Source organism: Quercus robur, chromosome 4, assembly GCF_932294415.1.
Source record: "Quercus robur chromosome 4, dhQueRobu3.1, whole genome shotgun sequence".
NCBI classification, from domain to species: Eukaryota; Viridiplantae; Streptophyta; class Magnoliopsida; order Fagales; family Fagaceae; genus Quercus; species Quercus robur.
Genome location: NC_065537.1, coordinates 84,301,274 through 84,373,362, shown reverse-complemented (window position 1 = coordinate 84,373,362; position 72,089 = coordinate 84,301,274). Strand labels below are relative to the sequence as shown.

The 72,089-nt window shown below is 32.2% G+C and overlaps 4 protein-coding genes across 18 annotated transcripts in view; 1 reads left to right on the top strand and 3 right to left on the bottom strand.

Annotated features, from left to right (window-relative positions):
- LOC126724091 (beta-glucosidase 17-like) overlaps positions 1-6,060 on the bottom strand; it is a 9,548-nt gene extending 3,488 nt beyond the window's left edge. The window contains exons 1-9 of one of the 4 annotated variants that reach the window (XM_050428298.1): positions 5,056-6,058; positions 4,884-4,953; positions 4,394-4,452; positions 4,139-4,214; positions 3,896-3,973; positions 3,705-3,792; positions 3,363-3,615; positions 2,283-2,398; positions 1-193 (exon numbers count right to left, since the gene is read on the bottom strand). The exon at positions 1-193 is cut by the window's left edge and continues 25 nt beyond it. In XM_050428298.1, the coding sequence (XP_050284255.1) occupies positions 1-193; positions 2,283-2,398; positions 3,363-3,615; positions 3,705-3,792; positions 3,896-3,973; positions 4,139-4,214; positions 4,394-4,452; positions 4,884-4,953; positions 5,056-5,220 (1,098 nt within the window). In that variant the 5' untranslated portion in view covers positions 5,221-6,058. Of the gene's footprint in view, positions 194-2,282; positions 2,399-3,362; positions 3,616-3,704; positions 3,793-3,895; positions 3,974-4,138; positions 4,215-4,393; positions 4,453-4,883; positions 4,954-5,055 lie in introns of all 4 variants that reach the window. The other 3 variants (XM_050428299.1, XM_050428301.1, XM_050428300.1) reach the window with 3 other exon arrangements.
- Positions 6,061-21,149: 15,089 nt separating this feature from the next.
- On the bottom strand, positions 21,150-22,135 carry LOC126722805 (beta-glucosidase 17-like). The gene is made up of 4 exons (XM_050425949.1): positions 22,116-22,135; positions 21,871-21,959; positions 21,680-21,767; positions 21,150-21,590 (listed from the first exon to the last, which is right to left on the bottom strand). The coding sequence occupies exons 1-4, from the start codon at positions 22,133-22,135 to the stop codon at positions 21,338-21,340; spliced, it is 450 nt and encodes a 149-aa protein (XP_050281906.1). The 3' UTR covers positions 21,150-21,337.
- A 2,047-nt stretch (positions 22,136-24,182) lies between these two features.
- LOC126724090 (beta-glucosidase 17-like) lies at positions 24,183-67,674 on the bottom strand. 12 transcript variants are annotated; one of them, XM_050428289.1, is made up of 14 exons: positions 32,529-32,736; positions 31,130-31,304; positions 30,945-31,014; positions 30,066-30,124; positions 29,776-29,851; positions 29,491-29,568; positions 29,302-29,389; positions 28,960-29,212; positions 28,061-28,176; positions 26,029-26,246; positions 25,746-25,798; positions 25,550-25,652; positions 25,350-25,452; positions 24,183-24,427 (listed from the first exon to the last, which is right to left on the bottom strand). In XM_050428289.1, exons 2-14 carry the CDS (start codon positions 31,271-31,273, stop codon positions 24,214-24,216), a joined length of 1,575 nt encoding a protein of 524 aa, XP_050284246.1. In that variant the 5' UTR covers positions 31,274-31,304; positions 32,529-32,736; the 3' UTR covers positions 24,183-24,213. The 12 variants fall into 12 exon arrangements, with proteins under 12 accessions (XP_050284246.1, XP_050284245.1, XP_050284244.1 ...); XM_050428288.1 differs by having other exon boundaries at positions 32,573-32,736; XM_050428287.1 differs by lacking the exons at positions 30,066-30,124; positions 30,945-31,014; positions 31,130-31,304; positions 32,529-32,736 and adding exons at positions 65,745-65,803; positions 67,198-67,267; positions 67,369-67,650 and having other exon boundaries at positions 25,746-25,777.
- A 3,936-nt stretch (positions 67,675-71,610) lies between these two features.
- Positions 71,611-72,089, top strand: part of LOC126724086 (UDP-glycosyltransferase 79B9-like) — a 1,654-nt gene continuing 1,175 nt past the window's right edge. Inside the window, exon 1 of the mRNA XM_050428279.1 lies at positions 71,611-72,089. This exon is cut by the window's right edge and continues 1,175 nt beyond it. Coding sequence (XP_050284236.1) covers positions 71,660-72,089 — 430 coding nt within the window. The 5' untranslated portion in view covers positions 71,611-71,659.

The window sequence follows — 72,089 nt, the reverse complement described above, 5'->3', positions numbered from 1 at the left end:
TGTGTAACTTAGGTTGACGCTACTAGAAGAAGTAGAGTCATCTGCATATCTTGCAGTGTAGTAATTTACTCCAAGAAAATCTAGAGAACCCTTTAGCATCTTGGATTGTGATTCAGTAAATATGGGCAGTCGAGTCCCCACCAAAGCTCGCATAGTCTCAGGATAGTCACCAAATATAACTGGATCAACAAACCTACACAAATAATAATAGAAATAATAACAAGTCTCTATATGAGGGTGTGATACAATACATTGAGACACGACCTTAACTACTTAATCTAAAAGCTTGAGATGGTAAATTGCCAAGAGATTCGCAGTTCAGTTAGCAACTTTTGGTGTTTTCATGGAAAATAATATTAGATTTCAAATTTCACCACCCCTAACTATATCCGCACCACTCATATATAAACAAACGTATTCTAATAAATTTCCCTTATCAAATATAAGTTTCCTAATACTACGTAAAACTACATTTCAATTGGCCATTTTAAGTTTTCAAATATAAGTTTTCTCTTTCTCATTTTGCTGTCCTTTCTTGTGCGAATAAGGGGGATATTTATACCCATTATGGGTTGTCTTCCCCCAAAAAAAAAGAAAAAGAAAAAAAGAGGATGAGGTAGTGGGCATGAGTCCCATCACCTGTTAGTTCTCAAGGTTTTTTTTTTTTTTTTTTTGGAGGGGGGGGGGGGGGGCATAGGTTTGCAATAGGCTCATCCACTATTTATACTAGTCACCCGACATTTAGGGGGTGTTTGGTAGAGGAGTTTGAGTAATGTTGTTTGAGTGTTTTTGATATACGTGTGGGTGAAAAAAAGTATGGAAAAGTGTGTAATGTTGTTTAAATATGTGTTCAAACTAAGCTACCAAACACCCCCTTAATGTTGAGAGATTGTTGGTTGGTGGGAGCAATTAATGCATAGGTGATGGTTGTCCCCTTCGCATGTGTTGCCTTTCCTTGGCGTGACCAAGCTTCCTTGCTTGGGTTGTCCACTTGTCCTTGATTTTTTTTCTTCTATATAAGCTTGGAGAGCGGATTGAGGGATTTTACTCAGTGGAATCTTGTGAGGCATTGTTCTCGAACTGTTGGGGCTCCTCAGCTAGGTTAGGACGATGATCTCATTGGTTGTTTGGAAATATCACCCAATCCTACTCGTTAGTAGGGATGGTGCCAGAACTTTGAGTTAAAAAGCGGCTTTAATGTTGGCTATATGCAGTGATTTCAACCTTTGACTTTGCTATTATTTAGCTGCTGAGATTTTTTATTTTTATTCTTAATTTTTGTGTGTGGATAAGAACAAAATTATTTTTTTTTAGAATTTTTTAAAGGGCATGGTTGTTTATTTTGGATAAAATTGGTTAATTGAGCTTAATTTTTTTAGTTTTACTATTAGTAATTTTTGTTGTTGAGTTATTTTTTTGGGCTTGTATATTTTGTTTTAGATTTTAGATCTATAATTTTTTTATTTTTTTTATGGTCACTAAAATGAGGAAAATGCTAGAGCTACAAGCTTTTTTATAAATTACTGTTATGATAAGTGGTTACTAGTAAGTAAAAAAACAATGTGAATGGTGAACTCATTATGTGAACCAATAAAAATTTGCTACCAAAACAGTTTGTAAAAATGCTGTAAAAAAGTTTGTGGGTAATATTATGCTTAAAAGAATCAAAAATATTATTTAAGGGAAACAAAATGTAATTTTATATAACAAAATTGCTAGAATTAGTACGCATATATATCATCATGATAATTCCGTCCATGCTCGTTAGCAGGCACTTCCTCATCACCCCCCCCCCCCCCCCCCCCCCTCTCCAACACACAAAACACATGATAAAAATAAAAATGTGCACGATTGCAAAGTGATGAACGAAGAATATGAACGAAGACTAACCTTGGCATTCTCACTAGAGTTTAAAAAACGGAGGAAGGCAAATATATAGATTGACCTTTGTTGCTAAGTTTATAGGTTATTTTGTTAATATTAATTAGTAAGATACCATACCATGCATTATTCTCAAACCAAACAATTATGGATGGAGTCGATGGACCATAAGGTCCATAATAGAAGGGATTACAATGTATTCAAAATTCAAATCCAGCCACTTGAATTATAATGGCTATGCTTATTATGCTTTTGTTCTTTTTATGCAATGCTTCTTCTAAGTCTTAACTACCTTTATTTCAAGCAAAAAAATACACGCGTTTTGCAAATATCTATGAAGAAAAATGTGTTTGTTTATAGGAATTAATAAATCTTGTATAAAATTAAGTCATAAAACTTACCATCCAAACAAAAAATCGAGACCTCTAAAGGCAGCCTTGGTGCTAGCAACTGTTTGGTATTTGGGCAGCACCCAACGACTTGATACTGTAATGCCAATTTCTCCCATTTGAGAAGTCTACAAAAATCAAATTCAGATTATCCTTTCCAATAAAATATATGAGAAATGATATGTCTACAACATTTTTACAACAAATCCCAAGTGGCAAGTTGTTACTAGTTGTTATTGTTGGGGTAAAAAAGTAATCTTAGCGTTAGTTTGAAATTTGAACCAATAACAACTAACTACCTGTGATTTGTTGTAAAAATGTTGTAGACGTAGAATCTCTCAAAATATATTATAAGACATTTTTATTTTGAAAGTAACTTTTGCAATATTATGAACCCTCTTTTTTCCATGCTAAGAATAAATATTGAAGTACAATAGATTATCTCTTTTTTCCTTTGGAAGGATTAGGATAGTTTTATAGGCATTAATCAAGGAAATTATTTTCATACAAGAGGCTGTTTCAATTGGGCGAGAAGAATGATACCGGTGTACCGTTTCAGGATTACCACTATTTATATATTTCCATTCATATATATATATATATATGTGTGTGTGTGTGTGTGTATTTATTTAAGTATGAATATATTAACTTTTATTTTTATCAACATAAAATTTAATGTCCACATATTTTATAAGCCTAAATATATTAACCAATATACTTTTTTTTTTTTGAGAATCACTAATATATTAGTGTAAATAACATGTTTTTAATTATTTAATTATTTTTTTGTATTGCCCAAAACGCCAATACTGGCTAAAACACCCGAAATATCCCAATTGTACATTTTGAAGGAGTACCGGTATTAATTTAATGGCCAGTATAGTAAATTTTCCTAGTATGGCTAATACCCATATGATATTGACTTGCTTGGTATTAATAGAACAAATCTACCAAGTTGGTGTTCTTTGTAATTTAAAGCACAACCTTGTATTGCTAAACACAATCTCTCTCACACAAACATGGATTATTAAATATTATTGAGTCATAAGTTGGTATATCATCTTTAAATTGATAATTGTTAAAAGCACAAACCTGATACTTTTCCCTGTACAATTTCACAGCAGCTGCATGAGAAAGAAGAAAATTATGTCCCACTATATAGGGTTCTGTTCTGGAGTTCCCACGCGTGCAATTTCCGATATAGTTTGAACATCGACCAGGTGCCGTGGTGCCGTCTGCGTACCCCCCAATGGTAAATATATTTGGCTCGTTAATTGTGATCCAATACTTCACTCTATCACCAAATTCTTTGAAACAAAAGTCCACATAGTTGCGATAATCATCCCTAATTATAGAAGATTATTAATTGTTAATTAGTCAGATTACGTATATACTAATTGCATAATAGATTTTAATGTGTAATTTGAAACTTACACTATGTTTTGGCTCAAGAATCCACCATACTCATCTTCAAGGGCTTGTGGAACATCCCAATGGAATAGAGTTATAAACGGTTTTAAACCTAATAAATTAACTATAGTCAATATTAAGAAGAGGCATATGTTGATATAGAAAAGAATGATTAGCTTTATGAGTAGCATGTGAAAGGGAGAATGAAATTTCACCTTGAGACAGTAGCTCATTTATGAGGTTATTGTAGAATGTGACCCCTTCTTGGTTCACTCCCCCACTGAGTTTTCCTTCTGAGGACAAACTTAGGTTTTATAAATAAGATTACTTGTTACTTGGAATATATACCATATAAAGAAATTATGCCATGTTTTGTAGGTTCTTAGTAAGGAAAAAAAAAGGTTATGAAATTATGCCTAATTGCACAAAATATAACAAAGGTTGAGCAATGGTCTTACTAGGTAGTATTCTGGGCCATGAGATGGAGAATCTAAAGAAGTCTAAACCAATATCTTTCATCAGAGCTATGTCCTCCTGAAAACATTTTTCCAGTCTTTTTATTAATTTATTGCAAAAAAGAAAAAGAAAAGTAAAAGAAAGAAAACATAAATTCAACTGCAATATATTGGGTGTAGAAGGGTAGCTAGGGATAGAATCAAATTTTTTTTTTTGGTGTGTAAGAAACTAATAGAATACAATCATATGAACCATACCTCAAAGCGATAATAAAAATTTTCAGCTATAACCCCGGTGCTATGGTCCGCAATTTTTTCTGTCATGACACCATAAAATTTCTCAAAAAAAAAAAAAAAAAAAATCCTCACTAATGAGTTAAGTGGTACTATCTTTAGGTGGATTGGTCTGTGGAGCAGATACTCTACTTACCTAAAAGTCAAAATTCTTATCCAAAACAAAGCACTATGCAGGCTTTGGAGGACCCCAATTTCTGTCTTTGACACTAACTAGGGAAAGCTAGTTCTAATTATTTTTTTTAACAAATAACTTTTACTTGTAAGTTGTCATTAACAATATACTCTTAGTGAATCACTAATTGCTGTGAATGGTTTTCTTTCTCTTAGCGAGGCAAGTGTAGTTTAGTTTGGAGAACTAGCAAGTAGCTGCTTGTTTTGCCTTTGTTTGCACATTTGTACATTCATGTTGATTAAAAGTGTCCCATATGCAGAGAGAGAGATAGAGAGAGACCTGGATGTTCCCTAGTGAAAGTGTCCCATATGCTAGGTCCTTTTCCATGTTGATATGCAGCCCCTTCATACTTCCAATAGAAATGAAGAGAACGCATAATATTAGTATAAGAACATAGGGAATTAGTGTAGAAAGTATGTAAATATTAGTGTTATTGCAGTGACATATGTACCTGGTAAGCACTTGAGGCCCCTCCAAATATGAAACCAGCTGGAAAATCTCTCCGACTTATACTTTCAGTGAAAGAGAAAAAATAGACCACAACAAGCAGCACATACCAAAAGAGACGATGATGATGATAATGAATTTCCATGCCTGACTTTCTCCAACTCCCCATGAATGTGTTGGCCAACCAAAGTATAATGAGCACACTTATATAGTTGTTGAATTACATTACTCATTCTCAGTGCACGTAGTTTATTGTTTTTTCACATAAAAATCAACTAAAAGTGTCATTTGGTTAACCAGGCAAGTAATCATCACGCTTAATTATATATGTATTTGGGTCATCTGGATCACGTTGCTCAATGCTCAATAAGTTAATTTCTGCATTTGATTGTGTCCAAAAGTAATTGTACCCTACCAATCTTCCAGCATTCCTAAAGGTCTTGGTGGTTATTATCATGCATTTAATTTGTTGCTATCCCAAACTTGTCCGTGGCTCCAATGATAATGTTAGAAAGAAGCAAGTACACCAATTTTTCTTCCTTCACGTGTCCATAATGTTCTTAAGTGAATTGGTTGTTTCGTACTCATCAGTCACCATTAACCCTAAGGTTTAGAATAAAAGACAAAATGTAAATGTTAAGAGATATGAGCTCAAGAGCCTATTTTGAATGGATAATTTGACTAGTTGTACCTGCACATTGCACAATAAAATAGTATTTACTTGTCTTCATATGTTACATATCACCATTGTTAACTTGCATTGCTCTCTCTCTCTCTCTCTCTCACACAGTAAGAAAAATGAACTGAATTTTAACTTGCCTTCAGTGTTCCAAGTCCTTTAACTTTTGGGCAGACGATCCACCAAAATCATGTGGAAAATAAAACTAGCAAAGAATTATTGTACCAATAAAAATAGGCTAAAGACGTAAGGTAGAAGAACAACTGATGATGATGAATTTCAATGTATGACTTTTGGCTGCACTGCACTCTTTAGCTCCCAACTCCCTGGCTATATACTGTTGGGGAATTATAAAAGTCATTACGTGATGCACCAAATTAATCATATATTGGAATTTTTAAACACTCGCATATGTGCCCGAATTAAAATCTTCACAAAATGTATTTTTAGTGTCTATTTTCTAATCCATATGCAAATTAAAATTTGAAAATATAAATCGTAAACCGATTATTATTTTTTTATTAAATTAAAGCACTTTTTTGGTCATCCGGATCACATGGCTTAATAAATTTAGGCCTAAATTTGCCCCACGATATAGAATTCTTTGCATATAGGGAGGTACCAATTAAATTACAAGACTTTCAGCCATCATATAGAATTCTTATTGATGTACTAACGGAATTTTTACTGGTTGACCTATTGGGAAGTTATTGGATTCACTTTTGAATTTTTTGTTTACTGTTAAATTTAGATCTGGAAACAAACAAAAATTTCACCAACAGCACGTTACTGTTTTTGAGTAGATGAAGTCGTAGCATTTTTGGGATTAAGAATGTTAGGTAACTATACTACCAGACCACATAAAACCAAGGCCAAGTCAAGGCTATCCTCGGAATTGGGATGAGACAAGCAATGGATAATTATAGAATACTCAACGAGTACTATAATTGCACATCTATATTTATATATATCTAAAAGTTAAAGCGTAGCAATTATTGTTACTATACTCGTGTTAAGCCACATTATTGGTCACGTCACTATATATATATATATATTGGTTTACCAATTCTATTAATTTTCTATTGCAAAATTAATGTTTTTGTGGCCAATGCACTACACTCCACCATAAACTTTATTGTTTATATTCAAAGCTCCTTTCAACATTAAATTTTTAGTTTTAATGTGAATAGCATGGGATACCAAGTGGTCTTTCGCACTACCACCCTAAGTTAACTAAAAATTACTTAAAAAAAAAAAAATACTACTATAATCACTTCTACTACAACATATATCATTTCTTTTTAAAGAGAAAATGATTATAATCACTCTTCATCAATCACTATTTTTTCATTTTCAAGGAGCTGGTCAAACTTTATTTTTGGTTTCCCATTTATTTGTAATTTATAATTTTTTAAAATTTTATAAAACATTTATTTGTATGTTGTAATAGTTGATTCCATTGTGTATATGAAAAGACGGTGATCTTTTCATCTTCTCCAATCATTTCTTCTGTTATTATTATTATTTTTGGAGATATTTCCTTTGTTATTTAATATTAGACCAAAATGTATTCTTTGCTATATGGAGTATAAAACAAACAACACGAATTTGGTGTGGTGTCATTACAAATTTATTACAAGTGATGCCTTCAAGTGTGAGATAGCAACAATGTTTGGTGGCTTCAAAGGTGACAATACCAACTTGGAGAAGAATGCCCCAAGTGTTGAAGAGAGCCTTGCAATAGGTAGGATGCCATTGTCAAGGGAGATGAGATTTCTTTTTATGTTAACACATTTGTTCTTAACGTAGATTTCATGCTTGATGAATACACTAAGTAGGATTTCCATTCCCATGGTTTCCACCAAAAGGTAAAATTTCTAATTTGTATAATACCTCTATTATATTTTGTTAGTAGTATTCAAATTGGGACCATGTTTGACATGAGCAGTAATTTGTCTTTTTTTTTTTTCCTCTTTTTTGTATTTTATTTGTTAGTATAAGTTGAATAGTTGTTTTTTGTTTATTTCTTTTTAATTCCGTATTGCAATAAGAAATTAGAAATATAAGATAAACTAAAGAAATTATTTTTCAGCTTCTGTTTTTTCATATTTTATGGCACTTTTTTTTTTCTGTGACGTGTCCAAATAATAAAATAAATTAAAACTCAAATTGTCTTCCTTCTTTCTTGGCCATCAGGCTTTTTATTTTATTTTTTTTCCTATTCCGTATATTGTAACTTTTGTAACGCTTGATGCTTCTAAATTTTTCATGTTGGATTTGATATGCCATATGTGATGTGCACAACATGTTAATTAGCTTGAGATAATCCAAGATATACACTACTTGGCTAAAGCTAATAATCCGCACATTCGATGGTTTGATGTTCAATCAAACTACCCTCAACAAGTATGTCACTCCCACAAGTAGTCTCACTTTTACTTATAAAAGAAAAAACAAAATAGTTTAGTCTTACATTTTTTTTGATAGTATTTTACATGTATCTTTCCAAATGCTAATGTGGACACTTATCTCTAATGACATGGTAGGTAATGAGCTATTATTAACATACGGCCAATAACATGATGGAAATGGGGCTTCAATGTGATGGAAGCTGGGTGTATGTAGGTTCTAAGAATGGTATAGTAAAGATCTGGGATTTGAGGTAAATAGATTTTTCCCCCTAACATATATAAGGTGGATTTGTTATTATTAAATTATTATATTATGCCTCTATTGTTTAATATTATTTAGAGTTACTCTTTTATATATATATATATATATATATATAAAAATGGAAGTGTAAAATTTATTATTGCTACACTCCTATTGAGCCACCTCATCCACCACATCATTATTCTTTTTCTTATTATTTTTTACATTTAATTTTTTTTTGAAAATATTAAATATCTAAATATATTGGTTTTACAAATTCATCTTAAATAATCTTAACTTTACATATTCATGGTCTTCAATTATGATGTTATAACTAAATAATAAATCAATGAAAATTCAAAACAAAATATATTGTCTATACATATTCATCTTCAGCGGTTTTAACTTTACATATAATTTTGCATTTACAAGTTTATTTACTTTAATTTAGATGTTTATAACTAGAAAATAAAATCAATGAAGAATAAAATATTGTCTATACATATTCATCTGATATTACTCCACATCATTTTCTCATTAGTGTATTTTTAAAGATTTTTTTAAGAAAATAAATTCAATTTTGTGTTTAAAATTAATTATTTAACTATTTATTATTCACATATTGGATTAGATTATGGCAATATTTACACAATACATCTTTTTTTATTTTGGTTAAAATTTTCCTCTATTTTTTCCCCTTTAAAATTGTACTCTTGGTTTATTGATTTATTTTTATGTTATTAAGGAAAAAGAGTTAAAATCATCATATATAAAGCTATAGCCAACACTTTTACTTAGAATCGGCCACCTATTTCTATTGAATAACTTCAAAACCTTATTAAAATTTTTGAATTTGATTGTGCATTGGATCTTTGGTTTGATAACATCACATTTGATATGTTTTACGTATCAGAAAGGAGTTTGATTATGATGTGAGTTTTATTTTTACCTTTCTTTATTAAATTAGTTCAAATTGCAAAAAATAAACTTAATGAGGTTACTCTAAAATGATTATCATGTGCAACGTGAGACTACGACTAGTATAGCATTATTGACTAAAAGCATGAAACATTTAGATCCCATATTGACGAAAACGTCATACAGTTGGCTTTGTGAGTTGTAAAAATTTTAGGGAAAAAATACAGTTGGCTTTGTCAGTTAATGTCCTTATTTGTTGAGCATTAAATAAAAGGAACAATGTTAGAACATATATGATTCACTTGTTAGAAACATATGTCACTATTTTATGTAATTGACTAATCCTTTGACAAAACACACTTTACTTGTGTTTGGGTAGATTTAGGATGTGTTTAATACTTCAAGAAATCTTTTTTCAAGATCAAGTGTTAAAGCCATGCAAGTCTGTCCAAGATTCAAGCTGAAAAGCGCAAGTTCATTAAAGCTCGATAGCTAGCTCAGCAGCTAGTATCTATCGAGCTTGAAGAGCTGTTCCAGCCCCGTGGCTTGACAGCTACTCGATAGCTGCTTGACAGATGGCTATCTGTCAAGGTTTATGAAAACATAATTTCAGTTCTATTTTGACTCTAATTTGTGATTATGTGTTTGGGTCTTCTTTTCTCACAACTCTAGACATATAAAAGGACTATTTTAAGGGCCGTCAAAGTGGACACAAGTTGCACAAGTGTTAAGCAAAGCTCGTTCAAGCAAATTGTGATCGGAGACAAAATTTGCCCTAGTTCATCGTTCTTTTGTAGAAGTTGATGTGTTTGTGCACAGTATGGTTTTGTGACCAAGTATCTTCTTGATCTTCATCGTCTGGATAAACTGAAAAACTTTGCAGCCAACAACCTTTTCTAGTTGGTGATTGAAGTCGCGTACTGAGATCCGCATAATTGGTTAGTCACGTACTGGGAGTCATGCATCAAAAGGAGAGATTGTCACAACAGAACAAGTCCAATTGGGTATTGGGATAAGGGTTCAATTGTAGGTTGGTAAAAGGTACTGGAATTCCTTTACTTGTAACTGCTTGTTGTGATAATAGTGAATTCTCAAGAGTGATGACCTTAAACTCATCCGGTGGGGTTTTTGCCGTGTTGGTTTTCCCCATTCGTAAATAAATCATCGTGTCAATTTAATTTCTGCTGTATTTAGTTTAATTGGTGATTTGTTTGTGCTACCACGCGCTTTACATGTTAATTTGGTTAATTAATAAACTTGACTAATTAATCAATTAATTAATCACAATGGGTCAATTTATTTTTGGTCTATTAAGTGGTATCAGAGCAGGCACACTCTGATTAGGGTTAATCTTTGTTGTGTTGATCCATTGACCCCTGTTTGTCATGAATAGAGGACAGTATTTAATTATACCTCCTTTATTTGATGACACTAACTATAAATACTGGAAAGTACACATGAGAGCTTTTTTGCAGTCTTTAGATAAAAAAGTGTGGCAAGTTGTTGAGATAGGCTGGACCAAGCCGAAGGAAGCACCAGTCGATTGGGATGATGCCAAGATCAAGGCGGCAAACTTGAACGGCAGGGCATTGAATGCTTTATTCGGTGCGATCACTAATGAGGAGTTCAAGGAGATATCCTCTACAGAAACTACTAAGGAGGCATGGACCATTCTCCAGACAACCTATGAGGGAACTAAGGCTGTCAAAGATTCAAAACTTTAGAGGCTCACTACAAGCTTTGAAGAAATCAAGATGGAGGAGGATGAGTAATTTGATGAATTCTATGCCAAGCTCAAGGACATAGTGAACTCAGCTTTCAATCTTGGGGAAACCATTCTTGAACCCAAGTTTGTGAGAAAGGTGCTCAGATCTCTACTCGAGAGATTCCATGCGAAGATTACTGCTATTGAAGAATCAAAGGACATCGACAAGATTCCTTTGACAAAGCTGGTTGGTAATCTGCAGACCTTTGAGTTAGGTTTAACAAGAATTGACAAGTCGAGTAAGGGCAAGAGCATGGCATTGAAGGCCAAGAGTAGTGATACTAATGAGTCTTTAGACGATGAGGATTCTAAGATGAAGTCCTACATCACCCGGCAATTCAAGAAGTTTATGAAGAATGCCAATGGGAAGGGCTTCAACAAGGACTGTAGGCAATCTAGCTCTTCACAGTTCAAGAGCCAAGATAAAGGATAGAAGGATGCTAGGGATGGCGGTCAGTATACTATTCCTTCAGGACCAAAGTGCTTTGGGTGTCAAGGCTTCAGTCATATGAAACAAGAGTGCCTTACATATCTTAAGACCATTGGGAAAAGTAAGGCACTTGTTGCTACCTTGAACGACACTGAGCCTAAGGATGATTTCGACAATGAGGATGATGGAATCTTAAATGCCTTCACTGCCACTGTTAATCCTATTGAGGGGATTGTTGAAGATGTGGATGAAGAAGAGGAATTGGTGGAGTCCAAGTTTGAGAAGATGGATGAACAAGATGACATCTACACAGCCTATGCAAAGTTGTACAAGGTCTCAGAAAAGCATGAGAAGTTGTATAGGTTGACCACCAAGAAGCTTAGTGATGTGGAGATTGAGCATGAAGAGCTTTCCACAAAGTTTGATAATTCAAATCAGACTATTGGAGCACTAAGGTTTGAGAATAACTTCTTGGCTGAAAAGATCAAGAAGCTTGAGGCAGAATTGTTCCAAGTCAAAGCTCAGCTGGAAAGGACTTCAAGTGCTAAGCTCGATGAAATGCTCAATCTTTAGAAATCTGCTTCAGATCAAACTGGTTTAGGGTATGATTTCTCTTCTCCTAGTATTGCTTCTACTAGTTCTACTGTTTTTGTTCCTCTTACTAATAATGTTGAAATTAAGAACACTAATGTTAAAATTGATTTAGCTAGTGAGAACATAGATAAGGGCAAATCTATCTTAGGAGCACCCCCTAAGCAAGATAAGAAAGAAGCTAAAAACCCTAGGGATAAGAAGGCTAACTCTTAAAAGCCTAAACAGAAGAAGCAGCATTTCTGTCATCACTGTGGAGCAACCGATCATACTCGACCTAATTGCTATAAGTGGCTAGCCACTCAACATAGCAACGACATGATCACATCGAGAAACCAGAATTAGTTTCCATCCTCTTCTGCTCCCCTTGGAGATCTTCTCAAAACCCTTATGTTCCTTTCGAACTTGAACGGTTTCAATTTTTCTCCCTCATCGCCGGTTCAAGGGTTTATTCAAAGGAAATGTTCTTCTAAGGTATGGAAGGAAAAAATGGCTCCAAGTGATTCTATCACTTTCTTTTCTCTCTTCGTGTTTTTGTTTTTGCATAACTTATGTGTTTTGCTTTTATTTTGAGTTATTCTAGTTTTTAAGTTTTACTTTGTTTAACATGTTTTTGTTTGTTTTCAGCTTTTTTTATTTTGTTTTTGATATAAAAAAAATTGAAAAATCAGAAAAAAAAAAAAAAAAAAAACAATGTGTTTTGTGTACATTGGTACTTGTGTACCTTGAATGGCTATTGAAACAAAGTTTTCTAAATTTTGTATCTTTTGTAGCTTAGATGAGCATCTCTATGCACAACTAAGCAAGTGAGTTTTGTGGCTTGTGTTTGTGATGAGTAAGATTAAGTTATCTCTTGTACTTAACACTTGTATCACTCTTTTTGACGGGAAGGACTAGAAAATCCTAAGAGAAAGGCATAAATAACCATCTTACCACTGTTGCCTGCCAATCATGAATGACATTTGTATGCCTTAGCACAGCAAAATTGAAATGTCAAATGCTTAACATAATTGGATATTTCTTTTCTATCTCTTTATATGCCCATGCATGGTTTGCTTAAAAGAAAAATATACAAAGAAAAATCAAAAGCAAAAAGATCAAAATGCTTTTAAATATGATTGCAAGCGTGTATTCTAGAAGATGTAGGAGTTATAGGATGTACTTCAAAGGTGATAATCCCCATCAAACAATTATGATTGTGTGTGAGTTAAAGTGATTTTCTCATATCTTAAATCGTCATAACATGTAGACACTTATGCAATCTTGCGATGTTTTTCACACATAACACGCAATATTCTTTGCTACTTTTGATACATGTGCAGGTACAATGTGATCTGGTCATCACAAGGTTTACATGTGTTTATGTTTCAATATCATTTTAACTTAAAAAAAAGGGATAATTACAGTAAACCCACCTGAGGTTTGGCCCGTTTACACGTTACCTACCCGTGGTTCAAAACTTATCACTTTGCCCACCTGAACTTCAATTTGTTACCCATCCGTTACCCACATTTGGCTTTTCCGTTAGAAAACAACTTTTACAACCAAAACACAACATAACATGAATCAAAGAGTTAGGGTTTGAATTTTTTCTAAAGAGCTTGGAATATGGGGTTTTGTGTCTCTATGCAACAACAACCGTGTCATCTCTCTCTCTCTCATCTCTCAACCTCCGTGGACCTCCAGCTACTCAAAGTTACATGCCTCGGCTTATGTACCTTGAGTCCCAGCACAGCTCGAGCTAAACCGTTCAACCCAGCGTTCTTCAAATCCCTGTTCCCCAACTAGTCCACAGCGAGTCCACAAAGGTCAACCACATTCCCAACTTTCAAATCATAATCATCCAACAGTTTCTCCACATCACTCTCAACCCCAACTCTAACAAAAGTGAAATCCTCGTCGCTGAGAAACTCGATGAGCAAGTTGGGGAAGTGAGTGGCGTAGATGAGTTGGAAGATGAGGCAGCGTTGACCCACGCAAAGTTGGAGAGTGCCAACTGGGTTTTCGATGTTGTGGTTGAAACTGGGTCGCCACTCGACGTCGAGGCCGACGATGAGGCGGTGGAGACGGCGGCAGTGGATGCGGTAGATGTCGAAGAGCCAGGAGTCGACCATTTGGGGAGTATGGGTGACGAGGGTCTAGATATGGTTGGACTCGAGAGTGACTTCGAAGAGGTCATGGGTGTCTTGGTTCACTTCATCTCCAGCGACTGCATCGGCTTAGACGGTTCCATCTCCAGCGACTGTGACTTCGATCCGCCTCTCTCTCTCTGCTATCTTATTTTCTTTGCTGTGGGTGTAGTGGGTCTGGGTTTTGAAGAGGGGTTTGCTTTGGTTTTGGTTTGAGATTTGAGAGAGAACGAAGTTGTGTATGATTTTTGTGAATGACTGAAAGGATTTTTGTGAAATTAGAGTACAACACTTTCAAGTGTAGGATTTTTGTAAATATTTTTTAAGATTTGTGCGAATATGAAAATTTTATTCAGATTGATTGGCTCAAGATTGTTCATACCAAGAGCAAGTGTGTTCTTGAACCCAAGCTACAAAACCCCCTCTTTGATCTTGTTTGTTTGAGTTTTCTCTGTTATTTTTTGTTTTTAGAGGAGAGATGAACAATGGTGCTGTTTTTCTCTCTTTGGTTTGTTTCTATTTTCTGTTTAATCTATGATTGGGTTCTAAAACTTTTTTTATTACAGTTTGGGTTTGAAAAATGTAAGGGATTTTGGTATGGATTTAGAGGATTTAATTGGTTTTGGATGTGTGTAACTGAAAATTTTGAACTATATTTACAAATGTTGTGTTCTTGTGTTTGTGAGGAAAAGATTTGATGGTTCGTGTTTGATCCGTGTTATGTTCTATTTTTAATAAAATGGTGTTTTTCTAACGGCAAATGGAGAGGTGGGTTACGGAAGGCTAACAGAACTAACTTCAGGTGGGCAAAGTGATAACTTTTGAACCACGGGTAGGTAATGTGTAAACGGGCCAAACCTCAGGTGGGTTTACTGTAATTATCCCAAAAAAAAAAAAAAAAAAAAAAAAGAAGAAAAAGAAAAGGAAAGAAGAAGAAGACAAAACCCTACCTCTCCCTATCACTAAAAAACAAGTGCCCCACCTTTTTATTTTTTCAATCCCACGCCTCCCTTTTTACTCACTAAATACTAACACTCTATTTCACTCACTAAGAAAAGAAAGAAGAAAAATCTCTCACCTCTATAGCCCAGGTTAGTTTTCTTAAATCCTTATATCTTGATTTTTATATTTTGTTAATGTAGTGGATTACTAAATGGATTTGTTGGTTGATTTATTTTATCTAAATTTTGGGTTTGGTTTAGATATATCTCTTTCATAATATACAATCTCGTATTGTAGGTAAAGTTCTTGACAGTTTGGTACTAGACCATAATGTAATGTTTGTGTGTATTGGTGGCCCCAACCAATTTGTTGATTACTTTTAATTATATGCAAGCACCTATTACACATATAATTTTTTCCATTATAACCAACATAAAATTTTTTTTCCCTATTTTATTGAGTTTGTTGAAATCAATGATAAATTTGCTCATTACAGTTTTCAATTAATTGCTATTCTTAGTTCATATATAATTTTATGTGACTTTTTGTGATGATGGATATATTGTTAAGAGTGATGGGGATGTACTATTAATGTGGTTATTGGCGGTGGATGTATTCTTGGAAGTTCTCATTCACAGGAGAACTACATGGAAGTTCTCATTCACAGGAGAACTACAAGGTTCTTGACAGTAGTAAGAATTTATGATAGATGCAATGTTTGTGTCGGTAGTACGGATTTATTTTTGATGCTTTGTCATTTTATTGTGGTGATTGTGTTAATGTTTTTAAATGAATATATTTTAGTTAATTCTTTATTATTTACTGTAAACATAAAAATTTGTGTAGTTATAATTTTTGTATATTTATTCAGTTTAATCTAAAATATTGCAGACCAATGTTAGGGAGAAGATCGTAGTGTGAATAATTACACAAGATGACTTTGAGGAGGAAGGTGACTCTCAGCTAGAGGAAATTAGCTTGGATGATGACTGATCTTCCAATACTTATGCTTTCAAGTTAAGTGAAGGATATAATATAGCTTTCATGTATTATTGAACATCATGCTATTTTGTAGACCTTTTAATATTTTCATTTTTATTGCATTATTCACTTATTAGTTTTGAACAATTATGGATTTGTACTTGTTATTTGAATGGAAAATTTTTTATGAGATGTATGTTTGTAATTTATATATTATTTTATTTACTTTCATATAATTCATGTATTTCTTTTTTGACATAATTGTTTTGTTGCAATTAAACTACTAGAAATGGCCTTTTTTTTTTTTTTTTTCAACGAAGCTATTTTGTTGCAAATAATGTATTAGTGACGTGGTGACTAATTTTTAATAACGGTCAAAGTTCGTTGAAAAGACATAAATGGTCACTAAGATTTTGTATTTTTGACGAAAAGCTAAGTATTTACAATGGCTTTTGGTCATTGAAAAAAATATATTAATGATGGCTATAGTTCGTCGCAAAATGTATTTGGTCGTTTGACTTCATCATTTGAAATTGTATTTTTGACGGCAAATCAAGTATTTATGACGACTTTTTGTCATCGAAAAAATACATTAACGATGGCCTTAGTTCATCGCAAAATATATTTGGTCATCCAACTTCCTTGTACGAAATTGTATTTTCGACGGCAAAACAAGTATTTATGATGACTTTTAGCCGTCGAAAAAATACATTAATGACGGCCTTAGTTTATCACAAAATGTATTTGGTCGTCCAACTTCCTCTTATGAAGAAGTATTTTTGACGGAAAAAATAAATTGCTTACTACGGCTTTTTACTGTCGAAAATGAGTGTTAGCGACGACCTTGTCGGTAATATAGTATTATCGACGAGGCTTTTACCGAAGGACGTCGACGGCCTTTTGCCGTCGACACTACTAATCTGTGACATCTTTTTGTGTTGTTGCAACGAACTTTGGCCATCGCTAATAGCAATCTTTTTTGTAGTATTTGAAATATAAAATTGGTTAGACTTGTTTTGTGTGTGTGTGTGTGTTTTTGGGATCCATGTGCTTAAAATTGTTGTTGAGAGTTGATTTTGAGAGTCTAAAATGTTGATTGGATCATTGGTTGAGTTGCATGCTTGATTGCATTCATATCTGTGTTTTTCTCTTCTTGAAAAACTGTTTTTAAGCAATCTCGACAGCTCTTCGACACCTAGCTTATCTATCAAGCTCTTAAGCTATTTCTTATCACAATCTCGACACCTCTCGATAGCTAGGTGGATCGATCGAGAAAGCTCCTGTCCTCTCGATAGCTTTTCGACAACTGGTGGATCGATCAAACTTTTTTAATCGTGTCTGTTGAATTATTCCTTGACACCTTCTCGACAGCTAAATTTGTCGATGCCTTTTTGCTCGACACCTTGCTGGACACCTATCTCGACACCTTTATCTGTTGAGCTTTACTAACCTTTTATATAAAGGTTCAGCGTGATCCATTTCTCACTTTTCTCGATCTCTCTCTTGACAGACTCGTCTCTTCACCTCCCAAACCTCTCTCACTCACTCCAAACTTCTTCCTCAAGGTTTCTTCAAGGTCTTTCCAAGTTTTTCTTCACTTGGTGAGTTTCTTATCTCTCATTTTCATGCATTTCATGTTTTGAAACCTAAATTTTGGGGTTTTTCAAAATTGATGAGTTTTTGTTGAAATTTTGGGATGGGTTGTTGCTTAAATGAGTTTAAAATCTCATGCATTGCATCACATGTTACATATATTTTGATCGATTTGTATGGCTATATATGTTTCTCGAAGCTTCAATTTTTAGAGAAAGACAGACAGATGGGTTGAAGTGTGACTCTGAAACTTGGGTATGGACTTTCCTTTTAGTAAGTTGTGAATTTATTTTTATTTTTTTCATTCCCCTTAAATTTTCTCAAGAAACAAACAAAGATTATTTATATAATTGGTTTGCAATTTTGTTAATTTAGAAGGGGTAAATTGGGAAATTCATTTGGTCAATAATTTATCTACTCTACTCTCCCTCCAAATCTCTCCAATTTGGGAGAATTAAAAATGAGGGGTTAGAGATAGTTGAAACCCCTCCAAACTCTTCCAAACCCCTCCCCCTCCTTCCTTAAAAAACTTCCAAATAAGGTAATTAAATTACTCTCCCTTCCTTTACTCTACTCCCCCTCCTTTTTTAAACTCCCAAATAGGGCCATAAGCCCACTATCTTAAGGTATCACTTAAGGGGAACAATGACTTATAAACTCTAAAGATAGCTCACTCTTAATCAATATGAGACAAACAACATAGAGCAATAGTGTTTGTAACACTCACCCACGCCAACATTTGGTATTGTAAGGTTGAATTTAATCAACCATGTGTTGGCTTTATTCCATGACAAATTTGCTTGTAATACAGCACTTAGAAACCCTGTATTTAGGTGGGAATCATGTAAGGGTAGTGTGTGAGAGAGTGTGAAGAAATGCTCAAGACAGTGCAGTGAAACAGAGACTCGCGGCTAGGACTCGCGGGAGGCTCGCGGCTTGCAAGCCGCCAAAAGTTGCACACGTGCAGAGCATGCAGGGGAGCTGAACAGTCATGCCACCTGGAGCACTACAGGACAAAAATCCAGATTGGCCATTAAGTTAGCTCGCGGCTTGAACTCGCGACTCAGTCAAGTCGTCAGCCAGCCCTGTTTTGGAAAAACTAACTCTTTGCATTCCATTCTCACACCAGTATAAATACCCCTCATTCCCACAAAATATGTGTGTGGCTATTCAGAAAGAAAAACCCTAAGAGAGGTTTCTTAAAAACACCCACCCAATTAGAGAGAGCTACTCATTCTTAGAGAGAAATCTTTGTAGTCTCTTCTCATTCCCTATCTCATTGTCATACCTATTGAGAGGAGATTTCTATCCAAACACTACCTACACCCATTTAGAGTGTTGAGTGTTTTTGGAGCTTTGGGAAGCATTGGAAGATGCCAAGGATGGCGGATGCTATGGTCAAGTAGCGGAATCCGGGAAGCTAGAAAAGAAAAAGGTTCGACGCAACCTCGTTGGAGCAAGAAACTTGGAGGGCTTAGGTACATCGGGTAGATTAGGCTTGGAGGGTCTATTGCTGTTCATGTATTCCAACTACATTTTCTAGTGGATTATTGACCGCTTGGAGGGCGGCGGAGAGGTTTTACGCCGAGGGCTTCGGTTTCCTCTTCAATAACACATCGTGTGTTGTCCTTATGTTTGCATCTCTCTTCCCTTTATCTTTGCCTTTTATTTTCTGCTGTGGATGTGTTTTTAATTGGTTTAGATTGTTTACTAATTCTGTTTATAACTTTTGTTCATTTTCCGCACTCTAGTTGTTTGACATAAAGCTTGAATTGATTATTTTGTAATTGGGGGTCTAAACGTTCAAGGGTGTTTTATACACATATTTGAACTTTCAGTATATGTAGGAGCTAGCTTTAGGCTAGCCCCATACTAACATGGACATTCAATATATATGTCTCTCTTGGGCTACAACATCTTTAAGCTCACAATATCTTTAAAATGCATAAATCCACAATAATAAACTATGCTCGCAACAAATTGGTATAAAAAATTCCGCTATTTTAACAAATTGTTTTCATATTTCTTTCACTTGAGTGCTTGAAAATTGGCATCAAACGATGAAATTGAGATAATTGAAACATGGGCTAGGCTTGAGGCTATTATATTGGTGCTTCTCTTATAGATTATTGTCCATTTGGACTTTTCTACTATAGATACTTCAGGATTGGTTGGTGAAATGACAGGCTGCATTTCGGCTTCTATTGTAGATACATAAAGCATTTCTTGTTCCATGCAAATCCAGCATGTAACTACAAAACATTTCGTTGACATTGATGTATTATCTAAGTGACAACCCTCACCTTCAAAAGTTAGTATCCTTTGTATTGTATCTGAGAAAGCAAGAGAATCAATGGAGGTTGGGATTGTTGTTTATAAAAAAAAAATTTGGGGCTGTCATAAGAAACTCGTTTGTCCAATGACTCCGATTGATGTTACTAATAATTTTCTAGAAACAACATGCTGTTTTTCCAATTATGCACACATCTCTTAGAACTCTTCAATTGAATGATAAATAAATATTTCATATCCTATTATATCACAAATAAAAAAATAACTTAGTATATATATATATATATATATATTTGAGTTAAAAACAGCAGAAAATATTTTTTTTTTTAAGAAAAAAAAAATGAAGAATATACAACAGGAGCAACAAAATGATACATGGGCCAGGCTTGTAGATTCTTTGTGGATCATGGACTCAAAATTGCTGAGGAAGTTCTTGACCTTCGGCTCAGTTGGTAGAATGGTATTAGTTTGGGCTTTGATTATATATACTTTGACATGTCTTTGTTTAAGAATGTTACTTTGTTGACTGATTTTAGTAGGCCCAGAGTTTGGATTTTGGATCAAGTTAATTCTCTCAGAGGTCCAGAAAAGACAAACCATTTTTTTTAGGGGCTAGTGTTATTGATCATAGGAACACGTACTCTATCTCTATGGCTAGCCTCCAAAAGTTAATAGGTAATCAATCTAAAAAAAATTAATTACATACTACAAATAAAAAAAAACACTGGAATTGCATATGGACATTTACGTGAGTTTGAAAACATTTTATGTCATTTGCCTTGTAATAAAAACTATAAATATTTCATGTAAGTCTGGTAGTGGTGGTGGTGGCGGCAGTGGCAATAATGAAGGTGGTGCATGGTGGTGTTGCAGCGGTGGCAATAAAGACAATAGTGATGACAATGGTGGTGATGATGGTGGAGCAATTGTGATGGTGTTAGTGGTATAAAGGAATGAAGGGAGTGAGAACATAAGGGAATGGTGAAAAACATTTTCTACTTTCGAAAAGTGGAAAACGCTTCTTTTGTTGTTGATTGCAGAAAACATTTTTCATTAACTTTTGTTTTTTGTTGTGTCAAACACAAAAGTAATAGGATTCAAAACTCCACACATTAAAAAATACTAGTAATTCTAAACAAATCCGATCAAACGTTTGGTATTTATCAATGTACCAAATTAAAGCTATTTGATCATCACTTCTACAAGACTGTATTGCTAAACACAATCTCTCCCACACAAACATGGCTTATTAAATATTATTGAGTCATAAGTTGGTATATCATCTTTAAATTGATAATTGTTAAAAGCACAAACCTAGTACTTTTCCCTGTACAATTTCACAGCAGCTACATGAGAAAGAAGAAAATTATGTCCCACTATATAGGGTTCTGTTCCGGAGTTCCCATGCGTGCAATTTCCAATATAGTTTGAACATCGACCAGGTGCCGTGGTGCCATCTGCGTACCCCCCAATGGTAAATATATTTGGCTCGTTAATTGTGATCCAATACTTCACTCTATCACCAAATTCTTTGAAACAAAAGTCCACATAGTTGCGATAATCATCCCTAATTATAGAAGATTATTAATTGTTAATTAGTCAGATTACGTATATACTAATTGCATAATAGATTTTAATGTGTAATTTGAAACTTACACTATGTTTTGGCTCAAGAATCCACCATACTCATCTTCAAGGGCTTGTGGAACATCCCAATGGAATAGAGTTATAAACGGTTTTAAACCTAATAAATTAACTATAGTCAATATTAAGAAGAGGCATATATTGATATAGAAAAGAATGATTAGCTTTATGAGTAGCATGTGAAAGGGAGAATGAAATTTCACCTTGAGACAGTAGCTCATTTATGAGGTTATTGTAGAATGTGACCCCTTCTTGGTTCACTCCCCCACTGAGTTTTCCTTCCGAGGACAAACTTAGGTTTTATAAATAAGATTACTTGTTACTTGGAATATATACCATATAAAGAAATTATGCCATGTTTTGTAGGTTCTTAGTAAGGAAAAAAAAAAAGGTTATGAAATTATGCCTAATTTCACAAAATATAACAAAGGTTGAGCAATGGTCTTACTAGGTAGTATTCTGGGCCATGAGATGGAGAGCCTAAATAAGTCTAAACCAATTTCTTTCATCAGAGCTATGTCCTCCTGAAAACATTTTTCCAGTTTTTTTATTAATTTAATGCAAAAAAGAACAAGAAAAGTAAAAGAAAGAAAACATAAATTCAACTGCAATATAGTGGGTGTAGAAGGGTAGCTAGGGATAGAATCATATATATATATATATATATATATATTTTTTTTTTTGTGTAAGAAACTAATAGAATACAATCATTTGAACCATACCTCAAAGCGATAATAAAAATTTTCAGCTATAACCCCGGTGCTATGGTCCGCAATTTTTTCTGTCATGACACCATAAAATTTCTCCAAAAAAAAAAAAAAAAAAAAAAAAATCCTCACTAATGAGTTAAGTGGTACTATCTTAAGTTGGATTTGGTTGTTTCCTCACTCATTACCCATCAATTTGGAGGATTCCATTTTGGCAAGAAATCCATAGCAGCAAAATGAGATGATGAAGCTGATTTACAGAAGGAAATCTTCTTTGGTCTGTGGAGCAGATACTCTACTTACCTGAAAGTCAAAATTCTTATCCAAAACAAAGCACCATGCAGGCTTTGGAGGACCCCAATTTCTGTCTCTGACACTAACTAGGGAAAGTTAGTTCTAATTATTTTTTTTAACAACTTACTTTTACTTGTAAGTTGTAATTAACAATATACTCTTAGTGAATCACTAATTGCTGTGAATGGTTTTCTTTCTCTTAGTGAGGCAAGTGTAGTTTAGTCTGGACCACTAGCTAGTAGCTGCTTGTTTTGCCTTTGTTTGCACATTTGTACATTCATGTTGATTAAAGTGTCCCATATGCTAGGCCCTTTTGAGTGAGTGTGTGTGTGTGTGTGTGAGAGAGAGAGAGAGAGACCTAGATGTTCCCAAGTGAAAGTATCCCATATGCTAGGCCCTTTTCCATGTCGAAATGCAACCCCTTCATACTTCCAATAGAAATTGACTACTACCAAAATATAGGAACTAAATTAACTGTGACTCCAAAATGTAAGGACTTAAATGGTGTTTTCACCTATATTTTTTTTTTAGATTTTAGAGCTATAGATTTTTTTTTATTTTTTTTTATTTATGGTCTTTAAAAGGAGAAAAATGCTAAAGTTACAAATTTTTTTACAAATTGTTGATGTGGTGATTGGTTATTAGTAAGTAAAAAATTGGTATAAATGATGAGTGCAAATGCAAATCAATAAGAATTTGCTGCATCAACAATTTGTAAAAATGTTGTAAAAAAGTTTGTGGCTATAACATTTAACATTACTCTGAAAAGAATCAATAATATTGTTAAGGGAGTTTAATTTTATAAAATATAATTGTTAAAATTAGTACCTATGTATATACTAATAAAAAAAAAATTTGGGGTGGGTGGGGGGATTGCCCCAAAGTCAGGGGAGTGGCTCTGTCTCTGATTGAGTTCATTATATTGGTGTATTGGGTTTCCAGTTGTAGCAAACAAGTTTATTCATGGAGGGGATTTCATACAAGAATTCCAGAGTCTTGGGGCCACAACAATGGGAGGCAAACGTGTTGATTCTTGAGGTTATGAAATCGATTTTACAAAGGTTTTACAAGTTTAGACTATCATGATTTTCTTATGAGGTAGGTTACCCGAGAGTGGTTTTTATTTTTAAAAGTTTCTTTTTACTTCGTAAATCGTCACCAAATGTGTTTGTGCTTCTAAAGTTTTTTTTGTTGTCATCATTGCCTGTGATACATTAATTATTAACTTCAGGGCTTAAGCAAAAATAATTTTGTTATATATAATATGTTAAATTGTTAATAAATAAATAGGTGACAAGTATAGATTTCCAAATTAAGGTGATATTCTTCTTTAGACCCAAAGAAAACTGGGTCTCATATCATCTTTAGACCCAATTGATTGACAGAGGATTGGTTGTCTCATATCATCTTTAGACCTAAAGAAAACTGGGAAACTCCTATTATAATAGACTTGATAGAAATTTAGAACTAATTTTCAGAATAAGTGCATGTTGGAAGACATAGCGAATAGTTAGTTCAACATAAAACAAATCAGTTGTTATAAATTCAATTACTACTCAGGTACGACAAAGGTTTGCTTCTGATGACATTTTCCTTTTGGAGGAAATTTTTGAACCAAAAAGCAGAGCGTTTCATATATCTTGTCAACTCATTTTTGTAATCTACGTAAATGATGCCAAATCGAATAGTATAACCAGATTCCCATTCAAAGTCGTCAAGAAATGACCACACAAAGTATCCTCTCACGTCAACCCCAGCCCTGTCAAAACAAAATCGTTAATATCTTAGAAATTGAAACTTGAATTTTATATATATATATATAGAGAGAGAGAGAGAGAGAGAGAGAGAGTTTTCCACCATAAATTATTACCCTATTACACTTAATCACACCTCTTGAATTATTGAAACTCACGATTATGATAGTTTAGGGTGAAAAAATGTGTGTGTCTATATATATACATACATATATATATATATATATATATTAATTTTTATATATTCATTAGTCTCCAATATGAGGAAGAAAGAGTTTTAAGTGTTAGCAGGTCTTAATCTTATCTTTACATATTACCGAAATAACTATTAATAAAAAAATTTAGCATATGGATTTGTTCTAATTAAGTTATATATTATTTTTTAAATTTGTTTCTTTTACTTTAATGGGGAACTTTAACTCACATGGGTCCTTAGTACTTCCAATATTTTTAGGGGTATGATACCCATTAAAAGTTACCATTCAATGTGACATATGAATATAAAATTTACCATCATGTGTGACCCTGTTGCTGTATGTCTGGAATTATTATTAAAAAAAAAAAAGATTTTCCATGTGATGTGGCTGAAGCAACCATTAAATTTAAGCTAAACACTACCTGAATTGAATTTACCATAGTTTAAGATAAAAATTAAAATTAAAATATTAAAAAAAATCAGTTAATGCTCAAGGTGATGTGAGTTACTAAGAAAAAATTACTGTGATGTGAGATCATGTTATTAGTAGAGATACCATATCTGAAAAAAAAAATGCGAATGTTATAGAATTTTCTTAATTCACACGTATATAATATATCCAAAATTAGGGTTTAAGTAATAGCTTAATCATCATAATGGCATAATTTACGATATCCCATTCGGTTTGAACTCTACCTTCCTCTACACACACTATATGTATAGTCACTCACCTTATAGCCTCCAAGAGATTTGATAGATGACTATAGTAGTATTTTATCTTCAATCTGTCATTGAGAGCCTCTTGAATCGGGGATGAGCCATTATCAGCAACTCCTGAAATGTACAAATGTAAATGTAAATTTGATTTAATTACAAATAAAAATTTCAATTACACTACTGAAAGCATAGAAGGATGAAGATCGTTTCTTACCATTTTCTGTAATGTAAATAGGTGGATTATTATATTTTTTCTTTATGTATAACATAAGTTCTCGAATTCCTCTTGGATAAATGTAAAGCCAATCAGTAGCGGTCTACAAAACCATTATTTACATACTTTTCTTAGTATATACAAGCAGTATAACGCTCTTTATATTCAAACATAGGGTGAGAGTGAGAGAGATTACTGGTTGACCAATAGGAATGCCATCCTTCTCCGCTATGGCATCAAATAGAGTAACTACATGAGTGTTGGGAAAAAATATAAGGAAAATGCAAATGTAACTACAAATTTTACTACAAAAGAATTACAAATCGAGGGGACAATGAATATGATTTATGTCAACTCTACAAAATAAAAGGTTGAAATACTTTTTGATGACTAATGATAATTCATTTTTATGAAATTTGTAATATGTATTCTTTGCATCAACCAAAATATAAATCAAGGTTGTTGATTTTGAGCTTAACTGGTTAGATTTACATGGCTATCTGTTGTGTAACTTATGTTAATGGTACTAGAAGATGTAGAATCATCTGCATATCTTGCAGTGTAGTAATTTATTCCGAGGAAATCTAGAGAACCCTTTAGCATCTTGGATTGCGATTCAGTAAATACAGGTAGTCGAGTCCCCACCAAAGCTCGCATGGTCTTAGGATAGTCACCAAAAATAATTGGATCAACAAACCTACACAAATGATAACAAAAATAATAACAAGTCTCCTTGTAAGGGTTTGATACAATATGTTGAAACACTACCTTAACTGCTTAATCTAAAAGCTTAATATTGTAACTTATCAAGAAATTTGCAATTCAACTAGTACCTTTTGGTGTTTTCAAGGGAAACAATCAAAGTTCAAAACAAAGTTATATACCCGCCTCTTAAAAAAAAAAAATCACTTTACACCTTTTTTTTTTGCACATACATGCAACAATATTTAAGATTTTGGTGGTAGCAAATAGTAAACTCACTTACATTATGAGAAACTCATAAAGGAATAAATAAATAAATTAAAGAAGAAATTTCTCTCTCTCTCTCTCTCAGGAAAATTACATTTTACCGCCATAAACTATACCACTGATTACACTTTGCACTATAAAATTTTTGAATGAATGTTTTGCATCTTAAACTATGATCCTTATTACACTTTGTACCCCTACATCCAATTTACGGTTAACTTGGATGGAAAAATATGGCACCACATGAAAGGACATAATTGCTAATCTTCTCAATGTTTTAAAAACAGAAGGTAAATTACACTTTACCAACCTAACTTTGAATTTCCATTCAAGTTAATAGCAAACTTAACGTCGGAGTGCAAAATGTAATAAAGTTCATAGTTTATGGTGCAAAACGTGCATTTGAAAAGTTTAGAGTGCAAAATGTAATATAAATGTGTAGTTTATGGTAGTAAAATGTAATTCCCCCCACATCTTTTTAGATTCTAAGTTAGTAAGGGAAATATAAAACCATTATACCTTATATATTAAAAGGAAGATTATTTCACTGTCTGAGAAACGTAAAACATATACGTGTGTGTAGTGAGTTAAAACAAACAAGGGTCATGTTAACAGGTGCTCTCAGGGCAATGGTTAACAATTTATTTTAGAAAAATTTTAACACCACTTTTATGGAAAATTGAAAAAACTATCAAAATATTAATTACTTTTTTTTTTTTTCCCTTTTCTCATAAAAACATTCCTAAAATGGATTGTTAGCTATTGCTATAAGGGATCTATTAACATTTCCCAACAAATATAACTCAAAAAAGAATTTATTTAATTACTTGGGAAACTCCATCTATGAAACCAAAAAAATCAGCCATTGATTGCAACCATAAATCTCTCGTTTATCAGCGTTTCCTCTCTCTGTCTCTCAACAAGGTTCAGGATGATCTCCTCGATTGTTTTGTGTGGACTTCTCGAATTGGCCCTTGGGACAATCCTACTCGAAAGCGCTTTTCCATGTACTCAGATTCTCACTCTAGAATTTAGCTACGATTAAAAACTAAATTGCACATTAAAGAGGAGAAGAGTGATTTGTGAGAGTAACATACCCTGTTAAGTTGTTAGTAAAGAATTTGAACAAAGACTGGCCTTGGCTTTCTCACTAGAGTTTAAAAACTATGGAAGGAAATATATAGTTTTTTTTTCTTGAAAATTTTTGTCAAAAGTTAATAGGTTATTTTGTTAATATTAATTAGAAAGATACCATGCATTGTTTTCAAATAAAACAATTATGGATGGCCCATAAGGTCCATAATAGAAGGGATCGAACCATGTATTCAAAATTCTAGTCCAGCCACATGCATCGTGGTAGCTATACTTGGAATGCTTTTCTTCTTGTTGTTGGTTTTTGCCGAATGGCTTAGCAAGTTAGAATGCTTCTCCTACCTTTACTTCAAGCCAAAAATAATTGCCTTTTGTAAATATCGTTGAAGACAATCGTGTTTATTTATAGGAATAGTTGAGTCTAATATAAAATTAAGTCATAAAACTTACCAACCAAGCATAAAATCAAGAGCTCTCAAGGCAGCCTTGGTGCTAGCAACTGTTTGGTATTTGGGCACATACCAAAGACTTTGTATTGTAATGCCAATTTCTCCCATTTGAGAAGCCTACAAAATCAAATTTAGATTATCTTATCTAATAAACTATACTATAATACATTTTACTTTGAAGGCAAACTTTTGCAATATTATGGACCTTTTTTTTCCTTATTAAGAATATATATTTAAGCACAATAGATTATCCCATTTTTTCTTAAGAAGGATTACGATAGTTTTATAGGTATTAATAACGCAAATTTACCAAGGCTAGTGTTCATTGTAATCTAAAGCACAAGCCAGTATTCCTAAACACAATGTCTCTCTCACACACATGGCTCGTCTATATATATATATATATATATATATATATATATATATATATATATATATATATATTTAAAGCCAGTGTTAAAAGAAAATTCAATTAGATCCCAAATTAGATATCAATTGTGTGCTAATTTTGTGCCATGTGTTCACTAAAGTTTTTTAATCTTTATACTAAGTGAGTTAATGAGTGCAAAATATTAAGAGTCTAATATTAATGAAATATACAAATAAAGAAATAAAAAACCAATCATGTATTTACTTAACAAAAATCACTACACTATCTATCTTATTAAAAATTAAAATAGAAATTATCAGAAGTAGTACTAAATTTAGTTTGGAATTTTAATATGCATCTAATTACGTTTATTTTTTTAATAATTCAATCAATCATGTATATTTTTATGATTAAAAAAATGTATTTATTTATAAATATATCCGTGCATATGCATAGGTTACATGCTACTTAATTAGTGAATCATAAATTGATATATCCTCTTTAAATTGATAATTGTTAAAAGCACAAACCTGATACTTTTCCTTGTATAATTTCACAGCAATTGCATGTGAAAGAAGTAAATTATGCCCCACTATATAAGGTTCTGTCCCAGAGTTCCCATATGTGCAATTTCCGATATAGTTAGAACATCGACCAGGTGCATCAACTCCTGTTACGTAGCCCCCAATGGTAAATATATTTGGCTCATTAATTGTGACCCAATACTTTACTCTATCACCAAATTCTTTGAAACAAACATCCACGTAGTTGTGATAATCATCCCTAATTATAGGACATTTATCAATTGTTGATTAATCAGATTGCATAAATACTAAATTCATAATAGATTTAATGTGTGCTTCGAAACTTACACTATATTTTGGCTCAAGAATCCACCATACTCCTCTTCAAGGGCTTGTGGAACATCCCAATGGAATAGAGTTATAAAAGGTTTTAAACCTGATTAATTAATTATAGTCACTATTAGGAATATGCCTATATTGATAAAACAAATTAGGATTAGCTTTATGAGAATCATATGAGAGGGAGGAAAATTCTACCTTGAGACAATAGCTCATTTATAAGGTTATTGTAGAATGTGATCCCTTTTTGGTTCACTCCCCCGCTGATTTTTCCCTCTGAGGATGAAATTAAGCTTTATAAATAGGATAATATTTTACTTTGAATATAATACCTAATAAATATATTTTTCCCAAAAATGACATGTTTTTGTAGGTTCTCAGTAGGGAAAAAAATGGTTATGAAATTATGCCTAATCCTTTTAAATTGATTTCAAAAAAAATAAATGGCAAAGGTTGAGTTATTGAGTTAAACATTGGTCTTACTAGGTAGTATTCTGGTCCATGAGATGGACAACCGAAAGAAATCTAAACCAATTTCATTCATCAAAGCTATGTCCCCCTGAAACATTTTTCAGACTTTTCATTAGTTTAATACAAAATAGACAAGCAAAAGTAAAAGAAAGAAAGCATCGTTTCAAGTTTCAAATGCTATATAATGGATGTGTAGAAGGGTAGCTAGCTAGGAATATAGTCTTTCTTTCTTTTTCTTTTTTTTTTCTTTTTTTTGGGTGTGAAAGAAATTAAGAGAATACAATCACATGAATTAAAAATACCTTAAAACGATAGTAAAATTCATCAGCTATATCTCCCGTGGTATGGTCAGCAATTTTTTCTGTAATGACACCATAAATTTCTCAAAAATAGTCACCAATGAGCTAATTGGTTCACTAAAAAAATTGTTATACATCAAACTATAGTAAAACATAGAAATAAAAGTGATTTTTATTTTAATTACAAGAAAGATCAGTTATGTCACGTGTTAATTCAACGTGTGATTATAAAATGCACTATGCTAAGCACGTGAGTGTGACAGCCCATTTTCTTAGACCCTATATGATTACAAATAAAGGGGAAAATATGTAATTAAACAATAATTAACAAGAATCCCTTTTACTTAAATGTTCACACCTTAGGAGACATTATTTTGTAAACTTCATGTCTGTGTGCGAGACCAACACGTATGATGTACAGTTCACTAAATACTAATGTTTTTTTTTTTTTTTTGTTAAATAAATACTAGTGTTTTAGTATTTATTGAATGTATACGTACACTGGCCCAAAGGTTAATATATACTATCTTTGGGTGGATAAGGTTCTTTCCTTACTCATTACCCATCAATTTGGAGGATTCCAAGCTAGCAAAAAATCCATAGTAGTAAAATAAGATGGAGCAGATTTACTGATCTTTGGTCTCTGGAGCTTATTGTACCTACCTACCTAAAAGCCAAAATTTCAATCCAAAACAAAGCAATAATTAAGCCTTTGGAGAACCCCAGTTTCTGTCCTTGACACATACTAGTCGAAGTTAGCTTGTTGTAATTTCTGATGCAGGTTTTACTTTTGTTACTAAAATTGCATAAAATTATTTTGTTCTCCTGATTGAATAAAATTGCTTATTCACTAATTATAATGAGAGAGAGAGAGAGAGAGACCTGGATGTTCCACAGTGAAAGTGTCCCATATGCTAGGCCCTTTTCCATGTTGAAATGCAGCCCCTTCATACTTCCAATAGAAATTAAGAGAGCCCCAAACATAATATGAGTATAAGAACATAGAGAATTAGTGTAGAAAGCATGTAAAGTATTAGTGTTAATGCAGTGGCATATGCTATATGTACCTGATAAGCACTTGAGGCTCCCCCAAATATGAAACCAGCTGGAAAATCTCTCCGACTTATACTTTCAGTGAAAGAGAAAAAATAGGCCACAACAAGCAGCAGATACCAAAATAAATGATGACGATGATGATGAAGTATTTCCATTTCTGGCTTTCTCCAGCTCCCAAAGCGTCAGCTAACCAAAGTATAATTGGCACACTTCTATTTAATTATTTATAGTCTTGAAACTAGAGTACACCCATTCTCAGTGTACATAATTTTCTTGTTTTTTAATCAGCTAAAAGTCATTTGTTTAACCTTGCAAGTAATCTTCACACTTTTAAATACATTGACCAAAGTGATCTAGACGACCCAAACTCCATCTTTATTATGCGCTATCACATTAGGCCACATAAACACTTATATTGTGTTTGGTTGGGGTGAATTTAGGGGGGATGGAAAACATAGAGTGAAAAATTGGGTGGAAAATAGTGTTTTCCACTGTTTGGAAAAGAGAGGAAAACTTGGGAGAAAATTTTCTCTCTGGGCCCACAAATTTCGTCCTCCCAAATTGGGAGGAAAAGCCTGAGTACCATAATACCCCGTTTTGGAATCAAGTTAAAAAAAAAAAAAAAAAAAAAAAAAACAGAGAGAGAGCGTTGGAGGAAAAAAAAAAAACTGAGAATGAGCATTCTTTGTGCCTGGAACGTTATTGAAGAAAAAGAAAAGAATGATAAGGACAACGTGTGTGGGGGAGAAAAAGAAGAAAAAAAAAAGAAAAAGAAAAACGTATGGCTGAGAAAGGAGATATAACATAATGAATAAAAAATCATAATTTATAAATGTTACCGCAATATTCTCACAATAATTTTTAAGTAATAGAATGTTATTAGTTAATATTAGTGAGTAAAAAAATAATTTCAGTAGTGAGTTCAAATTAGAACTAGTAACAACTTTCCACATAAATTTTGTTATGAAAATATTGTGAAAAATGTTGTGAACGTAACACTTCTCATTGAAAAATATAATTGTTGGTAAATTTTATATTATTTAATGAGTGCAAATAAATCTATTTCCTACCTATTATGTAATAAGGGTATAATAGTCAATTTATATAAACTACATTTTCTATCCTCTCATTTTTCTTTTCAACCAAACAAAAGAGTTATACACCCTCTCACTTTTCCACCCTTTCAACCAAACACGCACGAGGGAAAACTAAATTTTTTCTATCCTCCCACTTTTCCATCCTCCCACTAATTTTTCATCCTTCTACTTTTCCACTCCTCCAACCAAACAGACCCTTAGAGAGATAAAAAATTATCACCAAGAACGAATATCATAGGATGAAATTCTCTATAAAAAAAATAAAATTGCATGTGTATAATAAAACAAGCTAGCAAATAATTAATGCAAGTACCGATGAAAGCTTTGATTCAGAGAGTGAGAAAGAGAGTCTGAGACCTGGATGTATCGTAGTGAAAGTATCCCATATGATAGACCCTTTGCCATACTGGCACTACACCATTCTCGGAAAATCACTCCGGTTGAGACCTTCAATGCAAGCAAAAAACATAGGCCAAGGGCACAAGGTAGAAGAGCAAATTAATAATGGTGATGAATTTCCATGTATGACTTTTGGTTGCACTGTACTCTCTCCAATTTTCTATATCGTGTTGGGTAGTCATATCGATTAGGTGATTGACCAAATCAAATTAATGGAAGTTTGCTTCACTTACATATATATTAAGTCAATTAAAATCTAACTCAATCAAAAGTGATTTTGATGTTTCGTTTCCAATCCATTTGAAAATTCAAAAAAGAAAATTCTTAAACCGATTATCATTCTTGCTCTATATTAAAGTAATTTTTTGTCATCTTGCTCACATGGCTTAAGAAATTAAGGACTTAATTAGTCTTACCATTTAGTGGGTAGAACCGTAGAAGTAGAATTCTTGACATTTTTTTATAACTAATTTATTTATATTTGGAGCCCAAAAATCCGAAATTCACAAGCAGCCTGTGGCTGCAAGATGAAGTGAAAAAAAAAATGTTAGGTGCATTATTTAATTAGCACCTTCACAACACGAAAGCTCAGCTAATTCCAAGACGTACAGCACGTGATTGTAGAGTAGTTGAAGTCGTAGCATATTTGGTATCAAGAATGTTAGTTTTATAAACTTGTGGTTGATAGTTATTTCTTCAATGAGAGATTCAAGAGAGGCGGTGTTGATTTCTAACATTAATGAGACACAGTTTCCAGCTTGTCAATTTACTGCATATGTTGCAGGAGAATTTTAGAACATTGAAGAAAGAATAGCAATTTTTATTTTTATTTTTACTGAATAAACAAGATTACAAAATATATCTTTCTGTGAAGGATCTAAGTCAATAATTGACGTCCATAACTAAAGAGGTCAAAGTGGCAGAAAATTTTGACACTGCCACATTAGCACAAATTGAGTCAGTCAATTGTACTTGATCTCTTTAGAGAAGTGAGGCTATCAGAATCAAGGATATTGCAGAATCCCCAACCATAGTACATTGTTTGGTGCTAATTTTTTACAGCCCAACATAACGAGCTGAACAAAATAACATGTATTTGGAGTTCAAAATCCCAAATGACCCGATTCTTAATAACTTGTTTGGGTTAAGGGGGGATAAAGTAGAGTTTGTCAGAAATTAGTCTAATTAATAAAATATATCTTAACAATTAATAGAATAGTTTTTTGAAAATAATTAATGAAAACTAAGATGCGATTTGAGGAGAAAAAAATTATGGGGGGTTGTGTGGGATTCCAGATTTCAGTTTATAATTTATTTATTTTTATTTGTTTCTTTGGAAGGAAATTAAAAAAATATAATAATATACTTTTAGTTTGAATAGAATTTAAATTTGTTAAAATTTAAATGATAAATTTTTTCATAAATTAAAGTTTTGTTAATTTTATCCCTTAATTTAAGAAAATAAATCCTAACAATTAATAAAAAATTAATTTAATAATTGTTGGGTTATAGACTGACCACAATTAATGAATGTAATCACCTAAGTTGATTAACTAGATCAAATTAAATGCAATATTATAGAGGCACCAACAAATCACTATACTAATCTAGAGTGCAGTGGAAGTTAAATTTGATACAATGATTTATTGACTAAAGGGAAAAACCTTCACAAGGCAAAAACCTCAATAAGTGAATTTCAGGTCACTATTCCCAAGATCCACTTATCAAGAATCAACCAATTACAAATACAAGGAATTTTACCCTTTTGGCCTATCCTAAAGTATCTACTTACAGTAAAATCCTTACGTTAATCTTCAATTAGACTTGATCTTATAGAGACTTCTTCAATTATACAAATCTCCAATTTGTGACTAACTCCCAGCAGCTTGAAACTTGTTATTGGATGCAAAGTTCTTTACTACACACTTGTAAAAGAGAAAGCAACTTGGTTACAAAACTCTAAGGCTCACAAGAAGTAGGTAGATTCTTTGTGAGTTTCTGTGTATGATGACGGCTATTAAATAATGTTTTTATATTGTCTAGTAGGTTAGAGAACGAATTCCTAGAAAAGGCACATCATCATGGGCTGAAAATTAGATCTAAGAAATCTAAATCCACCTCATTAATTCTCGATAGAAGCTTGCATTGAGCCAAATGTCGAACAGATGGTTTTCAGCATTTTCAAACTTGTTTTTTTTGGTGTAGTCTTCATGTCTTCAATACTACCACTTGTAAGGTCTTATCAACATACTTTATGATATTCCTGTATTCACTCAAATCTATCCAAATACAAGTAAAGTGTGTTTTGTCATAAAATATGCGAACTATGAATATATGACCCTAACAATCTCCCTCTTTGGCAATCCGTGACAAAATAAAAAAAGTACATGAATGTCCTAGAATACATTCTAATCACGATTTACATAGAAAAATAAGTCTACTCTAATACTTGAAAAACTTTGCAAGAAGAGAGATCAATGTATGAATATGACTTTGCAACCTATCTTAAAACTAAAACACTAAACAAGATACATCAAGGCATCATATGGAAAAAATAGACAAGTTATATAAATATAGAGACATGTGTAAAAGGTAAGAAAAAAAACAACACATGTGAGAAGAAAAGAAAACATACATCATATATATATATAACTCAAGGTATGTAAAATGGTTGCAGAACCAAGAGATACAAGTAGTGGAAAAAACACCTATACTATACATCAAAATCCTTACAACATCCCTTAAAACTAACTCTCCCCCTATTAATTAGGTCAGCTACTCTCAAACTACTCCCCCTTTTTGTTACAATGGACAAAGGTGGATCATTGTGAGGTAATCATCTCGTCATCAAAAGAGTCAGAAGCATCATCATCATCTCCACTAGCAGAAGATGCATTTGGAGAGTCACAATCCGGAGAAGGAACTTGTATGTTTTTAAACCCCTTAAAACATAACCAGATTAACTTAGTTATTTAGTCAAGTGATTAACTTAGGTAAATTATGCAGATCTAGGTTAATACATATAAATCATATCATTGACAAGTGCAGAAAATAAAAAACACAACAATATGATAACCCAGGAAAACCAAACCGGTAAAAAATCTGGGGATGATTTAACCTAACTATCCTCAAGGTAAAAAACAAATCCACTATGAAAGAATTGAAATTTACACAATAGCGACTTAGACCACTAACATCCTATTGCTACCTCGAGTAAAAAACTTATTACCATGATCACGTGACAGCTCCGAGTCCACAAACTACTTCTTTCTTGGATTCCCAACAAGTACAAGCACCCCCGCTTGTATATCTTTAAGCTCTTAATGCAGCAACTGAATCGATCTCCAAGTTCTTGACATAATCTTAAAACTTGGAAACCCTAAGTATGTGTGAAGGCAACCATCTCTTGATCTCACAAAAGATTCACACACACAGCATATGGAGCATCTCCAAAACGTGACTAGGGTTTTCCCTTTTATACTTAAGACAAAACATAAAACCCTACACGTCAAACAGGCTCAGGCTGAGTTGGAAATTTCCATAGAAAAACAATCCGCACGACTTTCGATCGATCGAGTGTAATTCTTGATCGATCGAGCCAGACAGAATTGCACAATAAATTTTGCAGTAACTCGATTCCAACTTTACATAAAAAGCAAATACTTTGAGCAAATCTAAACAAGACTAAAACGTTTTGATCATGATTTGCCAACATTATAAATTGAATTTCTAATACATTTAAACCTAAAGTCTTAGAACGCAACAGAACAAATTCACTAAGTCTGGACAAACGACAGGCAATGCGTCCTATCCTAGTGTTCATCTGACACATCTAATTAGTAAAATGGTCAAGACAATCTCCATGAAAGGCTTGAGTTTCTCAGATGTCTCCAATGTCACCACGTATAAGCTGCAACTGGTTAAGGATGGCAGCAAGTGTAGCCTCTATATCAAAAGAAGAAGAAGAATGTAGATTTGGACTTTTCAGTTTTTGCACCAAATAATTCACTTGCCACAAAATTAAAAAATTATGAGGGATACATGATGCAAAATTGAACTTCAATTGAAATCAAATTTAGAATTTAATTGGATTTGAGCTCTTCGATTTTTGCACCTAATAATTTACTTAGCACAAAAATTAAAAAGATCATATGGGACATGACACAAAATTGGACTCTAATTTAGAATATAATTGAATTTTCTCTTAGTTTTGACTTTATATATATATATATATATATATATATATATATATATATATATATAGAAAGAGAGAGAGAGAGGTTCCCTTTTCTTAGCGTTCATTAATTTTTGATACAAAAACTGTCTATACTCCAAAGCCAGCTAGCTAGCCAACCAGGTCTTTCCTACATATAGCAATATAAGAAGAAGAAGGCCCTCATTTTCCCTCTTGACCTAATCTTTGCTTCCCCTCATTTATAGGTCCTTAATGTGTGGAGTCAAGAAGCTAATTGAAGAAATCACATTTCAAAATTCTAGCTTAAACAAGTTCAAATATGCTCAAGTGAGATCAAGACAGGAAGTTTGCTTAATGCCTCAACCCTTGCTTGCGCAAGATTGCTGAAACAATAACTGACCTTGTTGAACTTATACATGGTAGAAGTAGAAATGGTTTTCACTTTCCAGAATAATGCATGCTATAAATTAGTTTAAACAAAAGAGTAAATACATGCTGGAAGTTAAAAATATAACAAACAAACAATTAGTTCAAGTACTTAACAACAAATTAGTCGCTATAAATTGAATTACAGCTCAAAGTACAATAAAGGTACGCATCTGGTGACATTTTTCTTTTGAAGGAAATTTTTGAACCAAAAAGCAGAAGTTTTCATGTGTCTTGTTAACCCATTTTTGTAATCTACGTAAGTGATGCCAAACCGAAGAGTAAAACCAAATTTCCATTCAAAATCATCAAAAAATTATCATGCAAAGTATTCCCTCACATCAACCCCAGCCCTGGTGAAACCACAATCCTTAACATCTTAGAGCATTCACATCTATTATCTTCAAATTATTCTATTTTACTATCTTAAAAGTTACTTTATCTATTATGCCATACCTTTTTCTTCTTCATTTTTTCTTTTTTTTTTCTTTTTGAGAAAAAGGTAAGCAAAATTTTATTAATAAAAGAACGAACTACAAAAACGAAACAAAACCAAACTCAAGAAAGATCCAACTGGAAAACAACATCCATGTCCTCGGGTAAGTCTTCTACCCAAACCTCAAGATCTGCAGATAAAACTGCTTTTTTAGCTAAACTGTGAGCTAATCTATTTCCATCCCTCTTGACATGTTGGAACATACAACACATCCAACATCCCAAATTTTATTTTCTTATACAACACATTAAAATAATATAAACAATAAAATAAAAACAATATAAAAATATCTCACTTCTCTCTCTAATCTCTGTTTCTTTTACTCTCTCTCAACCACCCACCACCACCGAGCTTCCCAGTCACACCACCCACCATTGAAAGCACCACAAAGAGCTAACCTTTGGTTATCTCAACCACCCACCATGACCTACAACAACCCATCGATCAACCACAACTCAATAAACCCAACCCAGCAAAACCCACTGCTCATTCAAATTCAAACCCACGGCAACCCACCGATTAAACCCAAAACCCATCAAACCCGCACTACCACCAAACCACGCCACCACCAACAAACCATAACCAAACCCATCAAACCCAAAACCCAGCTAAACCCACGAACAACCCATAACAAAACCCGTCAACCACCAATCAACCCATCAACAAACCATAACCACCGATCAACCCATCAACAATCCAAAACAACCCGATCCCAAAACCCATCACAAGACCCACCAAATCACGCCACGCCACACCACCACCAGACCCATGTTGGACCCACGACCTTCGCCAAAAAAACCATCACCTTGAGAGAGAGATGTGGGATAGAGAGAGGCTTGGAATATCAATCGAGAGAGTGAGAGAGATTGATGAAGAGAGAGAAAGAGGTAGATATTTAAAGTAGGGAATAAAAAATATTATATCGGTTTGGAACGTTGCTAAGAGGCTGTTTGGTTTTAAAAAAACCATCACTCATCACTCCTCACTCAATTTTCATCACTCATTACTCGTCACTCATCACTTATCATTTAAAATACCCCAACTTCCTAAACCCTGCATGTTTGGCACACTGTTTTCAACTTCTCATCACTCAAAAATTTGTACTTTTTGTGGGACCCACTACCTGAGCACCATGTCAGGCTCACGATTACCATACCCGCGTGTATCCTCTTTCTCCCTATAAATCCCCCTTTTTTTTTCTTTTTTCTTTTTTCTTTTTTTCCATCACTCTCCCCTAATACCTAGACACGTAGTACAAACCCCTCTTTGCTCCTCCATTCTCTTTCTCTCACCGAGTCCAAACAACACCAATCTCCATCTCACTGAGTCTAAACAGCGCCGATCTCCAGCAAAGGAAATCCACCCAGCGTCGATCTCCACCTTACCCAGCACCGATCTCCACTGGCACCTAGCTTGCAAGATCACCTCCAACAAGCAGCAGCAGAGTCGATCTCCTCCATCATAACCTAGCGGCGCTGATCAAGAATGCAGGAAAGGACATGCAAGACCGATTCCAACCCTTTTCTTCGCCCCTTTCCTTTCTTTCATTTCTTACTTCTGGGTTTTTTTTTTTTGTGTTTGGAGAAGAAATTTTTAGATTTATTGTGTGGATGAACATGTTTGTGGGTTTGTGTTTGTGTGTATGACCAGTATCATGTGTTTATGGGTTTGAGAAATCGATACCCATGTGTGTGTGTGTGTGTGTGTGTGTTTTTTTTTTTTTTTAATTTTTGTTGATAAAGTTACCCACATGTTTCTATGAAGAAAAGAAAGAAAAAAAAAATGAAGAAGAAAAAAAAAAAAAAAAAAGGCCGTTGGAGTGAGTTTGTGAAGAAGAAAGAAAAAGAAAGAAGAAGAAAACATGAAATCCAAAAATGTCATTGAGTGAGTCTGTGAAGAAGAAAGGAGAGAAAAAGTAAGGAGGAGAAAAAGAAAATAAAAATAAAAGTAAGGACGTGATTTCTCTGACTGTGGGTCCCACGCATGTGTGTTTATTTACCAAAATGCCATGGAAACTCAGTTTTGATAACTTGAAAACACTTAAAATGTATTTTCAGTTTCTATAACTCATCACTCAAAAATCAAAGAATTGAGTGATAGAAACAAAAACTAAAAACAAATCCAAATAAACTACTATGCCGTGGGACTCACCGGTTTTGAGTTATGGGTGATGAAAATAGAGTAATGGGTGATGGAAAACAACAAATCCAAACAGCTCCTAAAATTCTTCAACATATACCATTTACAAGACTCAATCCAATTGCTCTTAGACATTGGTACATAATTGTTAATAAAACCTTAAGCAAATGGATTTTAGTCAAATTAATTATGTTATATTAATTTTTTTAAGCTGCTTTTTTTTTTTTTAATTATTATTATATGTGGGACTTTAAGAGGTATGATATCAATCATAGAGTTAGTGTTCAATGTGACAAGTGTTACTAATGAATATAACAAAGTTAAGGTATGTGTGACCTTGTTGATCCATGTCTAAAATGATTAAAAAAAAATTTTAAAGAAAAAAAAAAGAACCAATATGTGATGTGATTGAACCTACTATCACATTTCAGGTAAACACTATCTTAGATGATCTTATCATAATTTAAGATGAAAAAAAATATATCACTTTCATCTCAATGTGACCTTAACAATATTTTTTTTTTTGTATATTGTATACACGTATGCATACGGAGTATTGCAGGTTTTTTAAATATATTTTTTTAAATGATATTTGTTTTAAACGTTTAATAACTTATTGGAATGCAGATCATAACCTTTGAAGACAAACATGTTTGTTTATAGGAATTCATAAAGCTATTATAAAATTAAGTCATTACCATTTTTAACAAAAACTCAAGACCTCTAAAGGCAGCCTTGGTACAAGCAATTGCTTGATATTTGGGTAACATTCAATAACTCGTTACTGTAATTCCAATTTCTCCCATTTGAGATGCCTACAAAAAATCAAATTCAGATAATTTTTATGAAATTTTGAAACTCCAATAAAATATACTATATGAAAATTTTATTTTGAAAGCCAACTTGTGCAATATTACAAATTAACCTTCTTTTCCATACTAAGAATATATATATATATATATATATATTATCAAATTTTATTTATTTATTTATTTTTGCTCAATAGATTTTTTTTTTCCTTCATAAGGATTCAGATAATTAAGGTGATATTCTTCTTGGTTACTTCATTGACAAAAATGTTTAGAGACACATGGCTGTGTACAACTAGGTTTACTGATCTTTGGCAACAAGAATTGACAGAGCCACAGAGGATTGGTTGCCTCTTATCATCTTTAGACCCAAATAAAACCGGGAAACTCCTATAATAATATACTTGATAAAAATTTAGGATTGATTTTCAGAATAAGTGCATGTTGGAAGACATGGCGAACAATTAGTTCAACATAAAACTGTTAGGTTCTAAAAGTTTAGAACAATCGGTAAACTGTGAATACAAACTAGTCGAAGTATAAATATTAGAATCTATAAGATTTATTAGATAATACTTAAGATGCTACAAGTCAAAATACAAGAAAAAGGAAGTTGTAGGTTCAGGAATTCAAAATTTTCTTGGCTCGACTGATTAAGAAGAATACTCGACCGATCGATATACAATTTTGCATAATTTAATTAAAGCCCAACAACCTATTAAGCCCATTAAGTGATTAGGGTTTCAAATCTAATTCTCCTAGTATTTAAAGGAAACCCTAAGGCACATTTTGTAATGACTTTGGTGGCGCTCTTTTGATATTCAAAAGGTACTGTGTCTTTTCCTTTCAAAATCACTACTAGAATTCCATCTACACATTATTAGAACCGGTAGATCTAAAGTTGCTGCGACAAGATCATACATAGATGATGATTTAAAGTTTTGAGTGGGATCTCAAAGTCACAAACGTGGGTATTTGTGTACGATAAATTCAGATAGAAGAATCCATGGATTCGGAGCTGCGTGTGGTCACGTGAGTAAGTACTGTAAGAGATAGCTTTAGATTTAGGGAAAAATCTATTGTAAAACTTCCATTCTATTATAATGAATTTGTTTCCTTGAGGATAGTTTAGGTTAAATCCTCCCCGAGTTTTTTATCTTGAAATTGGATGGCTTCATTGGTTTTCCTTGGTCATTATATCGTTTGTTTGCTTTACTTTTCCACATTAAGTGATATGATTGTTTTTATTTAATCTAGATCTGAATAATAAACCTAAGTAATAACTTGGTTAATTAATTATGTTAAACAATCAGAGTACACATGAGTCTAAACAAAACAAAACAAAAGCAAATCAGCTGCCATAAATTCAACTACTACCCTGGTACAACAGAGGTTTGCTTCTGATGACATTTTCCTTTTGGAGAAAATTTTTGAACCAGAAAGTGGAGTGTTTCATGTATCTTGTCAACTCATTTTTGTAATCTACGTAAGTGATACCAAATCGAAGAGTATAACCAAATTCCCATTCAAAGTTATCGAGAAATGACCACACAAACTATCCTCTCACATCAACACCAGCCTTGCCGAAATCAAATTGTTAATATCTTAGAACTATTGAAACACACAATAATGATATTTTAGACGGTAAAGCGTAATATATATATATATATATATATATATATATATTATCTGTGAGTACCTAAGGCATGCTTAGCAACGTCCTAGGCATGCAAGCAACGTCCTTGGCTGTCCTCGGCATGCTTGGCAACGTCCTTGGCCGACCTCGGCATGCTTGGCAAAGTCCTAATCGTCCCACATCGAATAGAAATCCCCCCACTTTTTACCTTATAAGCTTTGAAACGAAGGAGTAGTGGTAGTGGTACCACTACTCCTTCGCTTCAAAACTTATAAGGTAGAAAGTGGGGGGATTTTTATTCGATGTGGGACGACTAGGACTTTGCCAAGCATGCCGAGGTCGGCCAAGAATGTTACCAAGCATGCCGAGGACGTTGCAAAGCATGCCGAGGACGGTCAAGGACGTTGCTTGCATACTTAAGACGTTGCCAAGCATGCCTTAGGTACCCACACTATCAGTTTCCAATACAAGGGTAGGAGTATTGCTTTTGATTAAAAAAAAAAAAAAGGAGTAGGAGTGCTATCATGTCTTAATCTTATCTTTACATATTGCTAAGCTAAAAGTTTTTAGCATATGAATTTGGGTCAAATTAAGTTATATATTATTTTTAAATTTGTTTATTTTACTTTTATGGGCAACTTTAACTCACATGGGTCCCTAGTCCCTCCAATATTTTTGGAGGTATGATACCCATTACAAAGTTACCATTTGATGTGACATGTGAAAATAATAAAGTTACCATCATGGGTGACCCTATTGCTGCATGTCTGAAATTATTATGAAAAAAAAAAAAGTTACCATGTGATGTGACTGAACCAACCATCAGTTCTGAGGTAAACACTATCCTAATTGAACTTATCATAGTTTCAGATTAAAAAATATATATAATTAACATATTAGAAAATCAGTTAATGCTTAATGTGATGTGAGTTACTAACTAATGTGACAAAATTACTATAAAGTAAAATCATGCTAGTAGAGATACCATATTTGAAAAAATAGGGGTATTATAGAATTTCCCTAATTCACACATATATAATATATCCAACATTAGGGTTCAAGTAGTGCTCGGCCATCATAATGGCATAATTTATGGCCATTATCCTTATATGCAAAGTCACTCACCTTATAGCCTTCAAGAGATTTGATAGATGACTACAGTAGTATTTTATCCTCACGCTATCATTGAGAGCCTCCTGGATTGGCAATGAGCCATTATTAAAAACTCCTGAAAAGCACAAATGTATACATATATTTGATTTAATTTTAGATAACTATTTCAATTACACTAAAGGATGAAGATAGTTTCTTACCATTTTCGATAATGTAAATAGGTGGATTATTATATTTTTTCTTTACATATAGCATAAGTTCTCGAATTCCTCTTGGATAAACGAAAAGCCATTTAGCAGCAGTCTACAAAACCATTGTTTATATAGTTTTCTTAGTGTATACAAGGAGTAAAATACTCATTATATTCAAACATGTGGTGAGAGTGAGAGTGAGAGAGATTACTGGTTGACCAATAGGAATGTCATCCTTCTCTACTGTGGCATTAAATAGAGTGACTACATGAGTGTAAGGAAAAAATATAAGGAAAATGAAAAAGTGACTACCAATTTTACGACAAAAGATTTACAAATTGAGGGGACAATGAATATGATTTAGGCCATTTCAACAAAATTAATACCAGGAGTACTTTTTGATGACTAATGACACTTCTTTTTTATAAAATTGTTAATATATATTCTTTTCATCACCCAATATATAAATCAAGTTTATGGATTTTGAGCTTAACTGGTCAAATTTACATGGCTATCTGTTGTGTAACTTAGGTCGACACTACTAGAAGATGTAGAGTCATTTGCATATCTTGCAGTATAGTAATTTACTCCGAGGAAATCCGAAGAACCTTTTAACATCTTGGATTGTGATTCCGTAAATAAAGGCAGTCGAGTTCCCACCAAAACACGCATAGTCTCAGGGTAGTCACCAAAAATAATTGGATCAACAAACCTACACAAATAATAGAAATAATAACAACAAGTCTCCTTATAAGGGTTCGATACAATACATTGAGAAAATATCTTAACTACTTAATCTAAAAGCCTAAGATTGTAACTTGTCGTAGCTATGCTTAGAATGCTTATGTTGTTGTTGTTGGTTTTTGCTGTATGGCATAGAATGCTTCTCTTAACTACCTCTACTTCAAGGCAAAAGTATTTGCCTTTTGCAAATACGTTTGAAGACAAATGTGTTTATTTATAGGAATTGTTGAGTCTAATATAAAATTAAGTCATAAAACGTACCATCCAAACCTAAAATCAAGACCTCTAAAGGCAGCCTTGATGCTAGCAACTGTTTGGTATTTAGGCAAATTCCAATAACTTTGTACTGTAATGCCAATTTCTCCCATTTGAGAAACCTACAAAAATCAAATTCAGATTATCTTATCCCGTAAAATATATGATAAAACATTCTATTTTGAAAGAAAACTTTTGCAATATTATGAACCTTCTTTTTAACTTATTAAGAATATACATTGAAGCACTCCCTTTTTTTCTTAAGAAGGATTAGGATAGTTTTATAGGTATTAATAGCACAAATCAACCAAGGCTAGTGTTCTGTGTAATCTAAAGCACAATGTCTATCTCACACATACCCGATTCTTTTCCTTTGTATATCCTCTCTAAATTGATAATTGTTAAAAGCACATACCTGATACTTTTCCTTGTATAATTTCACAGCAATTGCATGAGAAAGAAGTAAATTATGTCCCACCATATAGGATTCTGTCCCAGAGTTCCCATATGTGCAATTTCCGATATAGTTAGAACATCGACCAGGTGCATCAACACCTGTTATGTAGCCCCCAATGGTAAATATATTTGGCTCATTAATTGTGATCCAATACTTCACTCTATCACCAAATTCTTTGAAACAAACATCCACATAGTTGCAATAATCATCCCTAATTATAGGAGATTTATCAATTGTTGATTAATCAAATTGCATATATATATATATATATATATATACTAATTTCATAATAGATTTAATGTGTGCTTCAAAACTTACACTATGTTTTGGCTCAATAATCCGCCATACTTTTCAAGGGCTTGTGGAACATCCCAATGGAATAGAGTTATAAGAGGTTTTAAACCTGATTAATTCTTTATAGTCAGTATGAGGAGGAGGCCTATATTGATAAAACAAATTACGATTTGCTTTATGAGAATCATATGAGAGGGAGGGAAATTTCACCTTGAGACAATAGCTCATTTATGAGGTTATTGTAGAATGTGATCCCTTCTTGGTTCACTCCCCCACTGATTTCCCCCATAAGGACAAAATTAAGCTTTATAAGTAGGATAATTTGTTACTTTGAATATAATACCAAATAAAGATATTTTTTCCCCAAAAATGACATGTTTTTGTAGGTTCTTAGTAGGGAAAAAAATGGTTATGAAATTAAGCCTAATTCTTTTAAATTGATTTCAAAAAAAATAAATGGCAAAGGTTGAGTTATTGAGTTTAAACAATGGTCTTACTAGGTAGTATTCTGGTCCATGAGATGGAGAACCGAAGGAAGTCTAAACCAATTTCTTTCATCAAAGCTATGTCCCCCTGAAACATTTTTCGGTCTCTTCATTAATTTAATGCATAAAAGAAAAGCAAAAGTAAAAGAATGAAAACATCGTTTCAAGTTTCAACTGCAGTAGTCTTTTTTTCTTTTTGATGTGTAAGAAACTAAGAAAATACAATAACATGAATTAAACATATATACCTTAAAACGATAGTAAAATTCATCAGCTATATCCCCTGTGGTATGGTCCGCAATTTTTTCTGGAATGACACCATAAATTTCTCAAAAAATTCTCTAATGAGTTAAGTGGTACCCTAAAAAAATTGTTATACATCGAACTATACATAGAAATAAGAGTTATTTTTATTTTAACTTCAAAAAATGTTATGTCACATATGTTGATCCTCTTGTGATTATAAAATGCACTATATTAAGCACAAGAGTATGACAGCCCATTTTCTTAGCCAAGGAAGACCCTATAAGATTACAAATAAAAGGGAAAATTTGTAATTAAACAATAATTATTGACTTAAATGTTCACAACATAGGAGACATTATTTCGTAAAAACTCCATGTACTATAAGTCTATACCTTCCTTTTACATTAACGCTGTCATATGTACAGAACCTGCATGTAAGGTTTGCTTTTGTGTGAGAAGAATGTGTAAGGTTTGCTTTTGTGTGAGAAGAATGTGTAATACACTTGGTACAAATAATTTCACCTTTAGGATGGGTTTGCATTATTCTAATGTTTAATTATATATTGAATATACAAGTACACTGGCCCAAAGGTTAATATATACTATCTTTGGGTGGATTAGGTTCTTTTCTTACTCATTACCCATCAATTTGGAGGATTCCAATCTAGCAAAAAAAATCCATAATAGTAAAGTAAGATGATGAAGCTGATTTACTGAAGAAATTCTTGTTTGGTCTGTGGAGCTCATTGTCTACTTACCTAAAAGTCAAAATTTCAACTAAAATCAAAGCACTCTGCAGCCTTTGGAGGACCCCAATTTCTGTCCTTGACACATACTAGTCGAAGTTAGTTGTAATTTCTGATGCATTTGTAGGTTAGTCTCCAGAACTAGTTGCTGCTTGTTTTGATTTTGTTACTAAATTTGTATATTTCTATTGATTGAATAGTAACAAGACAAGTATAATTTGAATAATGTTGTGCTCCACACCAATTGACTTGTGGTCTTTACTTTCATTTGTTACATATTAGAAACAGATGAGAAGAGTTTTAGATAAGTACAATACATTCAGTTACAAATGTGATAGGAGTAATCCTTGCTAACTTCAATCTGATCTAGTCTTATCAATTTCATTTGGGTTGCTTATCTTGATAGGATACTTAAGCTTTGCTTCAATAAATAGAATTGCTTATTCACTAAAAATGTGTGTGTGAGAGAGAGAGAGAGAGAGTGACCTGGATGTTCCCTAGTGAAAGTTTCCCATATGCTAGGCCCTTTTCCATGTTGAAATGCAGCCCCTTCATACTTCCAATAGAAGTTGAGAGAACCCCAAACATAAAATGAGTATAAAAACGCAGAGAATTAGTGTAGAAAGCATGTAAAATATTAGTGTTAGTGCAGTGGCATATGTACCTGGTAAGCACTTGAGGCTCCTCCAAATATGAAACCAGCTGGAAAATCTCTCCGACTTATACTTTCAGTAAAAGAGAAAAAATAGGCCACAACAAGTAGCACATACCAAAATAGATGATGATGATGATGAAGAAGTATTTCCATTTCTGACTTTCTCCAGCTCCCAATATGTCGGCCAACCAAAGTATAATTTGCACATTTACATATATTTATAGTCGTACGATTTTCTTGTTTTATTTACATAATAATCAAATAAAAGTCATTTGTTTTAAACATGCAAGTAATCACCATATATATATATATATATATATGGGTTATCTTCTTCTTCTTTTTTTATTTTTTATTTTTTTTATTTGTATTTTTAAGATAGTTTCAACCTATGATGTCTGCTTTTGATTATAACTCTTTATCATCAAACTAAGACACCAAATAGTTTTTGGTATAGACAAAGATTGAACTCCAGATCTCTTATTTAACTATCAGAAACTTTTCTAATTAAGGTAATTGGAACTCATTCTATGAATCATCTAGATCATGTTGTTCAATGCTAAATATTTCAATAATGTCTGCATTTGATTGTGTCCAAAGTAGTAGTACTCTACCAATCTACCAGCCTTTGTAGTAGGCTGGTTGATTGGTAGAGTACTGCTAATACCATGCATTTGTTGCTATTCCAAACTCCAATGATACGAGCGACGATGGGGACACATTACTTTTATCATATTCATATTTATTATGCGTTATCACATTAGGCCACATAAACATTTACAAACAATGAAATTAGGCCACATAAACATTTACAAACAATGAAATTATTGCAAGTACCAATGAAAGCATTGATGCAAAGTAGGGATGGAGCCAAGACTTATAATTGGGGGGCAACTTTGTTGCTAATTGTGTGTGGTGGCTTAACCATTGAGGTGTTTTTTTTTTTTTTTTTTTTTGGTGAATTTGATGCGTGTTGTTGGGTGGGGACAATTATTTTGTTTGAAATTTTTTAAAAGGTCGAGTTATTTGTTTTGGGTAAAATTGGTTGATTAGAATTTTTTTTTTTTTTTTTTTTTGCTTCACTATTGAAAATTTTTGTTGTTCGACTAATTTTTTTGGCCTTGTATATTTTGTTTAAAATTTAAAATTTATAGATTTTTTATGGTCTTTTAAAAGAAAAAAAAAATGCTAGAACTACTAATTTTTTTACAAATTGCTAATGTGGTGAGTAGTTATTGGTAAGTAAAAAAGTGGTGTAAGTAGTGAGTTTAGATGTGAACCAATAAGAATTTGCTACCTTAATAGTTTGTTAAAATATTGTAGAAAAATTTGTAATATAACATCACTCTTAAAAGAATTAATGATATTATTAAGGGGGCAAAGTGTAATTGTAAAGAATAAAATTGCTAAAATTAATACCTAGTATATTTTCTAATATTAAAAAAAAAAAAAAAAAATTGGGGGGAGGGGGGAGGGGAGCCATTGCCCCCCTAAGTCAAAGGCTACCTCCATCCCTGATGCAAAGAGTGAGAAAGAGTCTGAGACCTGGATGTATCGTAATGAAAGTATCCCATATGTTAGAACCTTTGCCATCCTGGTATGCAGCCCCTTCATAGACCATACTATATACAGTGAAAAAATATATATTTACAAATCAAACATACATAATGCAAGAGAACCATAGAAATACATATGCATGTGTAGGACATATGTACAAATTAATGTTGGAACTAGCGCTATACCATTCGGACAATCACTCCGGTTGAGACCTTCAATGCAAGCAAAAAACAGAGGCCAAGGCCACAAGGTAGATGAACAAATTAATGACTTTTAGGTTGCACTGAACAAATTAAATTATTGGAAGTTTGATTTGATGTTTCGTTTCTAATCCATTTGAAATTAAAAAAAAAAAAAAAAAAAAAATAAATTCTTAAACTGATTATCATTCTTGCTCTATATTAAAGTAATTTTTGGTCATCTTGATCACATTGCTTAATAAATAAAGGACTTAGTATGAGTTTGGATAGCATTTTGCGCGTTTGCATTTCATTTCTGTGGGTCATGTGTACTGTTTACGGAACCCGCAAGTACAGAATTCAGTAAATATAACTTAAAAACTGGGTCCCACGATACTATTCACACATTTAAAAATTATTTTGTTACAATATTTCAGCAATAAGTTTTCAATTTTCAGCAATAAGCGGTATCCAAACAGACGCTTAATTAGTCCCACCATTTAGTGGGGAGAATTCTTGTCATTTTTTGATAGGTGCATTATTTAGCACTTCAATACAACACAAAAGCTCAGCTAATTCTTAGACACCACGTGATTGTTGAGTAGTTGAAGTCGTAGCACATTTGGTAGCAAGAATGTTAGGTGCATAATTTTGCACCATAGTAGATTGTTTGGGCCTAATTTTTTACAGCCCAACATAACGAGATAAAACAAAATAACTTAACTTATTTGGACTTCAAAATCTGTGATGACCTGATCCTCAAGAGTAGATGGAACAGGTTCGCTTCCGAAAAGGAATCTATTGATTCTCTCCCAATTGGTTGGACCGTAGGTGTGATGATTTATTTCACGAGTGAGGCACAAGTACATACATACTCAAGAAGGAGTACCATAAATATATACTCGTTACTTTCACATAATAATAAATCTTACTAATTAAATTTATAATGGGACTAATCACTAATCAAGTGACAAGGATGTATGGGAGGGAGAGTAGGGTAGTATCCATTTATGATGCTTTCAAAGTATTTTATAATTTTCCATTGAATACAAATCCCGAAAACTAAACCATATTAATTTCTGGCAAAACTTTTATTTGGGCCTAAGTCCAAATAATCATATTTTTCACTTTTCATCGGATTGTCCAAGTCCACATGGAAAACCCAAGGGAAGGAGTATGAGAATTTTGGTTTGGAGAAATTTTTGTAAGTGGGCTTGGACTGTTTGTAAAGCCCGTGGAAGGTAAGCACGTGTAGAAAGCCCAATGTATTGGGAAGACTTTTGCACTTGTTGGATATAGTAGTTATGAGAAAAAAAAAAAAGCATAATTTCATTATACTCTAAATGTACTTTAGAATTTTTCTTAATTTTCACACAATCTCAAATCTATATTTAATGCTAGCCTAATCACAATTAATGCTCACTATCATGAACCCACAAATTTAATTAATGCTCACTATCATGAACCCACAAATTTAATAACTCCAAAAAAAAAAAAAAAAAAAAAAACACCAATCCTCTTACAAACCAAACTGCAATAGACTTGAGCAAAATGGAATCATCCCAACCTCCCATATCTTTCTTTGCCTGAAGCTTTAGTTCTACTATAATACCCACTATTCTAAATAGGTTCCCTTTTCTCTTTGAAGGATTTCCACATCTTCCCCAAGTTGTTATAAAAATCAAGAGGCTTTAACATTAACTCAGGACGCCTAACTCAATCGATCAATAAGCTTTGATACAAAAATTGTCTTTGTCATGTAGCAATATAAGAAGAAGGGACAATAATTAACGGATATCCTAAGAACATTGGATTAGAAAATATTTTAATAAACTTTTTATAGGAAAATAAAAAAGAAACTGATTTTTTTTATAACATTTTATATTTCCTATGAATGTGGTATCACAAATTTCCTAAAATATTCTATTAACAAATGTACAAAGGGCACTCATTAACTGAACTCTAAGAAGAATACCCTCTTTCTCCCTCTTCACCTAATCATTCCCCTCATTTATATATAAGTCCTTATGTGTCGAGTCAAGAAGCTAAGAGAACTCACGTTTTAAAAAACTGGCTTAAACGTACGAGTTCAAATATTCTCCAGCGAGATCAGGAAAAAAAAAGTTTGCTTAATGCTTCAAACCTTGTGCAAGATTGATGAAACAATAACCGACCATGCTGAACTTATACATGGTAGGAAGTAGTCAAGTAGAACTGGTTTTCACTTTCCAGAGTAAATGCATGCAATAAATTAAATATAAGAAACAAACAATTAGTTCAAGAACTTAAACAACAAATCAGTCGCTGCTGCAGGTGACATTTTTCTTTTGAAGGAAATTTTTGAACCAAAAAGCAGAGGCTTTCATGTATCTTTTCAACCCATTTTTGTAATCTACATAATTGATACCAAACCGAAGAGTAAAACCAGATTCCCATTCGAAGTCATCAAGAAATGACCATGCAAAGTATCCCCTCACGTCAACCCCAGCCCTGCCAAAACCATAATCATTAATATCTTAGACACTGTTACTTTAATGTGGGTATGATATGTATATATATTCATCAATTACCAATCAGTGAGAGTAGGAGGGTCAGGCAGGTCTTATCTTTACGGACTACTAGAATTACACTTAATAAAAGTTTTTTTTTTTTTTGGGTAAATCACTTAATAAATTTTTTTTTTTTTTTTTTGGGTGGGGGGTACTTTAACTCATATGGGTTTTTACTCCTTACCTCCAATATTGTCAGAGGTATGATATCCGTCATCAAGTTACTGTTTAATATGATATGATACTAATGAGTATAACAATAAAAATTATGCTATATTCCTTAAAAAAAATTTAAGCATATATTTGAGTCTAATTACTTTTGGTAAATTACTTATTAAAAATTTAAGCATAGATTTGAGTCTAATACTCTAATCATGCTATATTAATTTTTTTAAGGCTTTCTTTTTTTTTTTTGGAGGGAGGGGGGAGGGAGACTTTAACTCATATGGATCCTTACTCCTTAACTCCAATTTTTTTTGAGGTATGATATCCATCATAGAGTTATTGTTCAATGTGACATGAGTTACTACTAAATATAACAAAGTTATTGCACGTCTGACCTTGTTGCCACATGACTAAAATGATTAAAAAAAATTATTAAAAAACGAAGAAGAATCACTATGTGATGTAATTGAACCTACCACAAGATTTGAGGTAAAGACTATCTTAGTTGACCTTATCACAGTTTTAGATGGATAAAAAAAAAAAACAAAAATGAAATCAGTTACTACTCAACAAGATATGAGTTACTAATGGATGTGATAAATTAAAAACTACGTCATGTGGAACCTTCCTATTAGTATGGTATATATACCATATCAAAAAAAATGTGGGTATTATAGACTTCCCTTAATTCACACATATAATATTTCTAAAACTAGGCCTTTAAGTGATCATATAGTCAAAATGGAATCATTTAGGGTGTCACATGTCTATACTTTCAACCACACCTCTCTCACTTCCACCATCTACCTACATAAGGGTGTAATTTTTTTCTAATACTATATGCATAGTCACTCACCTTATAGCCTTCAAGAGATTTGATAGATGACTATGGTGGTAATTTAACCTCAAGCTATCATTGAGTGCCTCTTGAATTGGCAATGAGCCATTATCACCAACTCCTGAAAAGTACAAATGTAGAAGTATATTGGATCTCATTACATGATACAAATTTCAATTACACTACTGAAATCACAGAAGGATGAAGATTTTGTTTCTTACCATTTTCTGTAATGTAAATAGGTGGATTGTTGTATTTTTTATTTACATATAGCACAAGTTCTCGAATTCCTCTTGGATAAACGTAAAGCCAGCTAGTAGCGGTCTACAAAACGATTTATAACATAGTTTTTTTTAGTATATACATGGAGTTGGAGTATAATACTCTTCAGAGAGAGAGAGAGAGAGAGAGAGAGGAGAGAGAGAGAGAGAGAGAGAGAGAGAGAGAGAGAGAGAGAGAGAGAGAGAGAGAGAGAGAGAGAGAGAGAGAGAGAGAGAGAGAGAGTACTGGTTGACCAATAGGAATGCCATCCTTTTCCGCTGTGACATCAAATAGGTTGATTACATGAGTATAGGGAAAACAATATAAGGATCAAAATGCAAAAACGACTACAAATTTTATTACAAAAAAATTTCAAACTTAAATGACAATCAATATAATTTATGCCACTTCAACAGAATAAATGTTAGAAATACTTTTTAAGACTAATGACACATAATTTTAGTAAAATTTATGTAATAAAATTTGTAATACATATTTCTAGCACCACTCAAAATATAAATTATAAGGCTTATCAAGGTTGTGGGTTTTGAGCTTACTAGTTAGATTTACATGGCTATCTGTTGTGTAACTGAGGTTAATGCTACTAGAAGATGTAGAGTCATCTGCATATCTTGCGGTGTAGTAATTTACTCCAAGGAAATCCAGAGAACCCTTAAGCATCTTGGATTGCAATTCAGTAAATATAGGTAGTCGAGTCCCAACCAGAGCTCTCATGGTCTCAGGGTAGTCACCAAAAATTATTGGATTAACAAACCTACGAAAATAATAATAGAAATAATCACAAGTCTCCTCATGAGGGTTTGATACAAAATATTGGGACACTACTTCGATGACTTAATTAAAAGTTTAAGATAGTAACTTAATTGGTAACACTATCCACACTACTCACATATAAATATTCTGATAAATTTCCTTTATCTATTATAAGTTTTCTAATATTGAATCAAACTACAATCTAATTAGCTAAATTTTATGTTAATTGGATATTGTTTACTATCTAATTTACAAAATTATATATTTGAGTATGATTTTAAAGTACAAAATATTTGAAATATAAATATTTAAATATTTTATAATGAGATAGGGTGTTTTTTGGTAGTCATAAATACTTTATAAGTATAGAACGTTTAAGAAGGCAATATAATTCCCCAAATTATTTATTAGAAGAAAATATGTGTTTACATATACACACCTGTCTATCTTTTAGTTTCTAAAAAAAAAATATATATATATATATATATATATCTTTTTATCCGTATACGCCTGCATTTATTTACACATAATGCAACATTATTTAAGATTTTGATGGTAGGTAAGCGTGGATGTTGCATTATGTGTAAATAATGGCTTAATGCTTATTTTACAGTCTGAGATGTGAGAATCTTTATATCAAGATTCTCACTCTAGGGGCCGTTTGGTAACATTATTATAATAACGTTATTTGTATTTTTTGAAAATACATGTGGATAAAAAAAATGTATAAAAATACATGTAATGCTGTTTAAAAACTGAAAAGTGTTATTTAAAATCACGAATCAAACAACCCCTAGATTACTTAAAAAAAGAATCTCACTCTAGAATTAAGCCACGATTATAAACTCAAATGCACATTAAACGAGATGTGTGACTAGTAAGTAAAATAATATTTTTGACCTTGTTATTAAAGAATGAGTATGATTAACAAATACTCTTTAAAAATTTCTTAACGAAACTATTTTTAGAACGTTTTGATACCATTTTTATAGAAAATATAAAAAATTAGTAAAAAAAATCAGTGGCTTTTTTCATTTTTCATAAAAAAAAAAAAAAAAAAAAAAATTCTAAACTAATACCTTTAAGACATCCATTAACTTTTACCCTAAAGAATTTAAACAAAGATTGGCCTTGGTTTTCAAGTAGAGTTTGAAAGCTGTGGAAATAAAATATGTAGTAATTTTGTCTAAAAAAATGACAAGAAGGAGTATTAGTATGTTGGTAAGTTAATAGGCTAACCATGCATTGTTCTCGAACGAAACAATTATGGATAGACCACAAGAGAAGGGACTGAACCATACATTCAAAGCTAGCATCGTGCATCGTGGTAGATAGGCTTAGAAGTTAAAATGCATCTGTTTACTGTTACCTACCTTCATTTCAAACCAAAAATGCATGCTCTTTGCAAATATATTTTTAAAGAAAACAAAGCCAATGTTATCCATAGAAAATTTACAATTTATTCATTTCCCACTTTTTTTTAATGTAATATTCATTTCCCACTTAGCCTACGTGCAAGGAAACGTGCATTAATGTTTATTGTCATGAGCTAAGTAAAGTGATGAAGTGCTAGGCTACAAAATGATCTTCATACCCATTGCACAGATATATAATATTTTTATTTTTGTATACAATAACAGCAACAGGGTTTTAATCCTAAGTCATGCATGTATGAATTACGGTGTATTGCAGTTATTTATTTATTTATTATTTAAGATATCTGTTTTAATGTTTTAATAACTCATAGGAATTCAGGTCACAACAGTGAAAGACAAAAGTGCTTATTTTATTTATAGGAATTCATTAGGTTAGTATAAAATTAAGTAATTACCATCCAAAATTAAAATCAAGGCCTCTAAATGCAGCCTTGGTGCTGGCAACCGTTTGATATTTGGGCAATATCCAATAACTCGCTACTGTAATCCCAATTTCTCCCATTTGAAAAGCCTACCAAAAAAAAAAAAAAGAAGAAGAAGATAATTCCATCCAATAAAGAAAGCCAACTTTTGCAATATTACGAATTAACCATCTTTTTTCCATAATAAGAATATATATTATCTTTTTCTCATTCATAAGGATTAAATAGTTTAATAGGTATTAATAGGTAAACACAGTGTTTCTCTCTCACTCACACACACATAAAGTTCTTTATATATATATATATATATATATATATAAGATGGAAATTTTACTCTAGTTTAATCTAAGTGTATATGTGTATCACTCACACACAGTTAATTAGTCAGTCATAAGTTGGTATATCCTCTTCAAATTTATTACTTAATTAAAATTAATTGTTAAAAGCTCAAACCTGATACTTTTTCTTGTACAGTTTCACAGCAGCTGCATGTGAAAGAAGTAAATTATGTCCCACTATATAGGGTTCTGTCCCAGAATTCCCATATGTGCAATTTCCGACATAATTAGAGCAACGACCAGGTGCTGCGGTGCCTGTTGCATACCCTCCAATGGTAAATAAATTTGGTTCATTAATTGTGATCCAAAACTTCACTCTATCACCAAATTCTTTGAAGCAGAAGTCCACGTAGTTGAGATAATCATCCCTAATTATAGGAGATTGATCAATTGTTTATTAATTAGATTGTAGATTTATTAATTGCATAATAGATTTAAATGTGTATGTCAAAACTTACACTATGTTTGGGCTCAAGAATCCACCATACTCATCTTCAAGAGCTTGTGGAAGGTCCCAATGGAATAGAGTTACAAATGGTTTTAAACCTGATTAATGAACTATAGTCAATATTAGGAAGAGGCATATATTGAAACTACAATTTATGATTAGCTTTATGAGTAGCGTGTGAGAGGGAGTGAAATTTCACCTTGAGATAATAGCTCATTTATGAGGTTATTGTAGAATATGACCCCTTTTTGGTTCACTCCTCCACTTACTTTTCCTTCTGAGGACAAAATTAAACTTTATTAGTAGCATTACATGTTACTTGGAATATATACCATATAAAAATATTTTTTTTTCTTCTAAAATGACATGTTATGTTGGTTCTCAGTAGAGAAAAAATGGTCATGAAATTATGCCTATTCCTTTAAATGGACTTCAAAGAAAATAGCAAAGGTTGAGTTGTGGTCTTACTAGGTAGTATTCTGGTCCATGAGATGGAGAACCTAAAGAAGTCTAAACCAATTTCTCTCATCAGAGCTATGTCCCCCTGAAACATTTCCCGGTCTTTTCATTAGTTTAATGCAAAAAGGAAGAAGAAAAGTAAAAGAAAAAAAATTATGGTTTCAACTGCAATATAGTGGATGTGTAGAAGGGTAGCTAGGGACAGAACAGAATAATTCTTTTTGGTGTGTAAGAGACTAATAGAATACAATCATATGAATCATACCTCAAAACGATAGTAAAAATTATCAGCTATATCCCCTGTAGTATGGTCCGCAATTTTTTCTGTCATGACACCATAAAATATCTCAAAAAAATTGTCTAAGTGGTACACTACATAAAAAAAAATTGTTATACATCAAAATTTAGTTATGCATAGAAATAAAAATACAGGTCACATATGAGTATGACAGCCATTTCTTAGCAGGGAAGACCCTATAAGATTACAAATAATAGGGAAAATTTTTAATTAAACAATAATTAACAAGAATCCCTTTGACTGGAATGTTCAAACCTTAAGAGACATTATTTTGTACACAATAAATTATACCTTTCTTTTTCATTAATACAGTCTCATATACCTAACCTACATGCAAGACCCACTTTTATGTGAAATGAATGTGTAAAATACTTGGTGAATTGAATAATTTCATCTTTATGAGGAGTTTGCATTATTGTATTGTTTTACTATTTATTAAAGTATACTAGCCCAAAGGTCAACACTATATTTGAGTGGATTTGGTTCTAGTCGAAGTTAGTTGTAATTAACAATATTTATCTTTGTGAATTACTAATTGCTGTGAATGATTTTCTCTCTCTTAGTGATGCAAATGTAGGTTGGTCTGGAGAACTAACTAGTAGTTGCTTGGTTTGCCTTTGTTTGTACATTTGGACATTCATGTTGATTGAATACAATTTCCCTTCACTAAAAATGAGAGAGAGAGAGAGAGAGACCTGGATTTTCACTGGTGAAAGTGTCCCATATGCTAGGTCCTTTTCCATGCTGATATGCAGCCCCTTCATACTTTCAATAGAAATTAAGAGTACCCCAAACATAATGAGTATAAGAACATAGGTAATTAGAGTTGAAAGCATGTAAATATTAGTGTTAGTGCAGTGACATATGTACCTGGTAAGCACTTGAGGCCCCTCCAAATATGAAACCAGCTGGAAAATCTCTCCGACTAAGACTTTCAGTGCAAGAGAAAAAATAGACTACAAAAAGCAGCACATACAAAAGGAGATGACGACGACGAAGTATTTCCATGTCTGTCTTTCTCCAACCCCCCCTGTATCGTCCAACCACAGAAGAATAGGCACACTTATATAGTCATTGAATTACACAACTCATTCAGTGTACTTAATTTTATTGTTTTACTGTTTCTCAAAAAAAAAAAAAAAATTATTGTTTTACTTAAGCATCACTCTTTCCTGTATTGGATATACATATATTTGGGTCATCTAGATCACGTTGCTCAATGCTCAATATATTGAGGTCTGCATTTGATTGTGTCCAAACTCTTATTAATTACTAATCGTACGCCTTGGTATCTAATACCATGTGTTGCTATTCCAAATTCCACGATTCCAATTGCAATCAAGGGTAGGTTATCAATCCAGCCCATGTACTTGTAATTTTAATTTTCTTAATCTACTTGTGGACATTAATTATACACCAACTTTTCTTGCTTCTTGTTTAGCAAAAATTCTTGCTTCTTTAATTATTCGGTAGTATTAATTTGAAAAAGTCTAAATCGACTCTAGTCTTTGAAACTTGATCGCTCTTCAATAATACAATATGTGCAAGTTAATTAAGATCCCAACTTTTTTTACATGCAAGTTGTGATGAGAATAATATGATTAATATCACTTTTTAATAGGCTCATAGGTTCATTATGAATTATTACTTTTACTATGCACAATCACACGTCAACCGTTGTAAACAAAGTTCTATTTTTTTTTTTTTTTTTTTTTGATGAACAAGTTCTAAAATTTTGTATCCCTAGTCTTATTTTATTTTAATGATATATTTACATTATGTGGTACATGCGCCTTGGTAGCCTTTCCCACTTAATTCTACATCATCTATCAATAAATCTAGTCACTAGTCACACAATTTATAACTTTCTTTTTTTAACAACGATTGAAGTGTAAGCATATTATGATTGATATACAATATAAATAATATTAGTGTTTAGTGATGGCCGGTGAGACTAAATAACACATTATCATAAATTTGTTGTGAAACTTTATGTCTCTGTCAAGAAACATAATTATTTGTTTGCTAAGTTAAGAAAGGGATGAGTGCATGAAACGGTGGATCAGGGGTGGATTCTCCCATGGCCCATCAAAATTGTTATACACTATAAATTTTTTCTATGACAAACTTCATTTGAAAAAGAAAAAGAAATATTTATGGGATTCTCCCATGGCCCATCAAAATTGTTATACACTAAATTTTTTCTACAACAAACTTCATTTGAAAAAGAAAAAAGAAATATTTCTTATTTTATTAATCTCTATTTCAATGTTAAAAAAATTATAAAAGAAAAAAATTAAAAAAAAACAGTATTATTCCTTTTCAAAGGTGATTAAAAAATAAAAAATTCTTAATATAATACTTTATATTCTTCTTCATGTAAATTTGTATATAAGTAATTAAATATAAAAATGATAACATAATAAACTCCAATGATTTATATTATTTAAAGTTAATAATGAAATTTCAAGTATATATTTTACAATATAGTTTTAGAAATATTACAATTTAATTATTTAAGAGTCTATATTAACAAAAATATCATAATTTATATGAGTTGTGTTTAAAGTCAGTCTAACAATTAAAAAAGTTCTTTCAAGTGAATTGTAAGTGGAATCTTAACTCTTAAAAAAAAATTACTAAGTGGCTTATGCATGTTTAAAAAACATCTACCAGATAAACACAATATAACAACTATGATTTAGTTTTCTTTGCAATAAAATATCACTTAAATCACATAATTTTTTTTTTTCAATAAAAATTAAATTGGTCTCAAGTACTCATATACATGCGTGTGAATTTGTCATTTATAAATTTTCCCTCCCCTAATGGCTCCCCCACTTGGAGTACGTTGAACGCGAAATTGAAAAAGTCAACAAAGATGCAATTTTCATTTGCATATCTATCAAATTCCGATAAAATCCCGTGGATTATGATAGTAATACACTTTTATCATAATTAATTATTTACTTTTTCTCTCATAATTATTTTTGAATACCTTCCTTCCATAGCACATGGCTACCTTCTACCAACAACCTTAAATCATACAGGATGGTTAGGTATAGTACGAGGAACGTTAGCTGCATTAGTCTGTAGCTCCAACTAACCACAAAAGATTATATATACGGATCGGATTCAGATCTTTTAGATTTCTTAAGACATTCTTATCAATAAAATTTATTAAATCCTAATAACTTTTTTATAATTTAAGAATCTAGATTCTGCCATATCAGTATTTCACTAACAATTCTCTTAAAATAATTAAAAGAAATGATACGTCGAAAAGAAATTATATGTCCACAATATTTTTATAACATTTTTACAACAAATCCTAAGTGTTACTGGTAGTTATTGTTAGGGCAAAAAAGTAATCTTAATGTTAAGTTCAAATTTAAACCAATAACAACTAACTACCTATGATTTGTTATGAAAATGTTATAAAAATGTTGTAAAATAATATTGTAAACAAAACAATTAAGATTATTTTTAAAGGAATGTTGACATGACAAATTCTAAATTATTAAATCATTAAAAAATGTCTAAGATTTAAGGAAATCTAGTGGACCAGAATCCTCTCTCTCTCTCTCTCTCTCTCTCTCTCTCTCTCTCTCTCTCTCTATATATATATATATATATATGACAAATTTTAGTTACAAAATTGATTTTAACTTAAAACTACAACCTTATTCAATATCTTTTTATTAGAGATAAATTTTGACAAATTCACTATTGGATTACATCTTTTTCTTATAATCTCTATACTTACAAAATTTCTAGAAAAATAAAGATTAATAATTATGTCATCAATAAATTTTTTAAATGACAAGTTTTTGTAGTTTAAAATTATGCATAAAATATAAGTTTATAGATCATATAGTAAATAATATCCGATTGATATAAAATTTGACATGTATATTAAGAGAGTAAAGAACATGCAATTGAACAATTAAATTTTCAAAATATGTAATAATTTTTATTTTATTGATTAAGATTATAACCTAATGATACAACTAATTTTGTAGTTAATATTTAATTATTTAATGTCCGCAAAAGAGTTTGTGTATAATTATATATGTACATTAAATATTAATTATATGCCAACTTTTTTTCGTCTTGTTTAAAAAGCAAATAAAAAATTCTTGCTTCAATAGTTATTGTGTATAGTGTTTGAAATGGTCTAAATCAACGCTAGTCTTTGAAACTTGATCGCCCTTTAATGATACAAAATGAGCAATGTTAATTTTAAGACCACAACTTCTTTTACATGCAAGTTGTAATGGGAATAATATGATTAACAAATCAGTTGCTATAAATTCAACTACTATCTTGGTACAACAAAGGTTTGCTTCGGATGACATTTTCCTTCTGGAGAAAATTTTTAAACCAGAAAGCAGAGCTTTTCAGGTATCTTGTCAACCCATTTTTGTAATCTACATAAGTGATGCCAAATCGAAGAGTATAACCAGATTCCCATTCAAAGTTATCAAGAAATGACCATGCAAAGTATCCTCTCACATCAACCCCAGCCCTGCCAAACCAAATCGTTAATATATATCTTAGAACTATTGAAACACACAATTATGATATTCTAGGGTGGTAAAATGTAATATATATATATATATATATATATATATATTCTATCAGTTTCCAATATGAGAATAAGAGCATTGCTTTTGATTAAAAAAAAAAAAAAGAAAGAGTTGGGAGTGTTAGCATGTCTTAATCTTATCTTTACATATTGCCAAAGTTACCATTAATAAAAGTTTTCAGCATATGAATTTAGGTCTAATTAAGTTACATATTATTTTTTAAATTTGTTTATTTTACTTTTATGGGGAACTTTGACTCACATGGGTCCCTAGTTTTGGGAGGTATGATACCCATTACAGAGTTACCGTTCTATGCGACATGTGATTATAATAAAGTTACCATCATGGATGACCTTATTACTGCATGTTTGAAAGTTACCATGTGATGTGACTGAACCAACCATCATATCTATGGTAAACACTATTTTAATTGAACTTATCATAGTTTAAGATAAAAAAAAACAAAATTAAAATATTAGAAAATAAGTTAATGCTCAGTGTAATGTGACTTACTAATGAATGTGACAAAATTAAATCACGTTATTAGTAGAGAAACCATATCTAAAAACACATGGGTATTATAGAATTTCCTTAATCACACATATATAATATACCCAATATTAGGGTTCAAGTAATAGCTCAATCATCATAATGGCACAATTTATGGTATCCTTTGCATGTGGTTTGAACTCCACAATTCCTTCACACACACTATATGCAAAGTCACTCACCTTATAGCCTTCAAGAGATTTGATAGATGACAATGGTAGTATTTTATCCTCAAGCTATCGTTGAGAGCCTTTTGAATTGGCAATGAGTCATTATCATCAACTCCTGAAAAGTATAAATGTATACATGTATTTGATTTAAAATCAGATAACTATTTTCAATTAAATTGAAGGATGAAGATAGTTTCGTACCATTTTCGGTAATGTAAATAGGTGGATTATTATATTTTTTCTTTACGTATAGCATAAGTTCTCGAATTCCTCTTGGATAAACGAACAACCAATCAGCAGCGGTCTACAAAACCATTATTTATATAGTTTTCTTAGCATATACAGGGGATAAAATACTATTATATTCAAACATTGGGTGAGAGTGAGAGAGATTACTGGTTGACCAACAGGAATGCCATCCTTCTCCGCTGTGGCATTGAATAGAGTGGCTACATGAGTGTTAGAAAAAAAAATATAAGGAAAATGAAAAAGTGACTACCAATTTAACAACAAAAGACTTACAATTTGAGGGGACAATGAATATAATTTATGTCATTTCAACAAAATAAATACCTAGAATACTTTTTGATGACTAATGATCAATTTTTTTTAAATTTTTTTATACATATTCTTTGCATCACCCAATATATAAATCAAGGTTATGGATTTTGAGCTTAACTAGTCAAATTTACGTTGCTATCTGTTGTGTAACTTAGGTTGACGCTACTAGAAGATGTAGAGTCATCAGCATATCTTGCAGTATAGTAATTTACTCCAAGGAAATCCAGAGAACCTTTTAACATCTTGGATTGCGATTCAGTAAATATAGGTAGTCGAGTTCCCACCAAAACTCGCATGATCTCAGGATAGTCACCAAAAATAATTGGATCAACAAACCTACACAAATAATAGAAATAATAACAAGTCTCCTTATAAGGGTTTGATACAATTATGTTGAGACAATACCTTAACTACTTAAATCTAAAATCTTAAGATTGTGACTTGTCACAAAATTAACTTATCGTAGTTACGCTTAGAATGCTTACGTTGTTGTTGTTGGTTTTTGCTGAATAGCTTAGAATGCTTCTCTTAACTAACTTTACTTCAAGCCAAAAATACTTGCCTTTTGCAAATATGTTTGCAGACAAATGCGTTTATTTATAGGAATTATTGAGTCTAGCATAAAATTAAGTCATAAATCTTACCATCCAAACCTAAAATCAAGACCTCTAAAGGCAGCCTTGATGCTAGCAACTGTTTGGTATTTAGGCAAATTCCAAAAACTTTGTACTGAAATGCCAATTTCTCCCATTTGAGATTCCTACAAAAATCAAATTCAGATTATGAAAGAAAACTTTTGCAATATTCTGAACCTTCTTTTTAACTTATTAAGAATATATATGAAGCACAGTAGATTATCTCATTTTTGCTTAAGAAGGATTAGGATAGTTTTCTAGGTACTAATAGCACAAATAAACCAAGGCTAGTATTCTTTGTAATCTAAAGCACAACCCAGTATTGCTAAACACAATGTCTGTCTCACACACACATGGCTCATTAATTAGTGAGTCATAAATTGACATATCCTCTTTAAATTGATAATTGCTAAAAGCACATACCTGATACTTTTCCTTGTATAATTTCACAGCAGTTGCATGAGAAAGTAGTAAATTATGTCCCACTATATAGGGTTCTATCCCAGAGTTCCCATATGTGCAATTTCCGATATAGTTAGAACATCGACCAGGTGCTTCAATTCCTGTTACGTAGCCCCCAATGGAAAATGTATTTGGCTCGTTAATTGTGACCCAATACTTTACTCTATCACCAAATTTTTTGAAACAGACATCCACGTAGTTCCGATAATCATCCCTAATTATAGGCATTTATGGATTGCTGATTAATCAGATTGCATATATACTAATTTCATAATAGATTTAATGTGTGCTTCAAAACTTACACTATGTTTTGGCTCAAGAATCCACCATACTCCTCTTCAAGGGCTTGTGGAACATCCCAATGGAATAGAGTTACAAAAGGTTTTAAACCTGATTAATAAATTATATAGTCAATATTAGGAAGAGACCTAAATTGGGAAAAAAAAATTAAAAAAAATAATTATGATTAGCTTTATGAGAAGCATGTGAGAGGGAGGGAAATTTCACCTTGAGACAATAGCTCATTTATGAGGTTATTGTAGAATGTGATTCCTTTTTGGTTCACTCCCCCACTGATTTTTCCCTCTGAGGACAAAATTAAGCTTTATACATAGGATTATATGTTACTTTGAATACATTACCAAATAAAGATATTTTTTCCCCAAAAAATTACATGTTTTTGTAGGCTCTTAGTAAAAAAAAATGACAAAGGTTGAGTTAAGCAATGCTCTTACTAGGTAGTATTCTGGACCATGAGATAGAGAACCTAAAGAAGTCTAAACCAATTTCTTTCATCAAAGCTATGTCCCCCTGAAACATTTTTCAGTCTTTTCATTAGTTTAATGTATAAAAGAAAAGCCAAAGTTTCAACTGCAATATAGTGGATGTGGAGTATATAGGTATATAGTCTTTTTTTTTTAATTTCTTTTTGATGTGTAAGAAATAGGAATGGCAATGGGGCAGGACAGGAAAATTTTCTTGCCTCATCCCACCTCTTAGGGCCGAGTGAAGCCTCACTCTACCCTGTAAAACTCTACTTCTTGTTAATTTGCCCCACAACTATTACAATTTTTTTTAATAAAACATGCTTCCTTAATAAAAATATACTTGAAATTACAACTAAATTTATCTCATCAAATCAAACTAATATTTAGCAAAAAACTAATAAATATTATCCAAGTGTTTAATAAGACAATATCACAACAAAACCTAAAATCTCATAGTATAATACATAACAAAATAGAGGTAGAGAGTCACATTGCGTAGAATAAAATAAGTTAATATTAATATGTTTGTTTAAATAATAGGGTTTTAGGGTATAAAAATTTACAATTAAAACTTTTATTAACGCGGGGTAGGGTGGGAACAAGGTGAGGCGAGGCGGGTCTAAAAAGTCTAAACCCATCCCGCCCTGCTCTATAGTATAGGGCTAAAGTCTTGCCCCATCCCCACCCCACCACCTTTGCGGGGCAGGAAAACCCGTATGGAGCGAAGCGGGGAGGGGCCGGGCAAAATTAAAGAAACCAATAAAATACAATAACATGAATTAACCATACCTTAAAATGATAGTAAAAATCATCAGCTATATCTCCGGTGGTATGGTCTGCAATTTTTTCTGTAACGACACCATAAATTTCTCAAAAAATTGTCTCTAATGAGTTAGGTGATACGCTTAAAAAAAATATTATGCATCAAACTATAGAATACAAGGAATAAAAAAGCGAATTTTATTTTAATTACAAAAAGTTTTAGGTCACATATGTTGATCACCCATTTGATTATAAAATGCGCTATACTTGGGTGTGTTTGGATTGAACTTATTGTTGCTAAAACTGAAAACTGAAAATACTGTAGCAAAATTAATTTTTAAATGTGTAAATAATACCTTGGGACCCATTTTTAATATTTTTTAATGAATAAAGTGGCTGTGGGTCCCATAAACAGTACTGCTACAGTACCACTACAGTACTGTTTGTCTCCCTTTTCTGCAAAACGCCTGATATGTAAAAAATAAAAAATAAAAAGTGTGAAAACGCAGAGCAACGCCAACCCAAACACACACTAAGTGCATGAGTATGACAGCCCATTTTCTTAGCCAGGGAAGACCCTACAAGATTACAAATAAAAGGAGAAATTTGTAATTAAATTTTAAACAATAATTAACAAGAATCCATTTTTTCGTAAAAACTCCGTGTACTATACTCTATGTATAGATGTAAGGTTCATTTTATGTAAGAACAATGTCTAATACACTCGGTAAAAATAATTTCACCTTAATATATAGGATGCGTTTGCATTATTCTAATATTTAATTATTTATTGACTATAAAAGTTCACTGGCCCAAAGGTCAATACATCCTATCTTTGGGAGGATTAGGTTCTTTCCTTTCTCATTACCCACCAATTTGAAGGATTTCAATCTAGCAAAAAATCAATTGTAGTAAAATTAGATGATGAAGCTGATTTACTGAAAGAAATCTTCTTTGGTCTTTGGAGCTCACTGTCTATTTACCTAAAAGCCAAAATTTAAATCCAAAACAAAGCACTATGCAGCCTTTGGAGGACCCCAATTTCTGTCCTTGACACATACTAGTCGAAGTTAGCTTGTTGTAATTTCTGATGCATTTTTAGGTTAGTCTGCAGAACTAGTTGCTGATTGTTTTGGTTTTGTTACTAAATTTGTATATTCTCTTGATTGAATAGTAACAAAACAAGTATAATTTGAATAATGTTGCGCTCCACACCAATTGACGTGTGGTCTTTACTTTCATTTTTATGGACTAAGTAGTTACATATTAGATACACATGAGGAGAGTTTTAGATAAGTACAATACATTCAGTTACAAATGAGATAGGAGTAATCCTTGCAAACTTCAATCTGATCTAGTCTTATCACTTTCATTTGGGTTGCTTATCTTGATAGGATCCTTAAGCATATAGAATTGCTTATTCACATAAAAGTGTGTGTGTGTGTGTGTAAGAGAGAGAAAGAGAGAGAGAGAGAGAGACCTGGATGTTCTCTAGTGAAAGTGTCCCATATGCTAGGTCCTTTTCCATGTTGAAATGCAGCCCCTTCATACTTCCAATTGACATTAAGAGAACCCCAAACATAATATAAGAACATAGGGAATTAGTGTAGAAAGCATGTAAATATTAGTGTTAATTCAGTGACATATGTACCTGGTAAGCACTTGAGGCCCCTCCAAATATGAAACCAGCTGGAAAATCTCTCCGACTAAGACTTTCAGTGCAAGAGAAAAAATAGACTACAAAAAGCAGCACATACAAAAAGAGATGGTGATGATGATGAATTACTTCCATGTCTGACTTTCTCCAACTCCCCACGAATGTTTCCATGTCTGACTTTCTCCAATGTTAATTGAAGGCAAAGAGATGAAAAATTAGATAAAAAGTAAAAGAAGAAACTAGAAGTAAGAGCTTTTAATTAAACAAGGTGTGGATGTAAGACTTCAAGATATGTGGTGGGTGGAGTATCAACGTGTAAAGGTAGGATATGTGATGGGAAATAAATATCAAGTGGGCAGTGACTTCTCAAAAAAAAAAAAAAAAAAGTGGGCAGTGACTTTTTGTTATTTGAAAAATGAAAGAATAACTAAAATACTTCGTGCAGTGAGCTTGAGTTTAGCTGTCTAAAATATAAATTAAAGTTAAGGTTTAATGTTTTATTGTTATTTAATTTAACTTTTTAGTTAAAATATTAGTTATAAAATTATTTATTTATTTATATTTATAATTATTAATTAATTATTTATAACATCATTGGATCAACTATTGGTTTGATTTTGGTCCAACCATAAAATTGAGAATCACTTTTTATTTTGATTCTTTAATTGCATCGGTTTTTAAAACTAAAGGTTCCACTACAATCCATGTGCTTATGATTTTTTTTTTTTTTTGTATTCTTAATTTTATTTTTCTTAACCCACTTGTGGACATGTCACAAGTGGAGTAAGAAAAATCAAATATTAATTAATACTTAATGTACATTAAATATTAATTATTTAATGTTGGTGTATACAGTTCGAAAAGGAGTTGGTGTATAATTAATATTTGATTATTTAATGTCCCCAAAAAATATCGGTGTATAATTAATATTTAATATACATTAAATATTATTATACACCAAGTTATTTTTCTTGTTTAAAAAGCCAAAAAAAAAAAAAAAAATTCTTCTTTAGTTATTATTATTATTGTTATTTGCTGGTGCTTCTTTAGTTATTCAGTTTAGAGTTTGAAATAGTCTAAATCAATGCTAGTCTTTGAAAGTTGATCCCTCTTGATGGTTGGTTTGAATTAAGGGAAAGAAAAAGAAAGCAGAGTAGAGTAAAATATAGTAGAATTGACCTAAAATTAATGATATATACAAAATGAACAATGTTAATTAAAATCACAACTTTTTTTACATACAAATTATAATGAAATAATATGATTAATATCACTTTCTCATATGCTCATTATTAATTAATTATTACTTTTATTATGCACCACCGCAATTGGGTCACGACTGTAGTAAATAAAGTTCTGAAAAATTATATATCCCTAGTATTATTTTAATGATATAGTGACCGTTTGGATTCAAATGCGTTTGCGTTTGTGCTTGTGCTGGTCTTTTTTGTGTGGGTCCCATGTATTATTTACGAGACCCGTAAGTACGGATTTCAGTAAATTTTTCTTTAAAACTGGATCCCACGGCACTATTCACACATTTAAATATTATTTTGTTACAGTGTTTCCAATTTTCAACAATAAACGGTATTCAAACAAACTCATAAACAATGTTTACATTAGGTGGTAATTGTGCCTTGGTAGCCATTCCCACTTTTTTTTTTTTTTGGACATCTATCGATAAGATATTAGTGGTGGATACAGTTGATATTAGTGGTGGCTGGTGAGACAAGATAAAAGTGATGTTAGATGATCAATCCCAATATATTACCATAAACTTCTTGTGAAACTTTTTGTCTCTATTATTTCACTTATGAAACTTCATCAAGCCATGCATCACATAGGAATAATACTAGTACTAGTATATTTTAAAATATATTTTTAGAAATATTACAATTTAATTATTTATTAGTCTATGTTAACAAAAATATCATAATTAATATGAGTTGTAATTAAAGTCAGTCTAACAATTAAAAATTCTATCAGATCAACACAATATAACAAATATTATATTTTTTTCTTTGCATTGAAATATCACTTAAATCACATAATTTTTTTTCAATAAAATTTAGATTGGTCTCAAGTACTCATATACATGTCTATGTATTTGTCGCTTATAAATTTTGCCTCCCCTGACATCCAATCTTGGCTCCCCCACTAAGTGCCAAGTTTTTATTTTATTTTATTTTTTTTATATTTTACATCCATGGGATTCTGTTGGAATTTGATAGAGATGCAAGAAGAAAAGTGCTTCTTTGACCTTTTCAAATGAAATCTCAAAAAAAAAAAAAAAAAAAAAAAAAAAACTTATACCATACACTGTGGTTAATTATGTATAATTCATATCAGCTAGCAATCTCTCTCTCTCTCTCTCTCTCTCTCTCTCTCTGAGATTGAAGTTTAAGAAATTGTGATTCATAAAAGATCACCTTCACATAAGTTCACCACAATTGTAAATTGATCACAAGATTAATTCACAACACATAAAAATTTATAAATTCTTCTGTAATACTAGATTCATTGTAGGGATTATATATGAAAGAATAGTACTGAATTAGTAATTCTGAAAGTAAATGCATGCTGCAATTCCTCTTAATATAGAACAGAAAAAAAAAAATTAAAGAATTAGTTCAACATACAACAAATCAGTACACTTGCTATAACTATAAATTACAATTCACTGTACAAGTACAACAAAGTTGGCCTTCTGGTGACATTCTTCTTTTGGAGAAAGTTTTTGAACCATAAAGCATTAATTGTAAAGGATTGAGAAATTTTTTTTTTCTTTTTTAGAAAATAATTAACTACGTACGTTGGGTTTTAATTTTGAAATTTCACGTTTATCATTCAAAGGAAATGTCCTCTCCTCCTCTTTTTCCTATGCAAATGTTCTTAGTTTGGAAATTGATATAGTCTTTGTTAGTAGAGGTAGTGTGAGTTAGAGAGAGAGAAATCCAGAATTAATGTGATTCACCTTAGCTGCCTAGATTGATAGTAGAAAATCATTAGTGGCTACCCTTATACTAATTACAAATTTACAATGAATCTGATGTATATGGGTTATATGCATTTAATTTTCTTGTTATACAACTTTACAAGTACATGCAAAGAGGAATTTGATGAACTTCGGTGCTCTACGAATTTGCCAATGTGAAGAATTGTTGTAGAGTTTAGCTCAATTTGTGACTCTTGTTTTGTGGAATTTGAGCCAAGGTAGAGATTTGTTAGAAATTGTCTCAAATAATTGACTTGGATTGAGTTTTCATGGAAGGTAAATATATTCCTTTTTAAACAACTAATAGTACTCATTGTTTACAAATGAATGTATTCCTTGTTCAGGAAAAAAATATGTATTGAAATCTTACAAATAAACAATAATATTAAGGTTTGATGGCTTTGAAGCACGACTCCTCACACATGGAAAGAGACTTTGAATTAATTTGTGAATACCTTTTGAGTATGTAAACACTTTCGTAATCACTCTTTAAAATATATAGTCATTATATGAAAATAATATTCATTCATAGTGTAATCATGTTAATCATAATTAATTGTTTTTTATTCACATGTTCTTAGTCTTTGTTTATTAAACACTTTCATCGTCTAAAAAACAAAATTCAATATTAAAAATTTTGTTGATTCACTTCAATTAATTAAACATAAATTTCATTTTATGTATGTTGCATGCACACCAAATACAAAAAGTCAAAAATGCAATTATTTCTATGACAAGATATACACTTTATATAACATAATTTATACTTCTCTTTCATTTGATATAATATAATATGAATTGTGGCATAATATATTTGTCGTGATTTATGCGCTGTTTGCTTTATAAAGTGTATACATTATGAACGATTGTTAGATAGCACATATTTAATTAGTAGGATGAACGTTAGCTTCAACTTACCCGACAATAAATAAAAAAAGATGAAGAACGTTAGCTACATAAATATAATATGAATTGTGGCATAATATATTTGCCCATATCATTTTTAATGAACTAGAACTCGGAATTGGAATTGGAATGTTCAACTCTTCAAGACTAAAGTAATAATGAACTAGATTTCCATAGCCCTTTTTGTTTATTAAAATATATTTATTAAAAAAAATCAAATATTCATCACTAAAAGAATATTGGGTCCCAAAAATGATTATAAACAACTTTTTTGTCTCTCCACTAGGAAGATCCGGTTCTATCAGGTATACATAAAGGAATCACTTTAGTTCTCAAGTGGATTTTTACACCAAAAAAAAAAAAAAAAAAAAAATTCAAGCAAAGATGAGCAATTCAAGAAGCACAAAACTTCACGTAGCCATGTTTCCCTGGTTTGCCTTTGGCCATATCACTCCCTACCTGCACCTCTCAAAAAAGCTTACAGAGAGAGGCCATAGGGTGTCTTTCTTACTGCCCAAAGGAGCACAAGCAAAGGTAGAACATCTCATCCTTTATCCAAACCTCATCCACTTCTATCCCCTTCTTGTTCCCAGTGTAGATAGACTACCCCCTGGTGCCGAGACTGCCTCAGATGTTCCTCTTCCACTTCGTGGACATCTTCGTGTTGCCTTTGACCAAACCCAAGACCAAGTTCAAACCATTCTGAGCAGTCTCAAGCCTGATTTCATTTTCTTTGACTTCAGCCCTTGGATGCCAGCCTTAGCACACCAAATTGGCTCTAAGGCCATATGTTATTCCATTGTAACCCCAGCAA

Excerpts from the sequence above, each read along its gene's own strand:
- LOC126722805 (XM_050425949.1), bottom strand. The coding sequence starts at position 22,135 with ATGGCCCAGAATACTACCTA. Across the intron at positions 21,768-21,870 it reads AAATGAGCTACTGTCTCAAG|GTTTAAAACCGTTTATAACT; the intron begins GTGAAATTTCAT and ends TTAATTTATTAG. Across the intron at positions 21,591-21,679 it reads TTCTTGAGCCAAAACATAGT|GGATGATTATCGCAACTATG; the intron begins GTAAGTTTCAAA and ends TTCTATAATTAG.
- LOC126724090 (XM_050428285.1), bottom strand. The coding sequence starts at position 67,545 with ATGGAAACATTCGTGGGGAGTTGGAGAAAGTCAGACATGGAAGTAATT. Across the intron at positions 62,980-63,209 it reads TAGCAACGTAAATTTGACTA|CCACTCTATTCAATGCCACA; the intron begins GTTAAGCTCAAA and ends ACACTCATGTAG. Across the intron at positions 61,751-62,542 it reads AATCTCTTGAAGGCTATAAG|GGCTGGGGTTGATGTGAGAG; the intron begins GTGAGTGACTTT and ends TTGGTTTGGCAG.